This window comes from Panicum virgatum, chromosome 8K, assembly GCF_016808335.1.
Source record: "Panicum virgatum strain AP13 chromosome 8K, P.virgatum_v5, whole genome shotgun sequence".
Lineage (NCBI taxonomy): Eukaryota > Viridiplantae > Streptophyta > Magnoliopsida > Poales > Poaceae > Panicum > Panicum virgatum.
Genome location: NC_053143.1, coordinates 16,058,942 through 16,129,012, shown reverse-complemented (window position 1 = coordinate 16,129,012; position 70,071 = coordinate 16,058,942). Strand labels below are relative to the sequence as shown.

At 45.3% G+C, this 70,071-nt stretch overlaps 5 protein-coding genes across 18 annotated transcripts in view; 2 read left to right on the top strand and 3 right to left on the bottom strand.

The window, feature by feature from the left end:
* Positions 1 to 5,317: 5,317 nt before the first annotated feature.
* Positions 5,318 to 6,179, bottom strand: LOC120645504. Its single transcript, XM_039922285.1, has 2 exons — positions 5,739 to 6,179; positions 5,318 to 5,623 (listed from the first exon to the last, which is right to left on the bottom strand). Exons 1-2 carry the CDS (start codon positions 6,177 to 6,179, stop codon positions 5,318 to 5,320), a joined length of 747 nt encoding a protein of 248 aa, XP_039778219.1.
* Positions 6,180 to 10,176: 3,997 nt separating this feature from the next.
* Positions 10,177 to 27,874, bottom strand: LOC120644055 (probable serine/threonine-protein kinase DDB_G0271682). Of its 5 annotated transcripts, none has more exons than XM_039920608.1 (14): positions 27,598 to 27,874; positions 27,090 to 27,198; positions 26,036 to 26,214; positions 25,687 to 25,942; positions 24,266 to 24,488; positions 24,026 to 24,146; positions 15,595 to 15,849; positions 15,431 to 15,502; positions 14,748 to 14,891; positions 14,404 to 14,659; positions 11,587 to 11,806; positions 11,376 to 11,502; positions 10,947 to 11,132; positions 10,177 to 10,868 (listed from the first exon to the last, which is right to left on the bottom strand). In XM_039920608.1, exons 3-14 carry the CDS (start codon positions 26,192 to 26,194, stop codon positions 10,458 to 10,460), a joined length of 2,430 nt encoding a protein of 809 aa, XP_039776542.1. In that variant the 5' UTR covers positions 26,195 to 26,214; positions 27,090 to 27,198; positions 27,598 to 27,874; the 3' UTR covers positions 10,177 to 10,457. The 5 variants fall into 5 exon arrangements, with proteins under 5 accessions (XP_039776542.1, XP_039776541.1, XP_039776544.1 ...); XM_039920607.1 differs by having other exon boundaries at positions 27,652 to 27,874; XM_039920610.1 differs by having other exon boundaries at positions 27,090 to 27,194; positions 27,652 to 27,874.
* A 26,062-nt stretch (positions 27,875 to 53,936) lies between these two features.
* Positions 53,937 to 56,554, top strand: LOC120644054 (cysteine-rich receptor-like protein kinase 19). Of its 4 annotated transcripts, none has more exons than XM_039920602.1 (7): positions 53,937 to 54,103; positions 54,302 to 54,492; positions 54,582 to 54,852; positions 55,041 to 55,272; positions 55,360 to 55,510; positions 55,618 to 55,809; positions 56,214 to 56,554. In XM_039920602.1, exons 2-7 carry the CDS (start codon positions 54,355 to 54,357, stop codon positions 56,235 to 56,237), a joined length of 1,008 nt encoding a protein of 335 aa, XP_039776536.1. In that variant the 5' UTR covers positions 53,937 to 54,103; positions 54,302 to 54,354; the 3' UTR covers positions 56,238 to 56,554. The 4 variants fall into 4 exon arrangements, with proteins under 4 accessions (XP_039776536.1, XP_039776537.1, XP_039776540.1 ...); XM_039920603.1 differs by having other exon boundaries at positions 53,959 to 54,103; positions 54,305 to 54,492; XM_039920606.1 differs by having other exon boundaries at positions 54,000 to 54,103; positions 54,595 to 54,852.
* An 8,767-nt stretch (positions 56,555 to 65,321) lies between these two features.
* Positions 65,322 to 66,361, top strand: LOC120644053 (MAR-binding filament-like protein 1-1). The gene is made up of 3 exons (XM_039920601.1): positions 65,322 to 65,447; positions 65,525 to 65,595; positions 65,668 to 66,361. Exons 1-3 carry the CDS (start codon positions 65,327 to 65,329, stop codon positions 66,184 to 66,186), a joined length of 711 nt encoding a protein of 236 aa, XP_039776535.1. The 5' UTR covers positions 65,322 to 65,326; the 3' UTR covers positions 66,187 to 66,361.
* Positions 66,362 to 66,842: 481 nt separating this feature from the next.
* LOC120644052 (disease resistance protein RPM1-like) overlaps positions 66,843 to 70,071 on the bottom strand; it is a 5,918-nt gene continuing 2,689 nt past the window's right edge. For 4 of the 7 annotated variants that reach the window (XM_039920593.1, XM_039920594.1, XM_039920600.1 and 1 more), the window contains one exon: positions 66,843 to 69,854. In XM_039920593.1, the coding sequence (XP_039776527.1) occupies positions 67,126 to 69,849 (2,724 nt within the window). In that variant the 5' untranslated portion in view covers positions 69,850 to 69,854 and the 3' untranslated portion in view covers positions 66,843 to 67,125. The remainder of the gene's footprint in view (positions 69,855 to 70,071) is intronic. The other 3 variants (XM_039920596.1, XM_039920597.1, XM_039920598.1) reach the window with 1 other exon arrangement.

Genomic DNA, 70,071 nt, shown 5'->3' with positions numbered 1-70,071 from the left:
TGTGTATCGTATGCCCATGTGCATGATCATCCTACCAAAAATACCACATCATGCATCTAAACCGTGTGCACCAGCAGTTACACACCATGACCCAGACCTCAAGCAAACAACATTAGTACAAATGTACCATGTTGTATGCATCACTTCATCAGAATATGGTCATCTCATATTTGTATTTCATCATCCTGAGCACACTAAGGGTGCATAACCTAATTGCAAGCAACATATATGTATCATAAGCAACATATCACTCTCATGGCATGTTGGTATCTCCACAATACATCATGGCATTGAACTAGTATGCATTTTTCTCAAAACAAGTACCAACTATTAAAAAAAAGGATTCTGAGCAAGAATGTCTTGAGAAAAGTTTGTTCCTACTAAAGAATAAGATCTCCATCCTAGAAAGCAATCAGATGTAAGCGGACCGACAGGTACAGAAGAGAAACCCTAATTTTTGGACCTAGACAACTACCTCAAAATATGTTGAGCCTGTGGAACCAATTGTAGTAAAACAAATCTCCTTTTGTAAAATTTTGAATTTTTTTGGAGAAGTGTAACCCACAAAATTCAGTCTTTTGCTAAACCCCTATAATTCTGTCAACTTGTAGCAGTCTGGCCACTTAAATTTTTCGACCCTTTTAATTGATTTTTCTGAGCAAACTTTCAACATTAAGGTTGTGGGTAACTGAGTCTAGAAGCTACTGTAAAATTTTGAGAATTTTCGGTGAAGTGGTTTGGTACTTACAGTCAAAATACTAGCCCTCTGTTCAGTCTGTAATCTGGAGCAACCTTTAGGCAAACACTTAAGGATTTGACTATCTTAACCTCTGTTTCTGAGTTGGAGTTGACTGGAGGAAATGATCACAATTATCTTAGGCACCCCTAATAAAAATTTTAGAATTTTTGACCTGGATTCATCAGTTATGCTCAATTTTATCAACTGCCCAGAATCTGTTTTGCAAAAGAATCATCAAATACAAGCTCTCTTAAAGAGTGGAGAAGCCCAAATGCTTGACCGCGACAAAGATAGAGTTTTATTGTTCGAATCTCCATAGTGGATCAAATGAATCATGATCTCTGAAAACCAATTCTTGATAGGTCACCTCTTTCCAAAGCTTTCCAATCGCTTGGGTATTAACGAATTATATCAAGACCCTAGGCAAAATTTCTCGCTAAGTATATCTTATAATGCTATACCGAGACCACCTATGAATAGCCATGACACTCTCACTTTTGCTAATGATGGGTTTCATGATTGGTTTGCCAAGCACCTCTCCAAGGCCTGATTCCATATGGATCATTATCGACAACCAACACCTTTTCTTCAATTACACACTATTTACACTACCAAGAAGTGTGTTGGTATTCATCTTGATCACATTGTTCTATACCTATCACCAAAGGCAACTATTCCCAATATTAGTGCTCAACTCCCAGCACGCTTTTTGGGAAACCAATTGCAATCTTCTCTGCGTAAACGCAGCTGAATCAAAGACCAGCTTATCATCTTTCAATCGAAGGTGAAGCCAAAAAGTGAACTGAATCTTGAAGACATGTTGAGAGTCTGCGTCACTCATTACGACAAGAATTGAGACAAATGCTAGTTTTAGCATAGTTGTCATATAGCTATCAAGCAAGTCTAAAAATTGCACTATTCCAGGCTTTGTATGATCAAAGGCATCAACTCCTTTGAGTTGGTCACAAACCGAAGACCACCACATATTGGACCAGACTTGGTAGTCGAAGCAGAAGGAAAAGCAAAGGATATACAGGAAAAATCTTTGAGCTACAAAATCTAGACAAAAGAGCTACTTGATACGAGAAGGAAACCTTTGCGATTCGAAGTTGGAAATCATATCTACCTTCGGGTTTCACCAACCAAAGATACACACTTTCCACACTTAGCTTTGTCACCTGAATCTCAGGATGAGATTCTTTTTAAGGGGGTAGGCTGTGACACCTCTGGTGTCAATTTAGCCAAAGGATGACTTGTAGCATGATATCATAGGTAAATAACCAAGAAAACTTAAATAAAGACCTAATGTTTTGCTTTTGCAAATATGTGCACATGTAAGTGTATGTATGTGTTTTACAATACTTGTATGTTTTCAAACTTCACATGGCGTGGGTGTTAAAAATGCACCAAAACATATCTTTCATAATGCTCTATAAACTTTATAGACAAAGTGAATCAAATTGAAAACTATCACATGAAATGATAGCAAATTCAAATCATAATGGCTTTGATTTAAAATAACTTTCAAATGGATCCATCGAGGTATTTAAAAAATTCATAGACATGTCACTCTTGACATGATACACAAATGTCTAGTTGAAGCCGAAGGGAGAAACGAAAGTTTGTACATGAAAAGACAAGTTGTTCAAATCACAGTTTTCGAAAATTTAAAATATCTCTTAAACTGAAGATCAAATGAAAATTTTCTCAACATGAAAGTCGTAGATATTTAAATTCCCTACAACTTTGGTATTTACAGTTTTTCAAGTTTCGATACAAAAATTAGAGAAAACCTTGTTTTATAGTGGAGCCCCTAGAACTTTATCTATTCACAGAAATGCCCCTAACTTCATCTCCTACCTCTAGCTCCCCTGCTCCCTGCCTACGGCCGTGCCGTACACCGTCGTTGCCACCTAGCAGGCCACGCGCCGAGCCCACCTCTAGCCAGCTGCCTTGCCTCGCCACACGTCCAGTCCCCCGCTTCCCTTAACCCCGAAGTCTGCACTCGCTTGCCACGCAGCTCGGCACCCCTGTGCGCTCGTGCCACGGCAATGGCCATGGCCGGCTGAGCTGCCACGACCCTGCACCCTTCCCCGGCTGCTCACGCCCCAGCTCAACCTTCCCCATCCTCAGCGCCTATAAAGGCCAAACCGGCGCGCCCTCGCGCGCACCCATAATGGCCGCCGTTCATCATGGGCTCATGGCCGACGAGCTCGGTTCACCGTTGAACCACCTCCTCAGCCCCCACATTCTCCAATCCATGTAGCCCAAGACCTTCTCCACGCTGTACTGATCCTCCCCAGCCCAATCACCCCCTCCCAGCGCCCCTGGTTTCACTTCCAGGGAGGCCGCGCCCGCCATTACCGTTGGCGAGATCCGCCCAACGACGAACCCCCATCTCCGGCCTTCCTCCTCGCGAGCCAACCCCTGGAATGGATTCCCATCGACCTCCTAGACCTCCCCAAGCCGCAGCCCCATCACTCCAGCCACCACCATCGCAGGAGCAACGCCCACGACCTCGCCAGAGTTCCTGCTCCGCCACTGCTCCACGGACCCATCTCCTCTGACCGCCTCCGACCCAACCAAGACCACCATATAGTTCACCCCGACCTCCTCTAGCTCCTCCCCCACTTTCCCCTCGCCGCCGGTGCCCCAAATCACCGGAATCCGACTGGCTGGCCATCTTGCCTCTGTTCTCCAAAGTCCGGCTAGGGACTTTATGTAAATATAAAACTTGATTCCAGGGGTGAAACGGCAAAATATGCATGAACTCTGAGTAGTGAACTTGTAAAATACATATAAAATCATAGAAACATCAGAAAATTACAAACTCAACTGTTCTGGAATCCTTGGAACAAAATCTACAACTTTTGTTACATGCACATACTCAGATTCTGCTTACAGTTTTATCTATATTAAAAGTTAGATTAAATAGCACTTAAATGTTCTCGGATTTCTACACATGAAATATTGTTTATTTTTGGACAGTAGCTATTTGCATGAAATATGAGCTCTGTGTAAAATTAGCATGCTCAGAAAATAATTGTAGCTATAGGTTTTTACTTAGATCTTGTTCTAGGCTAGGAATAAATGCTACATTTTGTTCTTGATGTTCCAATACATATCTTCTAATGAAACTTTTCCAGTATGTTTTAGATACTAAAAGAACAGTATGGTAAAAGTTTGAAAGCCATCACAACTCTCTAGCTATGGTTTTGATTTAATCCATGATTAATAGCACTAAATCAAGATATATAGTTCTAGTATTTGGAAAATTATGAAACTTGTACCAGATGCAAATCTTGAGAAGTTGAAGATGCTAGCAAAATATGAGGACCGTGGCGGGGGACATACCACCCCACCATCTTTGAACATTGCACATTGTTCTCATGCGGCCAACATGCAGGTGCAGAGTCTGCGTATTTTGTAGTCGAGGGCAGTGGGCCTGTCCCGCAACACGAGAAGAAAGGGGAAAAGTTGTGTGGGTGGCGTAGTGCCCCATACGTGTGTGTTAGATTTCCCTGGCCAGGTTAAGAAACTCGATTCGAATCGTCCGCCTCTTAGGGTTTGAGACTGCTTAACACTTTTGCCACATAGAGTAACATGTGGAATATGATGATGATAATATTGTTGTATGATTAATGTTTTTACTACCATACTTGTTTAGAAATAGATGTTCATCTAGAAAGGTTAATTGAACTATAATATGGAAAAGCTAAAATTTGAAATTAAGGACCTACTCTTAGTCGCTTTTTCGGCAAAATAAACCCCTCCAGCCAAAAAGTCTTGCATGTCTAGTTAACGGACTAAGGTATATCCGATGACGGGTAAGCCTTGCTGAATATTAATATACTCATCCTTGCTTGTGGCTTTGTTTTCAGGTGCTGCTGTAGAAGATATGTTTGCTAGTTTAACTGCTTTACCTTCGGGTTGGTCTGTGGAGTGGGTTGTTTCCCGGCCAACACTAACTCTACTGATTGATGTTTCGTACGGGCTTCATCGTGACATCATTATGATGTTATTTATTTTCATCCATCCACTGTAAAATAATGATACTCTGATGAACTGTTGTAGATAAGACCTCTATAGTACTTGTCTTATTTTTAGAACCATTTTGTAATAATTAAATTTCTGCTGCAACTCTAAGATGTATGAAATGATCTGTGTTATAATCTATGGGCTCACCTTCGTGTGGGTGTTGTCTATTTGATCCTAGAAAGCGTGGCTTTAATCGAGACTTTACTCGAGGAACTACCGGTGAGTGCCATTTTTGGGTCAGCGTTGCTTAGCAACAAAGATCAGAGCACCCGGGCCCAGTTACTTTGGGTGGTTCCACCACAATATGACTCCTAGTAAGCTTATCAAGAATGGCCCATATTTCGTCAAACTTGCATCACTGATTTTGTTTACACATTTTCTTGAACAAATCCTCCAGCCGCTTGCTTCTAAACTGGGAGTAAAAATTCGCACCCATATGCCTCATGCACCATCGACTATGCAGGTCTGGCCACGAAACATGAATGTTGCAATCTTCCTGCAGTTTCTTGATAGCTGACAATTTCTTGATAGCTGACAATATCACAATATACCCTTGTGGCGATCATGGAGGACACACACGTTAGGCCTCTCACAAACCACGGCCCGCTTGATGAGTGAAAAAAACCACAACCAGCTTTCAGCATTCTCAAATTCCACAAAAGCAAAGGCAATCGGGACAACCTTGTCATTTGCGTCAACCCCAATGCAGGTGAGCAGCTGCCCTTTATACAATCTGGTCAAAAATGTTCCATCCACACAGAGAACTGGTCTGCAGTGTTTGAAAGCTTCAATCATGCACCCAAAGGACCAGAAGGCACACCTAAGCACCCTGTCACCATTTGCATCCTGATAGTCATCAATATCAATAATAGTTCCTGGATTCCTACTCTATAGTAGTGCCAGTAGATGTGGTAGGTGGTGATACGAATCCTTGTACGAGCCAAATCTCCACTCAAAGCACCTTCTGCTTTGCTCGCCATGCCATGTCATATGATATTTCATAGGAGGCTCTATTGGAAATTGCAAGCATGATCTGAAATAGAGATATACAAGTCTTCTTCACAATTTCTCCGTACATCACAGTGGCCACAAATTTAGCTGTCATGTTTCTACGCTTCACAACAGTTTCTGAAAGCTTGCACGAGTGCCCAACGATGTTCGAAGCCAAAAAGTTGTTCTCCCCCTTCGGTAGGTAACCATGAACCCGCCATGGACATCCGGGGGATAGGCACTTGACATCATATGTGGTTGGATTGTAAATAACCACCTTGAATGGTTTCTTTCCCATGAAAAACCATTTCTTAACTGCATGTTGCAGGTGCTTCTTATCGTGAAACAGTTGTCCACTTTGGATCTCAATTTTATTATACACCCAGTTACTGTCATGACCATCATTAACCATGATCCCATCCATGTCAAAGTTGCCCCAATCCTCAGGAACAGTATCATCATTGTCAAATAGTCGAGTATCTCGACCTACAACAAAGTTCTGTACTCCTCGTCATCTACCTCCATTTCATCAACAATCGCCTCATCCAACTCGCCCTGATCAGCAGTAATGTCACTGCCAATTCCTTCAATTTCATACTCAACTTGTTGTTAGACCACAGGCTGCACCTCCACCTCCTCTGCAGTAGCATTTTCATGCGGCCAATCGGTTTCAGCCACCTCCTCTATTGCAGCAATGACATGGCTCATGCTACTCTCTCCTGGAGTTATATTTGCCAGTTCTTGCTAAACAAGCACAACAAGAGGGAATTTCATTGTGTTCATAGCCATATGGACAAATCCACGCCAACATTTCGAGTTCCTCATCTCGTACAATTTCCAGCGCCAACCATGCTCACGCTACCTTGGAACTACAACAGAAACTTTGATCCTCCAGTGACTAACATATCCCCACGCCTGGGAACTTGCAGAAAATTATGCACCCAACCTAACATATCCCCATGTCTCATGTGTAACGGATTGCTCACAGTTGTATCGGCATACTGAAACTAACTTAAATCTACCCCCGAGTCACAATAATTGATAATCCCATTGCCATGACGAACTCTGATATTTACTGGTTCTGAATTCATCCCTGCTAATACATTACATAATCTGACGTTATACGACACATAGAATATTTGAAATTTATTTAAACTAAAAAACTTCCTGGTACAATTCGGGTCTTAAATTCAAATCTCTTTGCAAATATTTTCAATTCATTTACATCTAAAGCGATAAGTACGATCACTATATTTCATTAGAATATGTATTCTGACACAAATCTATAATAACCTAAACTATATTTCATTACAGTATGTATTAAATATTTCATTCGAATATCTATTCAATTTTCAATCTATAAGTTAACTAAAATTAACTAAATAATCACTATATCCAAGTACTAAAATTTTGCAATAATACTGTATTTCATTCTAACATTCAATAAGTAAAACACATACTAAAATTAAATACCAAATATATAAATACTGAATTTATTTAATACCGAATATATAAATCTAACTACAATAAAAATAACATTAATTAACAAATACTATAAGTAAAACTCACTAAAAATAAAAAATAACTTAATTAGATATGACAGATTTGAAAAAAAATCACCATGGGGCGCCGCCCCGCCAGCCCCTCAAACCACCGAGCCGAGCCCCGGCCGCGCGCGGAGGCGGCGGAGGCGCGGTGTCGGCGCCGCCCGAGCAGAGGCGGCAGATGCCAGGGGCGGCGGAGGGTAGGGGAGGCGGCGGCGCTCGACCAGAGGAGGCTGAGGCGGAGGCGGCGGCGCGCGACCGGATCTGGCTGAGGCTGCGGCGCGCGAAGCAGAGGAGGAGGCGCGTGAGAGGAGGAGAGGTAAAAGCGGCGGCGGTGAATGGGCGGCGGGGTGAATGGGCAATGTATATGGCCGATAGGCCTGTCAGCCCTCCAAAGACCGATAGGTGCCTTATCGGCCCGATAGGGCTTGTCGGCCGCCGAATGGCCGACAGGCTCCTATTAGGCCAACAGGCCACACTGGTAGCTCACCTAGCGAGCGGAGCCTACGTGGATCATGCTAGTCGGCTCCCCAAGGGCCGACAGGACCCTATCGGCTATTGAACAGCCGATTAGTGGCCTGTCTGCTCCCCAATAGCCGACAGGCACCTATTTTTGCAATTTTTTGAATCTGGCATTTATTTTGTGATTATCTATTTAAATAATATTATTTAAAAAAATTGCCGAAGATGCCACGACCCTCGGACGACACCCGAAAGCATGACGCCCTCAGGTTCCACGGAGGACAAGTTTGAGAACCCTAGCACAGATGACGTGAAATGGTCCCATGAGGGCGAGGGTCGAAGGTGCCTCAAAGGTCGGTGGATAATCACACTGAGGAATCAACACCGAGAAGACGAACCTCCGAGGAGAACGATTACCTTTGATAGTCACATGGGAAACATGATGATGTGTTAGTGGACAATTTGTACATTCAAACCTTCGTAAATGACAAGCAGATGCTCGAAATATTCTAGAATATTCCTGACCGGAAGGGGCAATTCCGGAATAATGTAATAAAGGTTGGGGGGTATAAATACCCCTTTCCTGCTGTCACGGTACAGGTTAACTCTTGAAGGGAATATACTGCCATTTTTACCTTGTGTAACCTTCGAGCCGAGACTAGTTTCTATTTCTGCTTGGCGATCACATCTTACATCCCAACAGAAAAATTCAGATCATATATTGTTGAATTGAAAGTAATTATCTTCACTGATCTTGCTGGTATCAAGTACCTTCAGTCTAAAGATGCTAAGCCAACATTGATTCAATGGATCCTTTTGCTGCAAGAATTTGATGTTGAAATCATAGACAAAAAATGACCAAAGAGCCTTGTGGCAGATCGTTTGTTTAGAATAAACACTACTCCAAAGACACCCATCATCACCGGTTGAAAAGCGGCATCATCGCCGGTTCGGCCTGGCATTGGATTAGGATCAATGGTGATGGGATGAGCCATCTCCAATGGTTCCTCACCGGACGGTGTTCCACATTCACAATACAATAGAAAGTGATGCAGCAGGTCCACATGCCGCCGCCGCCGCCCAACACGCTCCGCCGCCGCCGCCCAGCACGTACCGCCGCCGAGCTCCACATGCTCTGCCACTGTTTTAGAGCCTTAGCGACGACACATTCGAGCCCCTCACATTGTATCCTAGCGTTGTAGCCCCACATGCTCCACCACCACAGCTGAGCCCCCGCAGCCGTTGCCCCGCTTGCTTCGCCGCGGCTATGAAGCTCTCGCGCCGTCACATCTGAGTGCCGCCGCCGAAAGGTCCTCATGCTGCTCCGCGCACAGCCGTATGGCCTCGCTACGTTGCCGCATCTGAACGCCGCTCGCTGCCTGATGTGCCTTCATCAGGAGAGGGGGAGGGGAGGGCCGTCATGGCCCCGCGCGCTACCAGCCTTGCATGGCACCGTGCTGCTGGAGAGGTGGAGGGGAGGTGAGGAGAGGAGAGGAGAGGGAAAGGGATGGGAGTGCACAGATCCGTGTGCGCATAGGGGCGGTTGCGGAAGGTGAGCCAACGGGGAGGGGCCGAAGACGGCGTGGGAGGTGGTGCAAAGGAGGGGAGATGGGGATGAAGGTGGTAGGGGAAGACGACGGGGGTGGTGGCGGCTGGGAGGGGAGGGGAAGCAGCGGGGGGAGGGAGGAGATGTTTGGGGATGGGAAAAAATGAGAGGGAGAATAGTGAGAGTGGCTGGAAGAGAAAAAATAGAAGGGGTGTTGAATGTATCACCGCCGTGTCATATTACGATCAAACTGTGATATATCACCGCCGATTCGTATTATGACCTGGCGGTGATGTCCATTATGACCACCGGTTCCCTTTGGAGCCAGTGGTGCTGAGGGGTTTGCGATGATGCTTTCTGTTGTACTGAAATAATCAAAGCAATGACACGGAGTGGATTGAAGACGTATTGAGATATGTTCATAAGATTTATTTAACGGGGTGCCTAATAAATCTAACAGCATATACATGAATAGAGCATAAACGTGAACCCAAAACAAACTGCGGATCTGAAAACACTCCACACGGCTCATATTGCCAGACCCACTACGCAGTGCATATTACTTCTTCATCAGCCGTCAGGCACAGATCCGACAACAAAGAACATCGACTAAATGAGAAACAAGATATCGGTCTATTGAAATGGAGTAAAACTGACATTGTTGGTTATAGGTAAAAATGCCTGGGCAACCTAACTTAGAACAAATATAAAAGTAGTTATATTAGGGATCAAGGGACTACAATAGAAGAGGACAATTTCCACTTGCACTGGGGAATGTGATACTTATTAAGCAGTGATGCACTTCCCATTTGCCGGGAAAACTGATCTAGACTGAGAATCCAAAAAATCTGAAGGAATTCACTATCAAAATTTATGCACCTTCCTTTTAAATTGCCTAGGATATAAAACATTTGGTATGAACAATGTCATCATACAATTTTCACATATCATCTACTTGTACCATAACCTAAAACACCTCGATCAACTGTTTTATGTATGACATTTGCAAAAAAAAAAAGGGTTCGAGCCCTATACTAGCATATGTCCGTTTACAAATTCCACATAGGTATATCAGCGTCAAAACACATGTGGTCTCTCCATATAACTCTGCTGCCTCTCGATAATCCAGAATATTTTTTTAGAATTCCTCGCCCAATGGTGGTGTGCCAAAAGCAACAATCACATTCACCTCATCAACCACATTACCATCCCTGTCACTGAACATGTGTTCAGTTATATCCCCAGCAGTGAGACCTCCATTAACTCTGGTGCTCAGCACGGTGATTTCCTCCGTGTAGTGATTATTTGGCAGTGCCATGACCTGCTCTTGCATCATGGTAATGGTAACATTGCATTTGGATCGTGGTGGGACAATGCTTTTGTCTGGCTCAATGTGTAAGCACTGTAGGCTTGCCTTTGTGACGAAGGCCAAGCAATCATCTGTGTCGTTGGTCAGCTCTATTGACTTCCATATCTGCTGGTCATGTTCAAAGGAGATATGTATTTCGAGAGGGTCAATCCCAAGCATGCCCTCCGAGCAAGGGATTACCTGTGAGGGAGTAAAAGATGCCTTACCACAGTTTGTCAGTAGTTCTCTTGAGGTTCAACGAGCATATATAAGATTTACCTGGAATTGATCTTCCATACTATCTATTAGGTTGAGCTCATCTATTATATTTGATATGTCAGGTCTGTCTTTTGGGTCAACTTGCGTGCATTTCTCTGCCAACTCAAGGCATTTACTCACTTGTTGATAACCCAAGGGTGTATGTTTTGCTGATTTATTCCACCTGTACCTCCATCTTCTGAGCGACTGCCATTTCATAAAGCCGATTTAGATCAGTACGAAAATATTTAATGCAAATGATGTTAATATGTATCATGTAGAGAATATAGTGACGAGATAGTGTTAGCTATAGGATATAGTCAACAGCAAGGCTTGTTTCTAATATATATCAGACAATCCTAAAAACGGCGAGGATTGAATTGTTCCAATAGAGAACTAAGAAATTTCATGTCAGACAATCCGCTGCATCACCACATATATCACTCTTACCTTAGTAATATTGGGCATCCTTTGTTTGCTTCCGGTGACCACCTCTATGATTATTACACCCAAACTATATATGTCTGACTTGCTTGATGATTTTCCTTCCAAGACATATTCTGGTGCACTGTATCCTCTGCATGAAGACAGCATATATCAACACACTGACATGAGAACCAATGTCACGAGCAATGATGGATTGTTTAATTGTGTATCATACAATGATATAAGAAGTGATGTAGTTTTAGCACGTGAATTATTATCAAGTCTCGATAAACCAAAATCTGTAATTTTTGGCACCATGTGATTATCTAGTAGTATATTGGCTGGTTTGAGATCCATGTGGATGACATCCTTCTCCTTGTGAAGATGAAGCAAGCCCTTGCACATTCCCACAATAATTTCGTAACGCGTATGCCATTCAAGGCCCCTCAATTCATCTGCAGAAGTATATGAAGAATCAGGAGTTTTCTAGAAAGCTGAAAAAATTCTAATGCTATTTTATCTGCGCGGTATCCATATTTGTTTGTTCAATCTGTTTATTATCCAATTTGAAGTTCTTTATGTTTATAATGGTCAATGATAAGATAGAAATAAGAAAAGAATTTATATTAATCCGGATGAAACATCATCCCTATTATGTTCTTCTCAGATGCAACGAAATAGTTCAATTCTAGAGCCAAAAGACAACAGTTTCTACCCGGTATCTGAACTTCAAATTCCATCTCCGCCCAAGCTTCAACGTAAATATTTTTCTCAACCAATGGCAAAAAAAATATTCTTATAAATCATGTACTTTCTTAGTGATTTTTCAACAGGGCCTTGGCTTGTTGTATCCATACTATTTTCATATTTCAAGATGTGAAAACAAGTATAAATGTCCAAAAATATAAAAAATTCGCTAGTTAGTACTGCAACTTTGAAATTATAACCCTTCAAGGGCATATAAACTACTAAAATGATTTTTCCTAATGGAAGTTCCCCACCAACAGTAGCTTGTCAAGTGAATCCCATTTAATCATTTACTTATGGAATTATTTTGTTGGAAAGTTCAATCAATACTTTTTTCATATGCAGCGGTGACACCCATATTTACCTTTTCCGTATACCTTCCAATATTTTACTCAGCAAACATAACAAGATATTGTAAACTAAAGTACTGAAGATGGTTCAGGGAAGGAAATAACTAGAGCATACGAAACGTGGTTGAGCCTTGATCACTCTGGTTATTGTATCATGTTGTTCAATTAAGAAGAATATTTACTGCAATTACATAAGCAATAATAAGGTTTTCTTCAAAGTCCATGGAGAGGTGGTATTGGGGATTTATCATTCAGAAGGCTGCATCAGAAACCTTCACGTATAATATGTAATAATATTGACGCGAGATATGAAATGTCCAAACTCCTAAGGTATTTTGGTGTGTGCAGGTTTGAGGCCAGAGGACGGTGATGACATATGGGCCCGGAAAACTTTGCAGAAGAGGACTAGCAAGGAAACTCATCTTTGGATCCTTTAGGGTCTCATTCCCCAAGGATCGGATGGCGGTGGGGAAAACAAGAAGGCCGATGCAGGATGTGTGCTAAGAACAGAAGCAGTGCATGAAGGTTCAGTGGTTGAAAAGCAATGCAATTTTATCAGAGAAAAAAAGCAATGTAAAGGTAGAGGTGTAGTTACCAGAATATGCTTGCATATTTGGCAAATGGAACAATTAAGTCGTACTGACATGTAACTTGTTGTAATGATGGTTCACCTCCCTATAATTTATAGAAAACTGAGAAGCTGATCTGAAGCCTTCAATCATTGAAGGTTTTTATGTTGATGTCATTTACTTACGAGAGAGAAGTCCAGTCTACACACTTGAAGAGTCACAAAAGTCCAATTTTCGACATTCAACTACAAATCCAGATAACGAGTGCCATCCAACTGGCGAAACTAGAAAAGTTTAGCCCTATAGGTGGTTTTAAGGCTGGTTTGTATTTTAAATAAAAAATTCTAAAAATCTTAAAAATCAAAACTATTTTGTTTCAAATCAGAATTTTTTTTTCAAAAATATAACCTACCGATTGTTGCTCTATTTGAATCTTATTTATTCAAAAATAGTATATATGAATACGAGTAAAAAATACTAGGAACATGAAAAAATTAGATCTGAAATAACTGACAAGTATAGTGCCAATACATAGGTTATATATTTTTAATGTCGGTACCTGTTCTGTATTTTTTAATTTAAAATTAATTACTTATGATATTGTAGTGTAAACTTGAATATTTCAAATTTTAACAAATGAAAATGCACGTTAAAAACCATCTAAAGGATCAAATTTGTCCGGTTTTTATAGTAGAATGGTCTCTGTTATTCGATTTTGTAGTTGAAGATTGAAAATTAGATTTTTGTGATATTTCTAGTGTGTAAAGTGGAGTTTTTCTTTAACCTACTATATCTATTTTCACGTTGTTTGCCCGCAGCTTGGGATAGAAATGAGCGGGCCTTGTGCAATCCGAAGGTCGGGCCTGTAGTGGTGACTTTATCTTCAAAGTCAGTTTCACGCACCAGGTGATGCTATGCGAATGGTAATTATAGATGATATTTAAAAGAATGGTGATTAAATACTAGCTTTAAAGTACTTTTGGTAGTGAATCATGTCATATTGACAAGTAATAGATAGGTAGTTGACAAGTTGTGTACCAATAGATAAGTTTTATTTTTAAAAAATATAGCTACTAGTTTCATATTTTGTAATTTAATATAAATTAGTTATACTTTTTTAGAGTAAACTTGATTTTTTATTCTCTACAAAATAGAAAAACACCCTTGAAACCATTCAAGAGGTCGAACATACCCGGTTTCAATAGTTGAATGGCCACCATTATCTGGTTTTGTAGTTGAAGACTGAAAATCAGACTTTTGTGATAGTTGAAGGGTGTAAACTGATATTTTCCCATTAAATGAAAGAAAAAAGAGATTTATAACATAAATCTAGATACAGAATAGGAGACGATCCTGCCATTAGGTATCATGATGAAAATAGTGTACCAGTTAGATGGCTGTCCAGACTTCCATTGCTCATGTACTCAAAACAGAGCAACTTTTCTTGTATATCGACCACAATAGTTCCTCCTTCAATTGACACCATATGTTCTTCTGTAAAAGAACAATAACCAAGAAACCGTACTATATTTTGGTGCCGAACCATAATCAGACTTTTAACCTCACGATGAAACATCTTATTTTCAATAGCACGGCTTTTGAAAAGTCTCTTCACAGCAACAATCCCATTTCGAAGGATGCCCTGTTTAACATCCATGCGTATTACAAATTTTATGCCATTCAGTGAGGAAACATCATTATGTGGTGCCATTAAAAAACTAATAAGTTACCTTGTAAACATCTCCCTGTCTTCCAACACCAATCTTTCTCTCCTCGGAGAAATTATCGGTGACCCTCTGTAGAAGTGGCAAATCTAGAGGGCCCGGTTCCTCACTTCCAGCTACTATGCGTTCTAGGATGTTAAGCTCCATATTCTGTACAGATGCAGGATAACAAATGCGAGGTTTGTTTGTGAGATAGCGCAGAGTGGATCTTTAATGAGGCGTATATCAGGACGTGTGTAGCTTGGTATCTGGTTGCTGCCAAGTGGGTGTCATGATTAGAAGCCAACACATACGAGCATTGTTTGTGTTATGATTAGAAGAATACACAGGGGATCTTAGGAAAACATTTTCGTAAGTTGGTGATGGCCCAGGTCGGTCTGAGTGTAGCTCCGTCCATGGTACAGGTGCATGGTTTTGCAATGAAACTATATTGTAGAGTTGCTTACTATGTAAAAAATTGTTTGGAACTAATGTAACAGATGGGCAACAAAAGTTCTAATTAAACAGCATTCCGTACTCTATTTCTATCAAGGGTTTTAAACATGGAGTCTCGACACCTCATGTTTCATAAAAGAACATATATATGTTATTTTAGGCCACTGGCAAAACCCGGTTACCAGACCTATTTGCTTGTACACTAAAATATTCTGTTAAAACTATAGGCTATGGAGAACCAGTGAAGAAGTCACCTGATTGCTTTCCACTCCTAACATCATGGATGTATCGTCTTGCTGTAGCCCTTTGGAAGTCTTCTCTATACGCTGAAAATTAAACATAAAGGTTTCACATTATCCATCAATTTGGAGCATAATCTCCAAGAAAGATGAGGTTGTGTGAGACACGAGTTTCCTACCAATAAAGTACTCATTGTGCCCAGCTCGATGGACTTGTCCATGCTTTCTGTGTCATTATGCATCTCGGTTATACATTGTCTATCTGACATAATGCTTTCTGTTTCATCAAGGGTCTCAATGACATGCCGTATATCTGGTCTCTTTTTGGGGTCAGAATCTAGGCAACATGTGCCTATCTCGGCGCATACTCTAATTTGTTCCAACGGTATGTCTTCACCTGACTTCATGGACCGGTTTCTCCAGCATTCAAGTACCTAGAAAAATGCAGCATTTAACTTTTGTTCGACAAATTAACAACACCTTTTCACACTTGATGTAACAATATCTATGAGATCAATGAATACATTATAAATGATATTTAACGGTTGATCTAATGTTACTAATTTGTTGTGACAATATGGTACACTTTTCTATGACTATAGTTAAACATAATATAGTTTCACATAGAACAAATCTAGAAATCAAATTGTTTTTATGATGATGGGAGTAGAACATAACAATGACGATTCATAGGTTGGGAGGTTTGGGATCCTGACTAGGAGCGAGAGAGAGAGAGAGAGAGAGAGACAGAGTAGATTAGACAAATGGTCTCTATTTGTTGTCCTTCTGGAAAAGGTATTTTTCTTCATGACCCTATGGATCATGCAAATGCTATATTTGGCCGTGCTGCGACAACGGCGCCTTAGGCTGGCCCAAAGGCATAGCCCAGAATACCACCCTACTCTAAGCCCCTCAAGCTTTTACGAATTACTAGATGTATTTATAGTAAATTTTAGCTATTTATGAAAATTTTGACCATGCACCTCTATACTCTTTCCCCCAAATCTAAGAGAACAGAGGACATGCCACAAGGACATAAACCTCCTTTTGCCATGTTCCAGATCTATGTGCCATTGCCAACATCTACCACTCAGTAGATAAACCATCTCATCAATCGGCAGCACTGTCCATGATGACGTGGATGGTTGAAGTGTTTTCGTATGCCTGATTCTGTGTTTTCTGTATGTTTCATAGTGATGTTCCCTCAACTTATTTTACTATTCCAGATAGTTTACTTAATTAACTAGAAATATGATTGACAGTTGTACTGGACATGTTTCTCAGTTGTTTTTTTATGTTTCCAATGTTTTTGGTAATGCCAGTAAGATGGATTTCTTTGATAACAGAACTTCTTGAGCTCTTCCATTCAAGTGAATAATAGGTATTTCTATGAGTTAGGTGAACCTATGCTCGTAGATGTTCACTGTTATGATCCTAGGATAAAAAGATAGATATATAGTTTCTAAATTGTTTTTCTAGGCAGTCTCAAAACTATTCAAAATCCTCTCTATACGCATCATTTGGTTGTGTGATAAATAATATACTTCTTTTTCAGTGAAATTACTGGATTATGTGCCCCTATTGGCCTAATTTGACCAACTTTCACATCACGGACAAAATGTGCTTTGGCAACTAGGGTGCCGCCACCATGGTCTGCCAAGCCACCATGAATATCAACTGGTGTGCCACTACTTGGAGACATCGCCTCAAATGTCGATGTGTGTAGGTCACCCATTCTGCCTAGGGGTGGTGTGGCAATGTGAATCTGGAAGTGACAGATCTGTTGGTGAAGGATCGAGGGCAAGATGGAGGAGCTCGCACCACCATCCTTGTGGCGGCTCAGGCTTTGAGAGCCATACTTCTATTGTTATGAAACAAAGTAGCTGAGGCAGAAGGTGTTGGGGCTCGGATCGTTCTCTTGTCATCTGGCTATGGCTTTACACAAATGCAAAGGTGATATATTTGTGATCAATAAAATAATGTGTTATGTGGGGCAAGCAATACATCAGGCGCACTAAAAAGGTGGCTGGTTAGTTGTCCAGGATCTTAGTTGGTTCTAGATCTACTCGAGTCGGTTTGGTTTAGCTGGTTAGGGTTCATTTTGTTAGAGATTGAGTCAGTTTGTTAGCAAAGGAGTCTGAGTCGGATAGGAGAGATTTGGTTAGTTGAGAGAGGATTTTCTGTACGGGATAAATATGCCCAAACCGTGTAATCTCTTAATCCATCAATATACAAACACTTTCCTCTTCCTCCTCCAAAGCTCAACAAGCGCAGAGCAGGGAAGCCAACGACCTTCCCCCTCTGTTGTCAGCTATCGGCTAGGGTAATCCCTGGTGTAGAGAGATAGCGAGAGGGGGAAACACCACACACCCATTGTGGGGGGGTGACCTTTCATATATATAGCCGAGATGACTTGATGTACAAGTAAGAGTCAAGTAGATTTAGAGTACAAGTCAAGTAGACTTAGAGTACAAGACAAGTCAGCTATACATATCTCTAATACCCGCCCGCAGTCTGAGCGGGAGGATCCCGGACGCAAAGACTGGACCTAAAATCAGTAAATAACTGTACAGGCAAGCCTTTGGTCATAATATCCGCGAACTGGTGAGACGACGGAACGCGTAGCACACGAACCTGTCCCAAAGCCAATGAATATCGATCTCTATATGCTTCGTGCACCAATGATGTACTAGATTTGCTGTCGATGTATACAGCACTGACATTATCACAGTAGACAATCATAGCCGAAGATAGAGGCGCATGAAGCTCCTGAAGAAGCTGCCGAAGCCAGCAGGTCTCAGCCACAGCGTGCGCCACAGCACGATACTCGGCCTCCGCACTCGAATGAGAGATAGTAGTATGTCGTTTCGAGGACCAAGACACCAGGTTATCGCCGAGGAAGACACAGTAGCCCGAAGTAGATCGTCGAGAGTCTGGACAGCCAGCCCAGTCTGCATCTGAGTATGCAGTGAGGGAGGAAACTGGACTAGCACCGATGTGCAAGCTAGTAGACAGCGTACCCTTCACATATCTCAAGATCCGCTTGAGCAACGCCAGATGAGGCTCCCGTGGATCGTGCATGAAGAGGCACACCTACTGAACAGCGTAGGCGAGGTCGGGGCGCGTTAGTGACAACTACTGAAGGGCACCAGCCAGACTCCGATATTGGGTGGCGTCGGCCACCGGAGCTCCATCTGTGGCCGACAGCTTGGCACGAGTGTCCACTGGTGTCGACGTGGAGTGACACTCGGCCATGCCGGCGCGCTGGAGGAGATCCACCACATATTGTCACTGAGACAGAAAGAGGCCATACGACGAGCGTGTGACCAAAATCCCGAGGAAGTGATGGAGATCCCCGAGATCGGTCATGGCGAATTCGGAGTGGAGTAGCCCTGTGAGCCGGCAAAGAAGATCCGTCGAGGACGCCGTCAAGATGATGTCATCGACATAGAGCAGCAAGTAAGCAGTGGCAGCACCCTCTTTGTAAACAAAGAGAGACGTATCCGTAGCCGAGGTTGCGAAGCCAAGGCCATGAATGTATGTGGCGAAACACTGGTACCACGCCCGAGGTGCCTGCTTGAGCCCATATAAGGACTTCTGCAAAAAACAGACATGATCAGGTGCAGTGGGGTCGACGAAGCCGGGCGGCTGCTGGCAGTAGACCGTCTCGTCCAGATGACCATGAAGAAAAGCGTTCTTCATGTCCAGCTGGTGTATAGGCCAAGCGCGAGAAGCGGCGATGCTGAGGACGACCCGAATAGTGGCCGGTTTGACAACCGGACTGAATGTCTCGTCGTAGTCGATGCCGTACTGCTGTGAGAACCCGCGAACGACCCATCTTTCTTTATGGCGAGCAAGAGAGCCGTCGGAGTTGTACTTGTGCTTGAAGATCCATTTGCCGGAGACGACGTTGGCACCAGGTGGTCGAGGAACTAGGCGCCAGGTGCCATTGTCAATTAGCGCCTTGTACTCGTCCTCCATCGCGGCACGCCAATTAGGATCGGCGAGGGCACTCCGGTAGTTAGCCGGAAGTGGAGAGGCGTGGACGGCGGAATACGTCAGACGATCAGCAGGCCCTAGAAGAGAGCCAGTCTGCGCCCTCGTCACAACACGACGAGGTGGATCCGGGGGCGGGCGCGGAACAACCACCCGGGGCGAGGACTGGAGAGCCCGCGCCTGAGCAATCGGGGACGGCGAGGTAATCATGGATGATCGTCGAGGCGGCAGCGGACCGTTGATGTGCGCTGGAGGCGGGCGACGATTGTAGACGAAACGGAACTCGCGTCCCGCAGGGGGCGGCTGGGGCGCAGCCGCGGTTAGAGCAGGAGCCGGTGAGCGACCGGCGGCCAGGGCCGGCGTAGGAGCGGGCGAAGGGGCCGGTCTAGGGACCGGTGGAGGCTCGCCAATGGCTGCCGCAGTCGGGAGAACAGGACCGCGCCAGAGAATGGCGGGGTCATCCTCCAGGGGGTCAACCAGATCCTGCCCAGCGACAGGAGCCTGGGAGGGCTCGCTGGTCGCAGGAGGCGAGGGAGAGACGTGACGACAATCCTGCAGGAGAAAATCAAGAGCCTCTGCAGACGACTTTGTAGCCGAAAACGGAAAATTAGTCTCATCAAAAATCACATGACGGGAGACGATCACGCGTCTGGTCGAGAGATCGAGGCAGCAGTAGCCCTTTTGGGAGGAGGGATAACCGATGAACACGCAAGCAGAAGAGCGTGGAGCCAGTTTGTGAGGTGTTGTGGCACTACGGTTTGGGTAGCACAGGCAGCCAAAAACTCGAAGAGAGGAATAGTCTGGCATAGAGCGATGCAGGAGATGATGTGGTATACCGTTACTGATGGATGAGGAGGGCCTCCTATTGAGCAGGAAAACGGCGGTCGCCAGTGCCTCCATCCAGTAGGCGGGAGGCATAGAAGCATGAAACAAGAGGGTGCGCACCATGTTGTTGAGTGTGCGCAACATCTGTTCAGCGTTGCCGTTCTGTGCGGAGGTATAGGGGCACGAGGTGCGAAGCAAGACACCGCGACTAGCAAGGAAGGTAGAAGTGGCATTGTTGATGAACTCGGTGCCGTTGTCCGCCTGAAAGCACTTGACAGACAAGCTGAACTGGGTATGAGCATAAGAAACAAACTCAACAATATGCCTGTGGACCTCAGATTTATGCCGAAGAGGAAAAGCCCAACAGTAATGTGTGAAATCATCAAACATCACAAGATAGTACTTAAAACCTGAGATGCTAAGCACCGGTGATGTCCAGACATCGCAATGAACGAGTTTAAAGGGGGCAGAAGTGCTAGATGATGAACTAGTAAAGGGCAGACGCGTGTGTTTGCCGAGCTGGCAAGCATGACAAAGACCACGTGCTGCATTATTACATTAAATAGCTGAAATTTTATTAAGTTCACTAATGGCGGCTGGTGCAGGATGACCAAGACGTGAGTGCCATAGCGAGGACGAAGCATAGGCGACGTGACAGGCGGCTGCGGAGGAGCTGGCGTGGGCGGGTGGAATGGTGTAGAGATCCCTGCCACTATTGCAGCGAAGAATTACGGTCTTGGTCTTCATATTCTTAATAGAGAAGTCAAAAGCATCAAACTCAACGGAACAGTTATTATCACGAGTAAGCTATCGAATAGATAACAGGTTACGAACAAGATGCGGAGCGATAAGAACATTATTGAGTTGAAAATGATAATCAGCTATAGGAATACTGGAAGTGCCACGACAAGAAATTGGTATGGAATTTCCATTGCCGACTGTGATGAAGGACGGCGAATGGGAAAGACGGGATAGAAGTATACCGTCGTTGGAGGACATATGAGATGTCGCTCCAATGTCGAGGACCCAAGGGCTGTTGCGCTGCACCGCCATCTGGTTGAGGGCGGCGATGAGACCCGCCTGGACCCATGCGCCCATCATGGAAGGGCCTGGTGCAGGGTAGCCGGCGGGCGTTGGCGCAGGAGTTGACACTTGCGCGGCGCGAAGGCGGTGTGAGCCTGAGGGAAGTGCGCCATGGGAGGGTGCCACTGTTGAAGCACGGGTTGAAGCAGACCCATGGGAACCCCAGGCCCCAGGCGCACGGGTTGAAGCAGACCCATGGGCCGGCGGGCCGGGGTCCGCCGTGCGCTCCTCCTTGGGAATCCTGGCCCGTCTGCTGTTGCTGCTGCTTGCGGCCGTCGCCGCCGCTACCACTGTTGCTGCTGCCGCCGTTGCCACCTTTTCCCTTGCCCTTGCCTCTGCCGCCGCCGCGGGGCTGCGAAGCAAGCGAGGACGTCGAGCGGCAGGACGCAGAGGTGCAGGCTGCTGTCGTGGAGGCAGTAAGGGCAGTGTTGGAGGCGACTTTGTTGTCGTTGGCGAGGCAAAGTTCCTTCGGGCGAAGCATGTTCACTGCCTCGGTGAAGGTCGGTAGTGGCCTCGTGTTGGCGATGATGTCAGCGGTGTTGGCGAGGCGTGGGTTGATGCCGTTCAGCAGGTTGAGCACCAGTTGGCGATCCAGGATGGGGTGGCCGACGTCGCGAAGAGCGTCAGCAGTCTGCTTTAGCTGCGAGGCATAAGCATCGATGGGAAGGTCGCCCTGAGACAAGGAGGCGAACTCCTGGTTCAGGATGACGGCGCGTGGCTCCTGGTTCACCTGGAACAGATCACGGATGGCCGTGTAGAGAGCACGGGCGGTCTGATCTGGCGCCATGGCGAGGTCAAGAACCCCATCGGAGACGGAGCCGTACATCCAGCTACGCACACAAGCGTTCGGCTGATTCCAGGTGGGATCAGTCGGACGGGACGTGATGGTGCCGTCGATGTGTCCTAGAAGGCCGAACTTGCCACACATGGTGGTGAAGAAGGCGTTCCACTTGTTGTAGTTTGGCAGCCGGAGGTCGAGCTCGATGGGGACGTGGGTCTTGACGTTGACGGAGGCGTACGGGATGATGAAGACCGGGAGGACGGAGTCGGAGGAGCTGGGCGTCATGCCGATGCCGGAGCTAGGGCTGGACGCCGACGAGGTGGACGAATCCGTCGATATGGCGCCGGATCAGATTGATCGGCGCCGGTGGCGGCGCGTCCAGGGAAGCGGCGCAGCGTAGAGGCAGTGCGGCCAGGGAGGCGGCACCTGGGGCAGCGCGGCCAGGGAGGCGGCGCGGCCGGGTGGGGTGGTGGCCGTGCGGGCTGGGTGGCGGCGCATGGGAATTAGGGCAGTGGAGGGGTTGGGAGCCAGGGAATTAGGGCCCGGACTCTTGATACCATGTAGAGAGATAGCGAGAGGGGGAAACACCACACACCCATTGTGGGGGGGTGACCTTTCATGTATATAGCCGAGACGGCTTGATGTACAAAGTAAGAGTCAAGTAGATTTAGAGTACAAGTCAAGTAGACTTAGAGTACAAGACAAGTCAGTTATACATATCTCTAATACCTGTCCATTACATAATGTTTGACTTATGACTATCAGGCAATGGTCTACTCCAGATTTTGGTGCCATACTGGTTGGGTCTATCTAGTCTGCTGAATCATATCTCCACCCCACCACTCCTTTTCGAGTTGTGCAATTCTTGTTAGTTCTAGTAAGTTAGCAGCTCTGTATTGAAGTTTAGATTACTCACATAATTGCAACTCACAATCCTTATACCACATTCACTGTATGATAGTTGCTTTATGTAAATTAAAAACAACAGGCATATACTCTTATCTTTGTATACTTGTTCAACCATTCAGGACAAATACACAACAATCTTCAGATCCAGTTGATCGAGCAAGAAAATTGACATCAGATTAATTAAATTGTCCAATGATGAACTTCAAGACTCTTGGTGCAGGAGTCTATTGTGTCAGATTAATATAATGTTTCATTGAGTCTAGACGATCTGTATATATTGTGGAATTAATTTTCCTATGTACAAACATACTTTTATGCTATTTTGGCAAAGGTGCACAGAATCCTTTGTTTAAATAAAATAGATTACTCGAACGAAGGGAAAAGAAATGTGTCCATGCTACCAAAAATAACTGGCGCAATTATGTAATGTGCCCATGCTAGTGCACCACTATGGCAAAGCTTATTGAAACACAAACTCTATTTTATTCTAATTGCCAGAACCTTAAAGTAAGTCACCTAAAGGTTTACCATGGATTGGTATGTCTGCAATATTACCAAACTCTGGCCGTTGGTCCTTTAATGCGTTTTTATTTGGAAATTTGAAAGTAATTTTCCTTTTCTCTATAGATAGTTCCATTGCATCATGTTACTATGCTAACCTTTGTCATGTTTCTTTGTTGCTACCTTATTTATTGACAGGTACCATAGTTTGTGGTGTATAATTTGATTATGAGCAGTTGATAAACTAAATTCAAGCATTGCAAAAAATGTTTGTTATTTTATACATCTTTTTTATCCTACTTTCCACTGAATTTTACAGATTTATAAACTTTTTCTCTGGTAATATTGTGAAACTCGTTCTTTGTCAGTTTGACTGTTACCATGAAAGTACGGGAAAATGTGATTGACCTTTATTTTGAACTACTTTATGTAATCTTACTAAAACTGTACAAAGTCAGACATGGTATAATATTTTTTTGAAGTAGTGTCTTTATCTAAGAACTAGTTGCTCTTACATCGACGACTGATGCATATCCCTTCTTCCCTGTCAGTATCTCTGTGATTATGACACCAAGGGCATATATGTCTATCTTGAATGTGATCTCTCCATTAAAGAATTCAGGTGCCAAATACCCGCTGCATGAAAAGTGTGGTAGATCACTTCATTAATTCTAAGATCAGATCAAATACAATTTACATCTACCCAAAAAGAACAAAAAAGAAAGCTGGGTATTTGAGTGCCAAAGCTAACTTACATAGATCCAACAAGAGTTGTTGTGATTGCTCGGGTTTGATTTTCATGAAAGGACCTTGAGTATCCGAAATCAGAAATTTTTGGCACCATGTTATTGTCCAACAAAATGTTGCTTGGTTTAAGATCTAAGTGAACAATATGCATTCTATGAAGGTAATGCAAGCCCTCACAGATTCCCCTGATTATTGAGTAGCGCTTTTGCCATTCAAGTCCAGTGGACACATCTGTAACATCAGCATAAATAAGTGTGTTTACTTTTTTAATATGCTCAAAGCAGTTCATCTTGGTATGTTTGAGTAAATACAAGACAATGATGCTTAGATTTTCAATAAATTCTCCTATATCTAAACTTTTTGTAATGTATATATATTTTATAATTACAATAAATTATTCATGTAATTCCCTTTTGACAATATATTTTTCTTATAAAAATGGCATATTTTCATTATTTTTCTATGACATAATTTTCACATCGTAGGAATCTTTGTGCTCCCAGTCATGCAAATAATTATGAAACATAAGATAGAAGTATTTCTAAAAAAATAAGATAGTATGCACAACTACATAGAGTAAACATTAAAAAAAAGTACATATAGTTGTGTAAAGAAGGAACCTCATTTAAGTAGCTCTTGAAAGTCAATTACTAACTCCATTCCAAATTATAGATTGTTTTGGCTGATCTAGGTATATAGTTTTTCCAATGCATCTAGACATAGCGTATATTTACGTACATAGCAAAAACTATATAATAGAAAAAACCAAAATGACGTATAATTTGGAACGGAGGGAGTATAAGATTACTTAGGTGGTAATAATCTTGTGAACTTAGAACTTCTGGGGACTAAATTGGATATTTTCCCTTCTGAACACCATTTTAAGCTTGCACCATTGTTAAGGTTGTTAACTCACATCCTGGCCAAGTTATGAGCATATTTAGTTCACAAGCTCCACATTTCTTAGCAGACCAAGGTATATAATTAGGCTGGTTTTGATATGTGATACAAAAAAGAAATTGTACTTTTCAGAGAACGTAACCAACATAAATGCTACTCATGGAGTTCAATCATTTACTATTTTGTTGCTATGCCTTTGAGAGAATTAAACCACATAACTGTTGTACGGAATTCACTCATTTATTCTTTTTCTGCAGTGTGGTATGCCATATTCTCTGTGCCGATGGAACTGTTGCCACAAATGTGCCGAAACTTTGCTAAAACAGTCGATCTTTGTAAATGTTGTTTCATTATATGCACCCCCCCCCAACCCCACAAAAAATAAAATAGTAAAATAATCAGAAATAGTTTGTATTGTTGACAAAACCTGGTGTAGAAGTTCTATTTTATGCTTAGAACGTGTCGATATTATTAACAAAAGCATAAAGACAGAAAGGAACATTTTGTGTAGCAAGATCCTCGTACGCACCAGTGATATAGTTCTCCAGGCTTCCTCCTGATGCATAGTCAAAGCAAAGAAACCTTTGGCGGCAGTCTGCCATGACAATCTTTCCGTTGAAACTGAACAGTTTGCCTTGTGTGTCAGAACAGTATCCCAGGAATCGAATTATATTCTTGTGTTTCACTCTCATTAGACAATCAATCTCTCGAATGAATTTTTGGTCATCAAAATCAACATAATCCAACAGCTTCTTCACAGCGACTGTCCCATTTCGAAGGAGGCCCTGCAGCAGGCACAGCAGCATTCTTTGTCAGAATGAACAAGAGTAAATAGATAAGCTGTAATCTGAACAGGGAAGTTGGGGGATCAGTCGCACCTGATAAACCACAGCATAACCACCCCTGCCAATTTCCTGATCATTTGAGAAATTTTTCGTGATGGCTTCCAAAAGTGATAGTGGCAGGTCTGCCGGCTCTGCATTTTCATCAAATAGCATGCGCTCCAAGTGATGGAGCTTGAAGGCTTCATGATCCATTTGTTACATATAACAGCATCCTTCAAATGAAAGCCAGAATTAATGAGGCAGATGAATGTTCAGTAATCAAGAAAGGTAAAATGCCAGTGTCTTGTCACCAGACGTCTGGGTAAATCTGCAAAACCAGTACTATCACTAGTTCACTACTCTGCCCAATCTTTGATTTTGCAATTATTTGCCATCGCTCTGCCCATTCTTTAATTCGATAGATTGTTGCAATGGGTGCTGCAATTTGAGCTATTAATGGTCCTTTTTTTCTTGCTTCTTCATGGTTGGTGTTGAAATCTTTTGACAAAAATAAATAAAAAAGAAGAGAAATCACTGTATGGTTCCGGTCCTTGGTATACAATTCCACTTTTGCCAAAAGTAAATAAAAAGGAAGAGAATTCTTTATATAATTCCAGAGTTGGTCAAAACAAAAGGAAGATGGAATATGTATGATAACTATTATCCGTTAATGACAAAAGATTTTGCCAAAATTGTAATTAATTTCATTACAACATGGCCTATCGTTGGACCAACAGAGTGAAATTATACAGAACATCATATAAGACTGCAGATTTACTAATTCCTGGTGATATGATCTCCCTGATCTCTCGCCACCCAGCCAGCAGATAAGGTGTTCTATGATTGGTGGCTGAAGATCAATGCTCTGGTTCGTGGAAACATGAAGTGAGATGCTCTGGTCATTTTGGAAGAAAATTGCAAAGAGCTTACATAATATCTTGTCAAGAAGTACGGATGAAAAGGGTAAACACGAGTAACATTTGAACCCGCTAAACTTAACAACCTACTCCTGTTGTGTTTTATCATATACAAAATTAGTGCGAAATCAGAAGGCATCGATGCTTATGCTGTTAGTATACTTGTTTAGATCCAAAAGGGAGTGACTTACCAGCAATCAGGCAAGCGAACACAAAGCCTCAGACGTCGGGTCGAATCCGCAGTGTGACAAAAAGAAGGAAGGACGAACACAGATGAACTGCGATGAATATTCAATCTGCCTGCAAACACAAATCTATGAACAAAAAGAAGACAAAAGTAACTGAATCCGCATGAACAATCTAGATCTAAACAAGATGTGTTAGGGTCTGTGGAGATTAGATTAGATTGGAGTGGCGGCAGGATAAATTCCTCTGCAGCTCGGCAGGTTGTGCAAAACTACCTTCCAGTGAGAAAGATTTTGGAAGGACAGAGGGGATGTGAAACAAGCAAAGCAGATCTGAGCAACTGCGACGATATTACAGCATAGATTTCAATAGGCTTTTGCAAACCTAGATCTGCTCAAGTACAGAACAAGTACCTTACAGCAATAAAAAGATAAATTTTTGAAGAAGATTAATAATACCCTGTGAAGTTCTGCACAGGATTCAATACAAATAGGAGAAGAAAATAAAATTTACCAAGACTAGTAGGAATCAGCATATAGACGCAGTTGTTAGAAACTGAATAATAACCTCGTGAGGGAAGAAGACATGGATTGGAACTGTATTGTAGCAAGCAAGGAGATCACAGTACCCTTGGTTCTTCCCTTCTTACTTCTGTGATCTGGAAGACTTGATAGAGTCTAACAAGTGCCCAGGAGTAGCGTGCAGCCTATGCACACTGTCTCTTAATATCTTCCTTTAAAATAAGAAACTAGTTTATTAGGGAAAACAAACATAGTCAGATCCATATCACATCACCACATTATTTGTTACCACCTCCATCTATAACATGCTTATCCAGATTCTTGTCCTTCACTCATCATGAGTCCTTGTGTTTTCCTGAATTTAGGCCATGGATTAATGAAGTTATTCAATCAGTGGTATGTGCCATGTCGGTCGACAACGAGGCACGCATGTATCCATAGGAGTGAGTTTCTATCCATGTATAGGAGCGTATGTGATTGTATTGTGTTTTGCCAAAAAAAATTGCGCACCTATATAAGGTATTTATATGCATTTAGACACCGGCCATCTAATTATTCACTAGATTTTCTGCTCCCTTGAGTTAAGGGCATGTAAAGAAGACTTGGGGTGTGTTTAGATCATTTTGGCAAAAATTTTTGAAATGGAATCTTGCTAATTTAGAGTATTAAATAAAGTCTATTTAAAAAAACTTTTAGCACAGATAAATTGAAAATCGCGAGACGAATCTAATTAGTCTAATTAATCCATGGTTAATCCATAATTAGCGGATGGTTACTGTAGCATCACTATTGCAAATTATGGATTAAGTAGGCTCATTAGATTCGTCTGGCGATTTACAACCCATCCATACAAAATATTTTGTAAATATATTTTATTTAATAGTTCATACATGTGTCCAAGCATTCGATGTTACTTTTTTGATGTAAAATTTTGAGATCTAAACAAACCCTTGTTTTGCTCTAACCATCCATTTTAATAGCTGTCTAAAATTGATCTGAGATATGTTTCAAATCATGCATCACCCAATCAATCTGCCAATAGACTATCAAACAGGACAGTCATGAATGGCATGTTAGTCTTTTGCCTACCTCCACTTAATCCATCTTAAAATTGCCAGGATATTTTATATTTCAGGACCCATACCATCGACTCCCTCCTTCCAAAACTAGACAATCGTACGTAAAGTATTTTGTCCTCCCTCCATTTTAAATATCTTATGTTTAGAACAAACTAATGTAAAGTTTGTGTCACAAAAGTTATTGATGCAGTCACTCGTCAAAATGATGGAACAAGTGATGCAAATTTTGAACTACAAGTGATGCAGTCACTGCAAGTTTCCGGACTATTATATTGCGTAGAGTTTGGAACAAGTGGGAGACGGGTGACTTGTTGTTTCACCCACCGGTAGCCATTCAATTCTCAATTCTTGGTTGGCAACTGCTTGTATTGTAGTTCGTGGATTCCAGCTTGCTCTCAGCAATGGCTTGACTAACTAATCTCGGCCATTAGACTAAAAGTGGTCACTTAATCCCCTGCCCATCGGCTCAGCCGCTGGAACCAGCGCAGGTGACCATAAACAGCGTTGCTTTTCCTACCTCTTTCCCTTTGGCCCCTCAAACCGTAATTCGCCAATTCCTACCCCACACCGGCCTCTGTGCAACTACCGAGATTAAATTTGCTTTTATTTTTCTAAATGAATCAGGCACAAGAGACGCTAATTATATTAAAAAGAAGTAAAGCTTAGTAGATCGATCACGCCCACCACGGTATCGGTCATAACACCACGACAATCACCGGGGTTGCAAAAGGACGACAATACCAAGGAGCATTGGTCCGTCTGCTCCTTGAACGTCACACACTCACACGCAACTAGATTATGATAATTATCGGGGAGCCCACCACCTGTGCCCGTCCAACAGCTAGCTGGTGTGTCTATAATAAAAAAGAAACTGACATGACTCTGGCCATATCACAAAAATATTCAGTACCCCGAGGAAATCGACAAGCTTTAGTGTTAAGCAATGGTCCAATGGAACGAGAATAGAATACTGCTATTTTAGTGTTCAGAATAAAAAATGTTTGATCTAGCCTCAAGAATAAAAATTGTGGGGCCTTAACAGCAATAGGAAGAACAAGACAAACAAGATCTAAACTAGAATTCGAGTCGGGCACATTAGGGTTTCTCTCACAAACAGAATATAGTATATTTCATTCCTAAAAAAGACTTGATTACAAATGTCACAGTGCCCCTCTATTTAGGCCGGATGACCTGGCCGGATTACCTCTATACCTGTTGAGTTATATTAATACAAACTACCAAATCTTCAGGGCACCGTGGACTATCACCCGAATGAGAAAGAATCTATTATCTGTAAACTTTTAAGAAAATTGGTGGTTACCTGCATGTCTCTAAAAAGTTCAGTTGCACCTGTATACCCTCGCGCGAACTTTTTTTTTACCCGTATGCTCTTCTGTCCACATATTGTTAGTATCTAACGGTTAAATAGCCCTGACAGGTGAGACCCACCAAGGAAAATGTCAATGTTGTCCTCAGGCCGGATAAGGCTCTCACAAGTCTTCTCCTCCCCTCCTCACTCGTCCCTTCCCTGTGCTCATCCTCACCCTCCCTCGCTCATCCCCGTGCCCTCACTCGGATCTCGGCGGCGCGCGTCGGGGTGGCAGTGGCGAGGCCACTATGTGACCAGCGCAGCCCCCTCCCTCGCTCGTCCCCTCGCCCCTCCCTCGCTCATCCTCTCACCGCCTCAGATCCAAGCCACTGCGCGCAAGGGTAGCTGCGCGAGGCGGGGCCGCTGCGTGGGCAGGCAGCAGCGGCGACGCTGAAACGAACATGGCACCATTTATGTCATTTCGAGTGATTTTGGTGATCGAAAGACAACGCAATCAATGAGACTAATATGATTGTTAAGATGACTCTGTCGGTACCCTGCAACTGGGGTACCCACTCCTACTGTGCCAAGACTCGCGTAGTTATCCGTAACTACGCCCTAAGGAGCTGAGCAGCCGGACTCCTGGGTTCCGACTCCATCTCACCGGACCAACGGTCCCGGACCCGTTTCCCGTTCGGGGACGGGTCCGGTGTCACCACGTGTCCCAGAGGTGGAAATGCTCAGCACCTGTGGCCGCGGACCCGGACCCCCGCAGGTGGGTCCGGGACCTCCACGTGCCATCCGGACTCCCGCAGATGCGTCCGGGACCTCCACGTGCCATCCGGACTCCCGCAGATGGGTCCGGGACCTCCACGTGCCATCCGGACTCCCGCAGATGGGTCCGGGACCTCCACGTGCCATCCGGACTCCCGCAGATGGGTCCGGGACCTCCACGTGCCTCTCCGGACCCCCGTGAGCTCTCGGCTCAGCTAGCTGCTCGGGAGGGGTCCGGAGCCGCCACGTGTCATGCAGACGCGGGCGCGGGCGCAAGCCTTCCGCTGGAAGCTCGCTCACCCACCCGCATTAAGTGCGAGTGGTTGAGGCGGGATCTGCTGCCTCTGGGCAAGGGGCAGCTTTGGTCAGTCCACACTGTGGATTGCCAGTTACCGAGGCGGCTCGTCAGTTATCAAGGCAAGCATTAAAGACGCAGCGCCGCGCCCATGGGCGACGAGTCATGATGACCAGCTACTGACTGGAGCAACAGTGCACGCTGCTACAGTGGACTGAGTCAGTAGTTCGGCGCTTCATCATGACCTCGACGCGCGGCCGCAGAGGCTAGACTCTACTCTGACAGGACAACTCAAAACCATCCCTGGTCAGAAGCTACGCACGGAAGCCAACGACAAGATCTCCGGATCTGGGGCATTGAAAGCCAAAGTGTAGTTTATAATACATCGCCGGGTCCACATGTCGGGGCCCCGCTCAGTGTACGTGCTCCCCTTGGACATATAAAAGGGAGAGCACGCCCGCTAGAACAGGACAGATCCTGAGACTCTCTCGAGACTCAGATCCAGACAGAAAAAAGCTCTCGCAACCTTCTCACTCTGGTGGGAAGGCAATACAACACACAGTGGACGTAGGGTATTACGCTCCGGCGGCCCGAACCACTCTAAATCCTGTTGTGTTCATCGTGTTCTTGAGTGAGATCGATCTAAGACTAGCTAACCCCCGAGTACACACCCTCTGGGCTTAGGCGGGTGCCTTCCGCCACCCGGCTGTGGTTTGCACCACCACGACATTTGGCGCGCCAGGTAGGGGAAGCTTTAGCTAGTTTTAGCTCATCTCTTGCCCATCTCCATGGCTCGGGTGGTTGAGCACTCCCACCACGACGACGACGTGGAGATGACGGAGGGTGGTGGTGCAAACCACAGCCGGGGTTATGCCACACCCTCCGTCATCTCCACGTCGTCGTCGTGGTGGGAGTGCTCAACCACCCGAGCCATGGAGATGGGCAAGAGATGAGCTAAAACTAGCTAAAGCTTCCCCTACCTGGCGCGCCAAATGTCGTGGTGGTGCAAACCACAGCCGGGTGGCGGAAGGCACCCGCCCTAGCCCAGAGGGTGTGTACTCGGGGGTTAGCTAGTCTTAGATCGATCTCACTCAAGAACACGATGAACACAGCAGGATTTAGAGTGGTTCGGGCCGCCGGAGCGTAATACCCTACGTCCACTGTGTGTTGTATTGCCTTCCCACGAGAGTGAGAAGGTGCGAGAGCTTGAGTCCGTCTGGATCTGAGTCTCGAGAGAGTCTCAGGATCTGTCTGTTCTAGCGGGCGTGCTCTCCCTTTTATATGTCCAAGGGGAGCACGTACACTGAGCGGGGCCCCGACATGTGGACCCGGCGATGTATTATAAACTACACTTTGGCTTTCAATGCCCCAGATCCGGAGATCTTGTCGTTGGCTTCCGTGCGTAGCTTCTGACCAGGGATGGTCTTGAGTTGTCCTGTCAGAGTAGAGTCTAGCCTCTGCGGCCGCGCGTCGAGGTCATGATGAAGCGCCGAACTACTGACTCAGTCCACTGTAGCAGCGTGCACTGTTGCTCCAGTCAGTAGCTGGTCATCATGACTCGTCGCCCATGGGCGCGGCGCTGCGTCTTTAATGCTTGCCTTGATAACTGACGAGCCGCCTCGGTAACTGGCGATCCACAGTGTGGACTGACCAAAGCTGCCCCGTGCCCAGAGGCAGCAGATCCCGCCTCAACCACTCGCACTTAATGCGGGTGGGTGAGCGAGCTTCCAGCGGAAGGCTTGCGCCCGCGCCCGCGTCTGCGTGACACGTGGCGGCTCCGGACCCCTCCCGAGCAGCTAGCTGAGCCGAGAGCTCACGGGGGTCCGGAGAGGCACGTGGAGGTCCCGGACCCATCTGCGGGAGTCCGGATGGCACGTGGAGGTCCCGGACCCATCTGCGGGAGTCCGGATGGCACGTGGAGGTCCCGGACCCACCTGCGGGGGTCCGGCTCCGCGGCCACAGGTGCTGAGCATTTCCACCTCTGGGACACGTGGTGACACCGGACCCGTCCCCGAACGGGAAACGGGTCCGGGACCGTTGGTCCGGTGAGATGGAGTCGGAACCCAGGAGTCCGGCTGCTCAGCTCCTTAGGGCGTAGTTACGGATAACTACGCGAGTCTTGGCACAGTAGGAGTGGGTACCCCAGTTGCAGGGTACCGACAGAGGCCCCCGGGCCCGCCTCGGGAGAGGCAACGAACCCGCAGGTGGGGCCACTACTGTGAGCAACTTGGCTGCTTCTGGCGCCCAGCGGTGCGCGCCGCAAGGGTCTTGTCCTGCGTCGTCCATCCTTTGGGTCACCTGCTGCATCATCACATTTGGACCTGCACATGACTTAAGGTAGATGCTTAGTAGCGTGCCCACAGGTCCCAAATCCTGTTGGCTGTAATCCTTTGAGATAGACAGCTAGGTTCAGTGAACGGAGCTCATGGGGCCGGCCTTTAGGTTAAGAGAAAGTTCGGACCTCCAGGTTCCCAGTCCTAGGTACTACGGCACTCATTCACAGGAGGTGGTGCGTGCAGGCTTAGCGTACGGAACCAGGCTAAGCGGCTACACGGCTCCGGACCTCCCCGGAGAATGAGTGCGCTTCCCTGAACCTGCAGGTTCCCAGGGGTCCGAACCCCTCTCTTCCATGAGGGGTCTCGAGCTAAGTCACTAACTAGCCAACTCAATTCGGACCACAATCACCGCACAAGAGTAAGAAGCCACGTGGGGGTTAGCGCAAACAGAATGCGTAGATTGAAATTGGAATGTAACATCCTTAGAGGCGAACTGAGAATAAACTTTTCCTTTATAACTAGATGTACATGAGATGTGCGATGTAAGCCAGAACACGGGTTTATGAGGCCGGAGCTGTCCGTACCTCCGGGCCCCCAGTCTTAGGTACTGCGGTACTCGCCCTAGAGAGGTAGAACATGCAGGCTTAGGGTACGGAACCAAGCTAAGCGGCTACACGGCTCCGGACCTCCCCGGAGGATGAGTACGCTTCCCTGAACCTGGTTCGCAGAGGTTCGGACCCCTCCACGGGGGAGGCTCACCGGACTGGACCACACGGAAGTACTACCTAGTTACAAAGGAAAAGGCTTTATTCCCTGCTGGGCCTCTAAGGGTAGGACTTACAGAGATGTAGAGTCGGGGGTGCGACCGGAGTCGGCTTTCCGCCGGAGAGAGCCACCAGAGTCGGCTTAGCGCGACCAGAGTGGGCTTTCCGCCGGAGCGGGCTTGGCGCGACCGGAGTCGGCAGTCCGCCGGAGCGGGCTTGCTGCGACCGGAGTCGGCAGTCCGCCGGAGCGGGCTTGGTGCGACCGGAGTCGGCTTTCCGCCGGAGCGGGCTTGGTGCGACCGGAGTCGGCTTTCCGCCGGAGTGGGCTTGGTGCGACCGGAGTCGGCTTTCCGCCGGAGCAGGCTTCCTCTCATGAGTGAGGTATGCTGCGAGCTGGGATTTGTCGCTCCGCCGCTCGCAGCTTGTGAGGGGGCCCTTGACGGGCGCCCTGACTCTTGCCGACGTGCAGCGCGCGCCGCTGCCGACGGTGGCTGCTCCACGGGCACGGTTGCCCCTGGCGCAGGAAGGCGAGAGGCGTGTGGCGCGGATGATGCCACACCCTCCGTCATCTCCACGTCGTCGTCGTGGTGGGAGTGCTCAACCACCCGAGCCATGGAGATGGGCAAGAGATGAGCTAAAACTAGCTAAAGCTTCCCCTACCTGGCGCGCCAAATGTCGTGGTGCTGCAAACCACAGCCGGGTGGCGGAAGGCACCCGCCCTAGCCCAGAGGGTGTGTACTCGGGGGTTAGCTAGTCTTAGATCGATCTCACTCAAGAACACGATGAACACAGCAGGATTTAGAGTGGTTCGGGCCGCCGGAGCGTAATACCCTACGTCCACTGTGTGTTGTATTGCCTTCCCACGAGAGTGAGAAGGTGCGAGAGCTTGAGTCCGTCTGGATCTGAGTTTCGAGAGAGTCTCAGGATCTGTCTGTTCTAGCGGGCGTGCTCTCCCTTTTATATGTCCAAGGGGAGCACGTACACTGAGCGGGGCCCCGACATGTGGACCCGGCGATGTATTATAAACTACACTTTGGCTTTCAATGCCCCAGATCCGGAGATCTTGTCGTTGGCTTCCGTGCGTAGCTTCTGACCAGGGATGGTCTTGAGTTGTCCTGTCAGAGTAGAGTCTAGCCTCTGCGGCCGCGCGTCGAGGTCATGATGAAGCGCCGAACTACTGACTCAGTCCACTGTAGCAGCGTGCACTGTTGCTCCAGTCAGTAGCTGGTCATCATGACTCGTCGCCCATGGGCGCGGCGCTGCGTCTTTAATGCTTGCCTTGATAACTGACGAGCCGCCTCGGTAACTGGCGATCCACAGTGTGGACTGACCAAAGCTGCCCTGTGCCCAGAGGCAGCAGATCCCGCCTCAACCACTCGCACTTAATGCGGGTGGGTGAGCGAGCTTCCAGCGGAAGGCTTGCGCCCGCGCCCGCGTCTGCGTGACACGTGGCGGCTCCGGACCCCTCCCGAGCAGCTAGCTGAGCCGAGAGCTCACGGGGGTCCGGAGAGGCACGTGGAGGTCCCGGACCCATCTGCGGGAGTCCGGATGGCACGTGGAGGTCCCGGACCCATCTGCGGGAGTCCGGATGGCACGTGGAGGTCCCGGACCCACCTGCGGGGGTCCGGCTCCGCGGCCACAGGTGCTGAGCATTTCCACCTCTGGGACACGTGGTGACACCGGACCCGTCCCCGAACGGGAAACGGGTCCGGGACCGTTGGTCCGGTGAGATGGAGTCGGAACCCAGGAGTCCGGCTGCTCAGCTCCTTAGGGCGTAGTTACGGATAACTACGCGAGTCTTGGCACAGTAGGAGTGGGTACCCCAGTTGCAGGGTACCGACAACCATTCTTAGACTTTTAGGTTCAAGTGATGACAAAGAGAGAGAAGATAGGCGTAGCAAGGCCCGAAGGGCCACCCCTACTTCATCGCCGGCAACGTCATCGACCCTCCGACTTGGTGTGGAGCGGCAGCGACATCTTTGTGCGGGGGACGTGGAGACCCCCATCCTTTGTGGAGAAGCTCCTTAGTGGAACCCGGGGCCAAGGTGACCGTGATTGTGTTCACGGAAGAGACTTGGTGGCCGAGTAGCAATACGCTTAGTGAGTGCTACAACAACGTGGATGTAGGTGTGCCTTTGTGGCTAACCGAACCATGGGATAAACACCTGCGTCAAGAGTTTGCTATCTCCTATCCCGCTCTTTAAGCTTCCGCATTTCATACTAGCAATTTGTGTGCCTTTACTTTCATAGAATAGTTTCTTGATAGGAAAGGCTATAGGTTGCTAAACTCTTTTGGGATAGGGGTTTCACACTAGAACAACCTAGTTGCACATCTAGATAGCATGTTTTAGTTTAAGTTTTGTGCAAACTAGTTGGAGCCATAGGTCTAAGTTTTTATTAGTGCCTAATTCACCCCCTCCCCCTCTTAGGCTAGAGCACCCGATCACTTTCAATTGGTATCAGAGCCGGGACTCACTTCTCTCACAAAGAAAGCCAATTCCATTGGCAAATTTGTGTTTACCGGCTCATTAGATCGATAGGCTTCACCGCCTAGTGAGTTAGCTTTCTTAGGGGGAAAGGATGGATTCTCTAGGACCTCCTCCACATTTCGATGGCACGGGCTTCCAACGATGGAAGATCTTGATGCAATCACACCTCCAAGCAAAGGGCCTAAATGTTTGGAGAGTAACGAGTGAAGGAACTAAGAGCAATAGTCAACAAGAGAAGCAATATGATGCTATAGCCAAGTGTGCTATTTTAAACTCTCTTGGTGAAAATGTATTCAACCGTGTGTTTGCTTGCGAAAATGCTAATGTCTTATGGAAAACTATTAGTGAGAACCATGAAGGCACAAAAGATGTTGCAAATGAAAAATATCATGTTCTCATTGATAAACTTAATAGCTTCAAGCAACTTAATCATGAAAATGCCGAAGCTATGTACTCACGGTTGAATATTCTTGTGAATGAGATTAACTCTCTAGATGTGAAGAAAATTGAAGATTTGGAACTCATTCGCAAGATCCTTCACTCACTCCGAAGGCCGGACTATGATTTTGGTGACAACAATTCTATATGAAAAAGATCTCAACACAATGACACCAAACAAAGTCCTAAACAAGGTGATCGCCCATGAGCTACGTCATGATATCAAGCCAAGAGCGTCACCTTCTTCACCAACACATAGTGCACTTGCATGCAAGCAAGTCAAAAAGTTGAAGAAGATGGCCATCAAAGGTAGCTCAAGTGAAGAGGAAGAAGAGGAGTCATGCCAAAGCTCCTCAAGTTATGATCAAGAGCCAATGAACCCCTACCTTTACAAGCAAGTAAAGAAGATGAACAAATGCTTAAAGGAAATCAACTCCATGGGGTATGTGGTCTTCCTCAAAGATGGGCCTCATCATCAACTTATGAAGGTTGAGAAGAAGTTCAAGAAAAACAAGCAAAAGAAGGAGAAGAAGCCCAAGCATGAATCATTTGCCATATTTGGTGAATGGGTTAGTGGTGGTGAAGAATCAAGTGCTAACTCAAGCGATGAATCAAGCAAGAGATTCACCACCCGCACCAACTTTGGATCATCATCAAACACTTGCCTAATGGCCAAAGGTATGGATAGCGATGTAAGTGATGATGACTCTGATTCTCCTTCAATTGATGAACTTTTTGTCCTTGTTCATGAGCACCAAAAAGTCATTAAGAAGCAATCAAAAGAAATTAAAAACCTTAGTACTTTCAAAGATCTAAATGTTTCTCTTGCTACAAATTTTGAAGATTTAATGTGCAAATTCAATTTGCTTAGCAAGGAGCATGAAGAGCTCAAATTAAAATTTGAGAGCATTAATGAGACTAATGACTCTTTGGAAATGGAGCAAACTATCCCATGTGCAATTCCAATCTCTAGGGTAGATGCTTCAACTTCTTGCATTGATTTAATTGATGAATCTTGCTCTAACCCTTGCAATGAGAAATGTTATGAGAATGTTATTGTAGAATCATGTGATGATCTCATTGCCAAAGAGAATGATGAGCTCAAGTAAGAAGTGGAAAGGCTCATGAAGACGTGTATAGATTGAAGGGCAAAGGCATGGAGAGCAATGTCCAACCTTTTTAAGATAACCGTGAGAACATGGTGAAGAAGCTTGAGAAGGGGTCCACCGTGACTTGCTCTAAGTGCCACAAAGAAGGCCACAAGTCCAACAAGTGTCCTCAACCAAGGAAGAAGCTTTCGGATGAGAAGAACAAGAAGAAGCTTACAATCAAAAGTTCTCTCATCTACACCAAGCTCAACCGGAGGAACAAAAACAATAGCACCTCCTATGTAATCAAGAATAAAACAAATGGCAAGGTGGTTGCTCACAAGGTTGGGAAGCAAGAAAGGAGTTGGAACCGCCCCATTTGGGTGCCCAAGGATGTGATCATCAATATGAAGGGGACTCAAATGGTGTGGGTTCCAAAGGAGACTTGAAGCCCAAGAATGGCTATGGGGGATTTGGAGGCTTAGCTCACAAGTTGAAGTGAAGGTTCAATCCAAAGAAGCTAAGCTCACTATTTGGACTTTTGTTGACCAAGTTCCCCATAAGGTAATGGTAGCTAGAATTCAATTCAAGCATCTTATAGCTCCATTGCCTTTTGCTAGGATAGTTGCATTGCATCTCCTAGTGTTATATATGGTGGGTTGCTTGTGTCATGATTCTAACCCATGAGCAACCTTCATGGTTTGATAAGTGTGTAGAAAGCTACACAAGATTACCTTTCATGGTACATGAACTTCATAAGGTATGTCTTTCATATGTGTATCATGAGCACAAGTTATAGAGTAAACTTCCCATTGTTGTCAAAAACATTGTGCATATATTTGCTTGGTGATTCAAACACTAAATGCACACATTTAGGGGGAGTTCATTCTATAGGTTGTGATTTTGAGACTAATGAGTTTTCAAGTTTATCTTTTGTAGTCTCACGGTGGAGTTAACACTCTAAGAGAATGTGTTTCACACTCAATGTGAACAAACAACTCTATAAGAGTGATTAGATAAATTGTGCTTCATGCATATTGAGTCATGCTCTATTGAACTTAAATGCTCATATCTAAGTTCATAAGCTATGCGCTCATACATTTGCTTAACCTTGGTGTACCAAGAGCTCTTCTTTCAAAGACTTTCAATTGGTTGCAAGTCACTTTCAATTGGTACATGCAAGGTAAACAAATACCCCCGGAGGTATGCAAGGTTCTAAATTGATTCAATTGGTATCTTTGTCATATCCTATTTACTTTAGAGCTACCTCCGTGCATGATATGATCTAAGCTCTCTAGCTATAATATCTAGTTGTGCACTTGATTTTCACATCATCATGTTGTGTACACACTTATGGAGAGTTTAGCTCATGTCATGCTAGTTTCGTGATTTTATGATCCACCGTAGTAAATTTTTCAATTGATATCTTCATTGATATCATACAATTGGATCATGAGTCATGGAACTAACTCCCTATGCTACTAATCTTCTCTTGAGCTATATTGTTTTTGCAAGACCTTTTTAGGAGCAAGACCTTTTAGGTGATTTGATTCCAAAGGTGGAGAAATGTGGATCAAAGCAAGATATTTTCTCAAGAAGAAGAAGCATATCCAAAAGGGGGAGGAATACCTAAGTGAATCAAGTCATAAGGGAGAAGTAGCAAGATAGGGGGAGGAACAAAGGGGGAAATCAGGGTTTTAGGGGGAGGCCAAGTCATCATTGGATGATGATAAACATCCAAGCAAGCGTAAGTGGTTTCAATTGATTCAAGTGGTTAAATTTGTCAATTTTTGCAAATATTATGCTTGCTTTGATTGTGTTGTCATCAATCACCAAAAAGGGGGAGATTGAAACGAACATGGCACCATTTATGCCATTTCGAGTGATTTTAGTGATCGAATGACTACGCAATCAATGGTACTAATATGATTGTTAAGATGACCATTCTCAGGCGTTTAGGTTCAAGTGATGACAAAGACAAGAGAAGATAAGCGTAGCTAGGCCCGAAGGGCCATCCCTACGGGGGTTCTGCCCTGAAAGCTCTTCGGATCAGGAGCACCGGAAGAACCGATGCCTAAGCATCGGTGCATCCGACGCTTGTCGGAAGAACCGACGCTATGTTGTTTGGTGCAGAAGGGAATCGAAGCCAAGTCAGCCTATAGGCACCGGTTGAACCGACGGTCCAAGAAAGGGCATCGGTGCATTGGGCGTATTGTGTACCAGAGACGATGTCAAGTGTCCAGGAGAAGTTTCTTCAGCACCGGTTCAACCGACGGTGCATCGGAGTATTGTGTCGGTGCTTTAACGTCATCAGAAGAGAAGAGCCCAACAAGTTGCTGTGAGAGACCGGTTGAACCGACGCCATAAGCATCGGTTTAACCGATGGTCCCTGGAGTCGCTGCAACTATGTCAGAGAAGCCAACGGCTACATCAGTTGCTTAGAGTGACCGGATGAACCGACGCTACCCATGCCAGAGGCATCGGTTCATCCGATGATACGCAGATTTTCTGCTAACCGTTGGAGCAACGGCTACAAGACTTGGTGGGCTATATATACGCCTCACCCCGGCCATTTGAAGTTTGCTGGAGTTGCTGGACATCCCACACACACTCAAGAACATCTCCAAGCCATACAAAAGCATCAAAATCATATCCTTAGCCCTTAGCACACTTTGAGAGTGTTGTGTAAAGGATTAGCTCTTAGTGAGTGAGATTGCAAGGCTTTGAGCCTTTGTGCTGAGGTTCATTAACGAACCAAAACAAGAGTTTGGTGCGCCGGCACCTTGGAGCGTGAAGCTCGCCGGCAACGTCATTTACCCTCCGACTTGGTGTGGAGCGGCGACGACATCTTTGTGCGGGGGACGTGGAGACCCTCATCCTTTGTGGAGAAGCTCCTTAGTGGAACCCGGGGCCAAGGTGACCATGATTGTGTTCACGAAAGAGACTTGGTGGCCGAGTAGCAATACTCTTAGTGAGTGCTACAACAACGTGGATGTAAGTGTGCCTTTGTGGCTAACCGAACCACGGGATAAACACCCGCGTCAAGAGTTTGCTATCTCCTATCCCGCTCTTTAAGCTTCCGCATTTCATACTAGCAATTTATGTGCCTTTACTTTCATAGAATAGTTTCTTGATAGGAAAGGCTATAGGTTGCTAAACTCTTTTGGGATAGGGGTTTCACACTAGAACAACCTAGTTGCACATCTAGATAGCATGTTTTAGTTTAAGTTTTGTGCAAACTAGTTGGAGCCATAGGTCTAAGTTTTTATTAGTGCCTAATTCACCCCCTCCCCCTCTTAGGCTAGAGCACCCGATCACTTTCAGAGGCCGTTGAGGGCGCGGCCGCCACTCAGCCAGGCCAGAGCATGGCTGGGGCGGGGCTACCGCGCGGCCAGGAAAGGCAGCCGAGAAGAGCAGGTAGCTCCGAGTAGAAAATTGCTGTGAATGTTTAATTTCATTATAGTATTCATATTTTTTATGTAGTTCATGTAATTAACTAGATAACTATAAGATTATCTTATGTGATCTTTCATAATTCCTAGATTTAAATTCATAATTTAAATTTCAATTGCTAGAATAATTTAAATGCATGTGTGATTTGGATTTTATTTAGATTTTGCTTGATTCTTTGTTCTAGCTAACAAAGGTGACACCACTAACAAACGCGACACTGCTAGTTACCCATACACTTCATTATCCCAACGAATCAGGAAGCGCTGCTCTTCCCTATGTTTAAACCTGAAAAACATATCCACTTTTCCGATGCGGAATCAAATTTATCCTTTCCTGACGTGAATCCTTGCCCTAACGGCCCTCAGGAATGGCAGCCCAAGAATGAGTTGTATTATGAGGTTGCCTTCAATGTCCATGACCACGAAATTGGCAAGGATGAAGGAGTCTCTGACTATCCCTTTAGGATATCGAATCAAAGAATCTGCAAGCTGCACACATATGTATGTTAGAGAAAGTGCATGATATTGTAATTGTTAATAAATGACCTTAGGCATTATGTTCACACTCGCCCCTAGATCGCAAAGCGTGCGCTCCTAGTACAGATCATAGTTCGAGCAGCTGATCATGGGGTCCCTTGGATCTTCTTGCATTGTTGCCACCAGTCCATCCCCTGAGTCATTCCTTGGGGATTGGAGCTACCTGCACGGTTAGTGCGTGATGTCCTCCGAGACGGGTTGCCCCATCCGGTGGACACCATGCTGACATTTTCAACAGGAGCCTCAGTTTGCCTCATGATTTTCCCACTTTCATCAGCAGGTATTATTGGTGTTTTACCATCACGTCTACTTAGGGATACCCTTAGGTAGATGGATAATCGTGGGAAGATGCTGAGATCGAGAACATGATGGTGCAAGCAACACGAGGGATTAGACAGGTTCAAGCCGCGAGATTTGTGTAATACCCTACATCCTGTGTGGTTTGTATTGCTTAGGAGGAATGACTTGGAGTCTCTAGATGTGTTGGAGGGGTCCCTGCCAGCCCTTATATAGGCTGGGGGAGCAGGGATACATAGAAACCCTAGGTCGGTGTGGTGCCTAGAGTTCCTCCCGAGTACTACTCAGGTAGTTTCTACCCGATCCGACTAGTACAAGATATGATATGGGTAGTTACAACTTACATGGCATATCTGTAAATGATGACATACCCTATCCTATATCTGCGTGGTGCTCCTGCTCGAGTACTCTTGACGCCCTCGAATGAAAGTCTTCAAATATGTAGAGTGTGATTAACAATACTCCATATGTAGTAGCCCCCGAGCCTTAGGTTAAATAAAAAAATTCAAGCTGAGGGTCCATCTTGAATCTTGAATTTAATCAAATGTTCTTCAAATGTTTTTGAAAAACAAATTCCCTTTGCCACGTACCAGTAACCCCCGAGCCTTATATCCAAATCCCTGAATTTCGAAAGAAAGATCTAAGATGTCGTGGCATATCTAGAGTCACCCTTTCTTTTCTCTTAATGATATCCCTAAAACAGTGACTTGACATATGCTGAAACGGGAAATATACCGCTTGGTATTCTGTTTTATTTATAGGACTGTCACTGACTAGGTTTATAAAACCCGATATAGTAACCGTGCAGATTTACCTTTGCACACACAGACACTTAATCTAGAAAATCAGTAGGGGTCGAAAGTTCCGACCTTGGGTCAGAAGTTCCGACCCCCATCGGAAGTGTCTCGGTTCTCCCGACAATAGGCCCTCGGCCAGTTGAAAAACACCGGGTCAGAAGTTCCGACCTAGGGTCGGAAGTTCCAACCCCTCTATCAGAGGTCCTGTGTAGTTTCTGACAAACCCCTCTCGGCCAGCAAAAACATAACTTGTCGGAAGTTCTGACATAGTGTCGGAAGTTCCGACTATCACATAAGCAGTATAGTAATGGCTAGTTTTTGAGGGGCCTCTATATATACCCCTTCACCCATTTCAGTTTGGGCTACTGACTTTGCTCGACCACAACACACTCTCATGCTTCCAAAACCTCTCCCCAATCCCTCCAAGTGCTAAATCCTTGAGTGAATCCAAGCAAGGGCTTGGGTGTGAGCTAGATTCGTGAGTAAGCTTGAGTTCTTGACAAAGAGTGAGCAGCCAAGTTCTTTTCAAGGCGCTAGAAGTATATCTCCATTCATTGGTTCGCGTTTGTTACTCTTGGAGCTTGCTCCTAGATGGTTCGACATCACCTGTGGAGCGCCCTCTCGTGTGTGAGTGCCCAGGGAAGTTTGTATTACCCCATCCTTTGTGGATAATAGCTAGTGAGAACTCAATTGGATCCGCCACACTGATTGCACCCGAAATAACTTCAGGAATGAAACTCATGATGTATGGCTCTTTATTCCGTGCTCACGTGGGATGTTACTGTTTGGAGAATCTGCATTATTGCATCTTTGACTGCGTCCATGAATGCTGCCATGAAAGCATCCGTGAAATGTGCACTGTTGATTCACGACGTCTCCTCAGGAAGCCCCCTTGTGGCTATAAAAGACAGGGGAGAAGCCTTTGCCAGAAGCACCAAAGTGTAGCAACCATGGCTTTTTCTTGGTGTTCTTACCCTCGCCCTCCTGAAGTTTGTGTAGTCCTTTCCAGCGAGAGATGCTAGAAGAGAACTTGCGAGTGACAAAAGAAGGCCCTGCTACCTCATCCTACCACTCCCTTGCTTTCATTGGATCCATTCTGGACATCATGTTCTTTCATCTTCCAATGAGGCAAGTTCTTTGTGGACTGGTTGAGTCTAATTGTGTCATACTCTTGGAGTTCCCAGGTTGAGACTACCCAAGAACTAACATCTCTGGCAGGGAAGCTTGATCTTGCCACAACGTATCTTGGGAGAAAGAGAAGTTTCTCCAGAAGATGCTACAAGAGGACTTGCGAGGTGATTACTGTAATCTGCCTCCATACTCTTGAAACTTTTCTCTCAGGATACGTGTATCATTATTCCCTTGATGGGAATAACAAGTTTGTACTTTGTCATGGCCTCGGGCCGATCTAGCTGCAGCAGGCTTCCCAGGAAGCCAAGAAGTGTGCGTGCAAACCCGAGTCATTTGTAAAGTTATGAAATAAAAAGTACTCGAGTTGTAATGTCGAGTAGTTGTACTGTGTCAAGTACTTTTTCTTGTTCTTGGAATGTAATCCCAATTTAAGGAAAGAAGAGTCGAGTAGTTGACTAGGGATGTGAGTGTTTTCTTTTTCCAGAATGTAATCTCAGAAAAAGAAATGTCTCTTTAAAATCCCGTTTTTACCGTGATTTGCAACGGACTGTTGGCCTATTGGGTGTTGTAACCATGTTGCTACCGCTATTATAAAATGAAACAGTAACTTAGGTTTTACCCCACCGGCCACCATTTATTTTCACTGCATTAGATCTATTTTCTCTCTCGAGCCTCCAGATCTAGAGTTCTTGCTCCCCTTGCGCTCCCCATCCTCATACTAGGGTTTCCTGCATTGTATGCGCGTGAAGCGATCTGTAGATTTCCGAATGGAACCCAAGAAGACGACCAAGGGGAAGGGTTCGGGCGCGGAGCCAACCCGTGATGAAGGCTGGAAACCAAGTAAGTGTTCCAGATCTGACTTGAAATCCTTAGTAAAACAAGGTTTCTTGGCTTCTGAATCAGTAATCCAATGGCGTCCCGCGTTTGGTGACACTCGTCCATACGAAAATACGGGCAAGATCATTGGATTTGTTCCGTATTTTGAGCGAGGGTTAGGTCTTTCCAGCTCTAATTTCTTTTCTGGACTCCTATATTATTATGGGATCCAGCTCCACCATCTCACTCCCAACTCTTTTGTGCATATGTCTATCTTCGTACATTTGTGCAAAGCGTTTCTGGGCATTGAGCCCCATTTTGAACTTTTCCATCACCTTTTTCATCTTAAGCCTCAGCCCAATTTGGCTAGTTTAGATGTAGTTGGTGGAGCAGGAATTCAATTGAGGCAAAGGATGGATAGGGTTTATATCCCCTATAAGTTGTCTCAAAAGGTGATCGACTGGAAACCAAGATGGTTTTATGTCGAAAATCAGGGAAACAGCCTTCCATTCATAATAGCTGGTCCCCCCGTTCAGCGTCCTGAATGGCTGAAAAACCTTATGATATGAGCCAGATTCCAGAACTACTAGAAATGATTGCGAATCTGAGGCAAAAGGGAATAAGTGGGGAATCTGTGGTTTTTGACTGGATGAAGCGTAGAATCCAGCCTCTCCAAGCTCGAGTTACTTTCGGTTTCGAGTATCAAGGGAGAAGTGATCTGTCACGGTGTTCGGAGGAAGAGATCTCCAACGGAGAAGCTCTTCGTCAATTACAACAGTTATTCGACAAAGTGGAGCATGTTCCACATCTCCTCAGCACTTTTTCAGTGCTAAATCCTCCCAAAGAGGTAGGTGCTAAGTAGTCGATTTGCAAAATCAAGTACTTTATTCGGGCTTCTGACAATATTTCCTTTTCCTTTTGTAGGATGATGTGAATATTTATAGGAGTAGTCCTCCTTTGCCAGGCATATTTCGTCCATCTCATCTCCTTCCGAGTGCTTATAACCCATTTGTGCCTAATTCTGAAGATTCTTCAGAAATTGAAGTCTTTAGTTCTGATGATGAAGCTGCTAATGCAGAAGCTATGGAATCGACTAGAGATGAAGACAGGGCAAATAGTCCTAGTCGAAGCGAGGGTACTCATGCGGATCATCCAACGAATATTCGCTTAGCTGCGAGAAAGTGAAGCAGCTCCTCACAAAATGCTAACAACAGGTATGTTGCTAGTCGACTGTAATTAGGAACTTCTGTTTTCATTTCACTGATTTTGTGTTTTGTTTTTTCAAGTCCGGCAGCGAAAACGCCACGGATATCATCATCTGGGGATGATACTGTGGTGGGACAAACTGTCCCCTCCACCACAGTGGACCCGTCAAGTGCCGATGTAAATAAAACCATTGATGCGGGTAAGCTGGCCGTGATCGCAAAGCCTGCCCGCAAATTTGGCATCAAGGGGTTTACCCTAATAAGAGCTCCTGCGTAAGTTCCTTAGAACTTGTAGCTATAGGATCTATTTTTGAGTCAAGTAGTTTTTAACTACTTTGTCCTTGCAGAGATGCGGTCCTGGAGGGGGACGTGGAGACTGAGAACAACTCTGCATCCCAGTCGGGGGTGGAGAAGCCCCCGAGCACTCCTGAGATAAGTGCTCACGATGCAGAAGCCATGGTCGACTCCATGCATCGGGATTCTCCTTTGCCCAACTTGGAAAGAGGCGATGAGGAAATCCCGAAGGGTGATGGAAGCAATAAGCTTCCAGAAGGAGAAGGCGAGAAGCTTCCTGAGGGAGGCAATGACAAACAGCCCGAGAAGACCCCTGCAGGTAAACTTGTAACACCTTGTAGGAAATGTATCTTTTTATTGCTCTCAATGTGATTAAGTAGCGTGTTCTTTTTTTAGATTCCCAAGTCACGAGGAATACTGCAGAAAGGACAGAAGATGTGCCCAAAAGGGCTATTTCTGAAGTGCGTGCGAGTGCGTACCTGGTCACATCGGGAAGTAATTTGCCACGAGAAAAGGTGGAGCTTGCTGTCAAGCTGCTGGAGGTAAGTAGTCAAAAACTTCGAGTACTTTTAGAGTAGATTGTGTAGTATACTGATCTTTTATTTTTAAGAGGCACTAGGACGAAAGGGTGTCCAGTCCCCAGATGAGACAGAGTTGAATGCTCTAAAGGAGAGGGTTAAGACACTCTCGTCTGAGAAGACTGCTCTCGAGGGGAAGCTGAAGAATCTCTCCCAGTCAAAGAAAGGTTAGTTTTTAGCATTTGCTATGCTTTCAACTAGTAGATCTACTTGGTGTTTATAAGATTTCCTTTCAATCAAGTACACAGCTTGTGCCAAATCTTTAGAGATTCAGGAAAGCTTGGTATTGGATTTAAAGATACTTATGTACCGAAACGCAGATGAGATTGAAAAGCTCAAGAAGATCAAGGAGGAATCTGATCGGGACGCGGCATCGACACTTCAACGGCTCAAGACCCTATCGGAGTCACGAGACTCGATGCATCGAGAACTCATCAAGTTGAGGGAGGTCAGGGACGCCGCCCTGGAGGTAGCCGGGGCCATGGATATCCCAGAAAGGGATAGGGACGAACCGCTCATGCTTGCAGGAAGACTCTGTAAAGTCCCCGGGGCTTTTGAGAGGCATGTCTCCACCATCACTCGGCAGTACATGGGTCACGTACTTGGGTTGATGAATTCGCACTGGCCGTCTACCCGTCTGGACGCACTTGGGCAAGGAGCCAGGGCTGACTGTACGGATGAGCGATTCCGTCAATTCATGGCAGAAACTTCCAATGTATCCGACCAGATTGTAGAGTCCCTCAACAAGGCTGAGTCTCCTTGAACTTTTATTATAATTGAGTTGGCGTGTAGGCTGGGAGCACCTATGGACAAATACTGAATATTTGTGTAATGTTAAGTACCCGTTTTGTATTTGGATTGTGGAATCCTTTGGAATGTCGAGTATTTGTACTCGAAGATCCTGAGTGTAGGTAGCATCGGGCCCACTCAGTCATGGTAGTAGATACAGGGAAATGTATCCGTCAGTGCCTTGAATGACAAGGTTTTCTCGAGTGAGATCGAGTTTGTATGATCTGATTTGAAACCATGGTGCTGACCGGTTACGATTGAATCCCTCAGGATTAACCAAGTGGGAATAGCACTATAAGTGTAAAAAGGAAGCCGTAGCTTAGTGTGAATTTCCTTTTGAAGGAAGTCTTTTATTAGCACGCAGCTAATGTGGACTTTGTTGTCCAATCGGGGGAAGAGCTCTTATCGAGTATTAGGAGGTATAAAAAGTTTCTTGATAGATAAGAAGACAAGCAGCTCTCGACAACTACTCAGAGTGCTATAGGAAAATAGAACTTCTTTTTGTATCTCTAGCAAGCGAGTAATACCCGTCAAGTACTTGAGGCTAAAAGGTTCTGTAACGAAGATTCCCATAGTAAAATGAGCAAGCGGAAAACTTATGTCAACTTATTTTAGAGTATCAAGAACTCTCTGTGTTTCTTGAGGGATTTTAGTAGTTGACCAGTTAGGATGAACCTCGTTTGGTCACCCAAATAGCGTACAACTGTTACGAAAGTATCCCAAACTACTCGATCATATCGAGTAGTATGTCCTATACATGGACTGGATTGATTTCTAAAATAGGACTGTTAGGATTGAACTCTGTCGAGTTAACCAAGACGTGAATATTCTAGAAATATCAGAAACTTACTTGAGCTGGGCGAGTAAGGTGTCCTACCTGAGGACTGGAGTAACTTTGAGGCAAGTCTGTTAGGTGCTAACCCTGTCGAATTGCCCAAGACGAAGGTGCCAAAAGAGTATCCAAGACCTACTCGAGCCGGCGAGTAGGGTGTCCTTTTAACTAAGGACTAGAGTAATCCTTAAGACAAAACTGTTAGGTATGAACCCCGGCGGGTTGCCCAAGATATAAATGTCAGAAAGATATCCAAAACTTACTCGAGTGAAGCGAGTAAGTTGTCCTTTTAATTAAGGACTAGAGTAATCCTTAAGACAGAACTGTTTGGTATGAACCCCGTTTAGTTGCCCAAGACGTAAATGTCAGAAAGATATCCAAAATTTACTCAAGCTAAGCGAGTAAGGAGTCCTTTGAACCCAGGACTGGAGTAACTCTTGGGCAAGTCTATTAGGTGCTAACCCCGTCGAGTTGCCCAAGGCGTAAATGTCAAAAAAGCACTCGGGTATGAACCATAAAGGCTACTCGATAGCTGCTCTAATGCTGAGCAGGACTTACGAGATGGGGTATTGGTCATGTGAGCAAGAGCCAAGTAGTCGATATAGGGAAAACCAACTTTATTTGGATTTGTCGAAATTATAATAACTATAAAATGACAGACTCTGACTCTTAAGACCTACCCCTTGCTCGTTGGGCGTGAGCAATGGTTTACATAACTGAGTAAAACTTATTCGAGGATAAAACTAGTCGATGCGGGGGTCGACTAGATTTGTGGGAGGGTATCCTTTAGGAGAGGTGCCCCAAGGGCCTTGCGGAGTGAGTCACACTGGAAAATCGTGTGAGAGCTCTTTGGGTGGATAAAGCACTTGCGTAGAAGTACTTTGTTGATCCTGTTTCCACTCTGAGATGATTCACCCTGGTGCGGAGTGCACGGTTTACCCTGAGGACGGGTACTGATTGTTGCCGGCATGTGCTTCTTCAAGGATGCAGAAGCCTTTGGCGGGATGCTGTAGTTGGAAGAAGGGCTGTAAGCCTCGACTTCCTCCCGTTCCTTTCTCCTTGAGATGATGATGTTGCGCGCATCGCGCCCAATGTTGATCACACAGCGGAGGTCGCAGTTGGAGTAGTCGTAGTTGTCGCCTTGATGTTCCTGTAGGCTGTTAGCGAGGCGCTGGCGCCTGAACGCCCTTTTCTTGTTGAGCTGGCGACGACACTCGTAAAGATCTTCTGCGGGATGCTGCTCATCCAGTTGGACGGTGACGGTCACCGCTGGAGGAGGAGCGGGAGTGGGTGGATCTTTCGTGGTGGTAGGCTGGGCTTCAGTGATTGTGGGAGTAGTAGTCTACATGTTGTTGGAGAGATACTCGTCGAAATCATCAGAGTTGTAGTCGTCAAGATTGAGACGCTCCATGGGATCACCCTCAGGTTCTTCGGAGATGCGAACCATGATAATTTCACGGCAAAGATCTTGAACTTCTTGGTCTTGCTTGCTAGAGGATGGGTCTAGAGGAGTGCTCTGTTGGTAAGGGAGATCCGTTGGTTGTGAAACGAAGGAGTTGGGATCTTGAATCTTCCTTAGATGCACTGTTCATCCTTGTGGGGTTGCATATATGACTAAGTTAGGGAGAGAGTCCTGATCGGACTTGGAGTTCTTGGGCGAGTTGGACTCGACTTGCTTGTTGTACAGGATTAGATTATCCAGCTCATCCTCCGAGTTGGAAGAGTACTCTGATTCGGAATCGGTTAGTCCACCGATTTTGGAATATGTATGTTTTGGGTGAATGAGTCCGAACGTGAGCAGGTTTCGGTGAAGGGCTCTGGGGTATCCTGGAGATAGATGGTCCCATCCGAACAAGCCGGGGGTTTGTCTCACTAGATCCCCTACAGATTCCTCCTCCTGTTTTCTGCTCCTTGTCTTGCAGAGTGCTTTCAGCTATCTTGACGCGGTCGGAGAGTTTTGAATTTACCCTATCGATCCCTGAGAGCATATCACCCGACCTTTTCTGAGGTGGGTTCGACACTTCTGGGTTCTGTGATTAGGGTATGCCAAGACCTGTTTCTGCAAGTTTGATGCAGCCCTCAATTGATCGTGAAACTTGATCTACTCCACCGAGTGATTCGGAGTTTTTGATCTTAGGGCGTTTGATCGTCTTAAGATGAGTCAAGAATTTTCCAAGGGTTTTGGAAAAATGAGTTTTTCGGAATCAGAGTTTGTGTCGAACTCGACTGAACCGAGAGTTCGGGTCGGAGTTGACACATTTCCTGGGTTGTCCGAGTCGAGTTCGAGTGGAACTCTTTTTTCGTCGGGATCCGCAGATTCGCGGATACCGGTGACTTGGGAGCTGGTTTTTGGTTAAGGCGAGTTAGGCGTGACAAGGTGGCTGGAGAAGCCTCCCGTTCCATCAGCCGTGCAAGCTCAGGAACCGAAAACGAGGGTTGTGCCTTCCGGCACGTTGTTCGCGTCGCTTGATCCAGCCATCGAATTCGTTGATGAACTCACCGAATCCCCTACCAGGCACGCCAGCTGTCGGTGTTTACCGCCAAGCCTGCTCAGGGATACCCTTAGCAGTAGGGTTTGTAGGTAGGGATCGACTGCTCTAGAACTCGATGGTACAAGGAACACAAAGATTTAGACAGGTTCGAGCCGCGAGTTTGCGTAATACCATACGTCTTGTGTGGTTTGTATTGCCTTAGGTGTTAATGATCGTTTAGAAGGGGTCCCTGCCCGCCCTTATATATCCGGGGGACAGGGTTACATGGAAAGTCCTAGCTGAGTACAGTTGGAATCCTACTACAATACAATCGGGTAGTTTCCTTTGTACTGCAGCTAGTTCTACGCCTATTCGAGTAGTTACAAAAGAGGTAAGGTACATCCATGATCTATCCCTTACTCTAGAACATTCTATGCCTATAAGCAGTCCCGCTGCCCCGGGTCTGACAGTAGCATCCTTAGTGGGTGTGAACTTCGGGAACAAATCTTGTGTCTCTCGTTTCATTTCATTCATACTCGTTCTTGTTGAACTAGAACTTACTTTGACCTGATCTATTGTTTTGAGTTTTTCTAGTTCACGAGTTCACTTGCAGGTTGCTCTACTACACCTTGGTGAACTTTTGATTCAAATAGGTTCTTTGATTTCATATTAGTTTTTGAATTTTGTTCAAATACTTTTGTGGGGTCGGAACTTCCTACACAGGGTCAGAAGTTCCGACGGGGCTAATTATTTCAAAGAATTTGTCAAGTTTTTTAGGTGTGAATAAAAATAACAGCAATCAGTTTTGTTCTGCCATCTCAGATCACGCTCATTTGGAATCCTTGTCAGTGTGGATAAATAAGAACAGTCAAAATTGTTTGGATGGCATCTCCAGCGATACCCCGCCTCCGAAGAACCTACAGAGCCTTAAGCTATTTGGCCTTGTAAACAAGTTGCCAGTATGGATCAACTTGCTTAGAAAGATAAAAAAAGTTGGTTTTGGAGATAACTACACCAGTAGAACATGACATGGCTGTGCTTGGTGGTCTCCAAGAATTATGTGTTTTGCGCCTCTGTGTCAAGCCAATTCAAGATGGCAATCTCAATTTTCTAGTCAAGACGGTGGAAGGGGTAGAGGTCCAGTCCTATGAAAAGGTCAAGGTCCTCGAGATTGCTTGCAGCTCCCCGTTACATGTAACTTTTGGATCATTAGCAATGAGAAGTCTTGAGCAGCTGACAGTTCACTGCTGCAGTGGGTTGACGTTGCCATTTGATGAGATAAGAAATCTCACTAAACTCAGGGAAGTCCGGCTTATTGGTTCCCAAGATGATGCACTCAAGAAACAATTGGATGAACAGCTCAAACTCCATCCAAATAAACCTGCTATGAAGCTTGGGTGACCGTGTACTGAAGTAGAGACAATTGTCATCTGTTCTACCTTGTGGGTTCGCAGGATTACATGGCAGGTGCTCTTGAGATCATCTTTGTTCTCTATCTCTCTCCCCCCTCCCTCTGTAAGGCATCTCCTTGCTTGTTGATCTTGAGTTGTCATTTTCAAATAATCAGTACGATTGTTCTGGACCGGCAGGAAAAGTGGAATACTTTCACGGGATTAAGTCAGGTTCATTGGAGTTGTACTGACAAGGCTCAGCTCATATATGTGCCAATAAAAAGGCTTTGTTGGTGTAAACCATGTGTGTGTAGTAGGATCGGACATGTAAATTGATGTTGGAGTTTAGTTGTGTTGCTGTAATTTGATTGGGTACTATCAATGGCATTTAAGTATCTAACGTTTCTCCATGGTTTCGTGTGTACATTTTCTGTTCATGGGTTCTGTAATAACTAGATGCAGGCTTCTCTACAAAACAATTGGTGTCTACCAATGTTGCCGTGAACGGCTGTGTAGCCCGTGTACACGCTACCGTGCAGTTTATAGGCTAAACGGTAATTACACGCTCCAACCGCTTACACGATAAAAAACAGGGCTACTTTTAGAGGGCATGACATTTGTTATTTGTAAACTGTGTGTTGTCACGCAATATAAGAATGACCAATTGATAACATGGTATGATTACATATTTGGTCTATTTAACAGTTAAGCTTGGTAATTTGTAATTTTTTGAATTTCACTTGCATAAATATATTAATCTTATTTCTACTGTACAAACTGTGTAGGCCATGCACAAAAACGCGTACACGACGTGTACACGGCCTACTCGCTACTGGAGGGGTGACCGAAGGACTACCGTTTCACGTTTTGCTGAACATTGGTGTCTACAGTATATAATACCATCTCTAAAAATCTTAATGGGTGTTATCCACTTGGGAAATATTGATATGCGGCTTCTCTCAAAATATTCCCTCTTATATTTTTCAAGTACAGGCTTGATAAAGACACTTCCTCTGTTCTAGCGCTAACTAATCAGCCGCCTGCAACGTGTATCACCATACTTTTCGCTGAACAGGCGTGCATTTTGCAAATGCCTTTCTCTGTGCCCTCACGGGGGATGTTCAGATGAGTGTGCATAGCAATGGAAGTTCCATAGTACTTGCCCAGCTTTTTCCAAGCGCGTGACCACACGCTGTCAGAATTTCATGGGTCAGGGCAAGCTTTGGTCAGGTCAACTTGTCTTTGCTTCACGCGGTTGGTCCGTCCCTAACCTGTCTGCTTCTTTATATTCTTTGGAGCAATAATGGAGGCACTCATCTCACACCCTTATCCCCCTGTACGCTCCTTCTCCAAGATCCATCCCTGCAGCTAGGATCCTTCAAGATTTCTTCTCCAGGTCAGTGCTTCTAATAATCTGTTTATTTCTCAAGTTATTTTCACTTGGTACAATCATACTTGTGCTATTCAGTGTTACGCCTTCATGAATCGAAAAGAAAAGAAGCGTGGTTGATTTCTAATGTTTTAAGAACAATCATGATCTTGCTATATGTATGCATGTGTAGTTAAGAAAACTTTCTTGCTTGTTTGGGTACAGTAGAAGCCTCGATTTGTAGCAGTTCATATCCATAGCTACTCCAATCATCAGAAATGACGAGCCTGCAGACCCAGGAGAGTCTTGCGAGTACATTACCGACAAACCTACCAGCGACCTTTATGAAGGAAATTACCGCCGATTTTTCTTCTGAGCGAGAACTTGGCCGCTCTGTATTTGGAATTGTTTACAAGGTAAATGATTAGGCCCTTACATTTAAACATCAAATTCTTCGATACAAAACCCTTGTACTAATGGTCCATGGAGGAGGTTAAATTAACAGGGTGTTCTTCCAGAGACAGAAGGGAACCGCATGATTGCTGTGAAGAGGCTTGCTGAGAACTCACCAGTGCCGGCTGGCAAAACATTTGAAACTGAGGTTACAAATCTTATGGCACTCAAGCACAGAAATGTAGTAGAGCTGGTTAGCTTCTGCCACGAAGGGCAGAAGAAAGTAGTTCAGCATAATGGGAGATATGTGATAGTAGACGTGATCGAAAGCTGTCTTTGCTACAAATATCTACCAAAGGGAAGTCTTGACAAGCATCTTTATGGTATGCAATGCCCTATCCCACACATTTGTCTTCTGTCTGTACTATTCATACTTGAGCTGTAAACAAATGTGTGATACATCATGATTCTTATTTTTTATGTTCGTTTTATTGCCACTAATGTAAGCAGTACACACTTTTGCACAATATTATCTTAGAATACCTATGATCTTTACTTCTTATTTCTTCAGCGGACACGACGTCACTAAACTGGGACACACGGTTCAAAATAATTAAGGGGATCTGCGAAGGTTTACATTTCCTTCACAAGGAATTGGATGGGCCCCTTGTTCATATGAACCTTGTGCCTAGCTCAATATGGTTGGATGATAACTGGGTGCCAAAGATTGCCGATTTTGGTCTCTCAAGACTCTTTGGCCAAGAGCAGACCAGGATGTACACAGTCAACGTTAAGGGATATAAGTAAGCCGAAACAAACTGCAAAGTATGATTATTCCTTCCAATTGGTATAAATTAAAGTGTGTTTGATTCTTTGATAAACTCTTGCAGTGGGTACATGGCTCCAGAATATCTATACAGAGGTGAAATCTCCACCATGTCAGACATATATAGTTTAGGCATGCTTATTCTTGAGATCACGACTGGAGAGAAGAACTGTGGATATTCTGAAGACAGATCTGCAAGAAACTTTGTTAGCAATGTAAGACAGCATTACTTGATGACTGGAAATTCGAAACATCAGCTTTTAGAATGTTTCCATGTATTCAGTTAATACATTCTCAATAAGGATTAAATCCAACTCTTCAGGTACATCAAAATTGGAACACAAATGAGCAAATAATACACAAGTACCCATCACTAGATTCAAATGGCCTGCAGCAAGTAAATGCATGCATTCTAATTGGGCTGAAGTGTGTGGAGGCTGAACGGAACAAAAGGCCTTCCATAGTTGATATTGTTGAGAAGCTCAATGGGAAACGTGTACCAATTTTTGACCAGGTATGAAAAAAATTTCAGACATCGTCAGATCAATGACCTGTGTTCAGATCGTCTAATTTTATTATGTTGTCTTATGTATTTAAGAAATATTTCACCTCTTTTTCTTCCAAGGCTGAAAACTAAACCAGAAAAAAAAATTCGTTGGTTACACTGAGTATTTCTAGAGAAGCCAAGAGCAAAGCCAAGACACATGTTAACGCAGTGTCTAAATGTTTTCCATCTTGTTAAATTTTTTTGACGTGCAATGACATTCCTTCTTTACGTTTCAAACCAGATTCTATCAAAACTTTTTACCATCGATTTTAAATACAGCTTCATCTTTTACTTAAATGCCTAATACCAGTAGAATCACAGAGTTTATGTGCTATTCTTCTGCGGTGCTAACATCCTATATGAAATTCCAGGCCTCCACTTCCCAGGAGCGATGAGAAATGTTCTTTCCAAGGAGAGATCAATATCCAAGATGAAGTAGAACCTGCTCTATGATCAGAAGATGACATGAATTTTCTTCTGAACAAATATCTACTTTTTAAAAAAAAATATATATTAGCTCTTCCTCGCAACAACGTAACTGCCACTTTACTTATCTTTCTAATTAGATTTGGCACTGTATTGTTGAAGCACTCTTCTCTCCTCTCTATTGACCCTGTCACTGTGAATTGGTGTGGAATCTTTTGTGATCTTTCAAATTAAATATGGACATACGAGATCAGAATCAGAATAAAACGAATCCAACATATTTCCAGGATCCAGGCTCGGCTTTCTCTTTCCACAAGACCATATGTCCTCTCTTCCCTCAGCCTTCTACCACCATCAACAAACTGCTGACCAGTCACCCAAATTGAATCGATGGTAACCGCAGCTGCGGACCTCAGTGGAGGCCAAGCCTGCTTGCCCGAGGAAAATTTTCTGATGTCCCATAAGCACGCGCCTCCTTACGTATTCTCAAATCTTCAGATGAAATATGATCACTCGATTAAGTATTTGTTTGGGGAATTGACATCTCAACTTCAAGACTGATCAAAGCGTCAGTAACAGAAACTGGAAAGTTCTAAGCAGTGATATGCCAAGGGTGTCGACCGTGCATTCTATATACCAGCCGGGTCGAGCATCTCTAAAAGTTCCCAATATATCTACTCCTAAATCTCAGATTGAGAACTCCCTAAAAGATTTTGGGCATAGAAAAAATCTCTTTCTCCAACAGTAGTCCTATTTTTTGTTGGGATCTAGCTTGTGATCACCAAACAGAGGGAAATAAACAGAAGGTGAAGAACAAAAGGAACAATGGCACAATTATAATTGTACTATAATTCCAGAAAAGTTCAACCATTTACAGTGTCCCGGTAGGGGCTATTTATACCTCCTACCTTATTACTTCGTTCCCAAAAAGCCCCTCCGTCTTTTCCGGAGGTTCAGAGATTACAGCAGGAGTATTTAGTAATTTCTCTAGGTTGGAATATCCGACTTACACACTTCTACCTGAAATCACGTGTCCCACAAGGTCTTCTTCCCAACCTTCGGCCCTGAGCTTCGGTCCCTGCTCCTATGGTGGTCTTCGGAGCGAGGGAAGGCTTCGCCCTTGGACCTTCGGATCACCGGCCGAAGGTTCCTCCTGCCAGCTTCCCAGTTCGCCGCCTGTGGGCATTGAGCGTGAGGCGGAGCTTCGCCATCCCAACATTTGGATCATCAATCCGAAGGTTCCTCTTTCTTTTTATCCTGCGATTCACATAGAATAGAATTGTCTGCATTATAAGTTTTGACCGCCAACCTTCGGTGAACCTTCGGGGAGTGCCACCTTTGTAGGGGCAATCCCCAACAGTAGCCCCTCGTGGGCGAGGGCTGGCTCCGATTGGCCGAACCCTCGAAAGAAGAAGGATTGCTTTATTTGTAGCCTAAAATGTCTCCCCCGAAAGTCGGAGGTTGGCACGAGTTGAAGGTTTTTGTTCACACACGTCGCGATCTGGTTAGCCGTCGTTTGAACTTCTCCTCGATTTTACTGTTGTGATTCACTGTGGATTTCACCTCCCTATAAAAGGCGGCGGGGGGAGGGGGGGTTCACCTTTCACGCTCATGGTTTTGGTGAACCTTCGCAAGCTTGTCTGGTTTAGACATGCGGCAATTGCTGATTTGCCCCCCTCCTTCACGAAGTGAAAGTAGCCGTCTCGCGCCTTCGGGCTGTTCTCATTGTCTCTTGTAAGTTTGTTTTCTTTTTTGCTTTATTATTAGTTTTTTCTTCTCTCCTGTTTTTCTTGGAGGCCTTGGATTTGATAGTTTTACTTGCTTAGGAATGGCTCGTGTGAAGTACACGGCTAAAAAGATAGATCCTGAGAATTCGGACTTGTCAAAGTTTTTCTAGGCAGTCAAGACCTTCGGGGGACCGGTAAATGTGGATGCCTTTTGTAGGATTTACGAGATGAATCCACAGGGTCGGAAGGTTACCTTTGAAGATGATGAACAGGTGTATACTGCTCAGAGTGGTTGCTGCTCATTTCACCCCAGAAGGCGAACAAGGTTCAGAAGATCGCGTGTGAAGCCTCCTGGCGCTGTTGGGAGTGGTCCTATCATGTCAAGGCTCTAGCAAGCGAACGGCCACGATGGAGGTATGGTTATCAAGTTGTGAGCAGGCAAGTGACTCTATTTGGTGAAGTATTGGCATCCTGGGCATCGTTTGCCGAGTAGTTCTGTATCTGATAATGCTGTGGGCCAGTAGAATCCTGATCTGAAGACTTTGCCGACCAGCGTGCGTGAAGCCGCGTGGTTTCCACATGTGCCTTCATGAGCTTCCTGTAGGATTCCTTTTCCTTCTTCTGTTGTGACGCATTTCATGAGGATTCCTGATCCTGCGCCTCGCTTTTAGAGTTTGTTGTCAACAAGGACGTAATTCTTGCTGCGACGTATGATGCATACTGGTTCGGCGTCGTCTTTTTTGATTCCCGGTGGGAGTACATTGTCCTTGATGCAGTCGATAAACGTAGTGCGCCAATCAGCTTCGACCATCATTACCTCTCGACTAGTTTCTTGGGGAACTAGGTCGACTTCCATTGGGGTGGAAATATTGATTGAGGGGTGATGAAGCTCATGGACGAAGATTCCTGGAGGGACTTCCGCTCGGTCGGAGCCGAGTTTTGAAAGGACGTCTACTGCCACATTGTTGTCGCGGACGACGTGGTGGATTTCTAATCCTGAAAACTTGTTTTCAAGTTCCTGATCTCTGCAACATAGGCGTCCATGGTTTCTTTGTTAATTTCCCACTCTTTGTTTACTTGCTGGACCACAAGGAGGGAGTCTCCGTAGACGTGTAGTCACTTGATGCCGAGTGAAATGGCCAGTCGGAGGCCGTGTAGGAGAGCTTCATATTCTGCTTTGTTGTTGGACACTTCGAAGAGGATTTGGAAGACATATTTGAGTTGCTCGCCTTTTGGAGAGATGAAGAGTACGCCTGCTCCTCCTCCACCCAACTTTAGTGATCCGTCAAAGTACATGGTCCCGTGGTCTAAGACGGACGGTGGAGCGGGTATTTGTTTTTCTCTCCACTCAGCTAGGAAGTCGACTAGGGCTTGAGACTTGATTGCTATTCTTGGCGTGAATTTTAGCTCGAGTGCTCCTAGTTCAACTGCCCATTTTGAGATGCGACCGGTCTCGTCTCGGTTGCGTAAGATGTCACCCAGTGGGAAGTCCGTGACGACTGATATCTTGTACTCGTCGAAGTAATGTCGCAGCTTCCTTGAGGTGATCAGTATCTCGTAGAGTAGTTTCTGAATTGGTGGGTATCGCACCTTTGATTTAGAGAGTACTTCAATTATGAAGTAGACTTGTCTTTGGACGCCATAGGCGTGGCCTTCTTCGTTTCATTCTACCACGATTGATGTGCTGAAAACGTGTGTGGTAGCTGCGATGTAAAGTAGCATCTCCTCTCCTGGCATTCGAGCCGTTAGGATAGGAGGTGACTGGAGGTGCTGTTTCAGGTCTTCGAGTGCTTTGTCTGCTTCTTGGGACCATTTGAATTTGTCTTGTTTCTTCAGTAGTTTGAAGAAAGGGAGTCCCCTTTCGCCGAGTCTCGACAGAAATCTATTCAAGGCAGCCATGCATCCAGTGAGCTTTTGAACGTCTTTGATGGAGGCCGGAGCTTCCATGTTCATGATTGCGTTAATCTTTTCTAGATTTGCTTCAATTCCTCTGTGGCTGACAATGAAGCCGAGTAGTTTTCCGGATGGTACACCGAAAACACACTTAGTTGGGTTCAATTTCCACCTGAAGCTTCGCAAACTATTGAAGGTTTCTTCTAGCTCAGGGATAAAGGAATCAAATTCCTTTGTTTTCACGACCACATCATCGACGTAGGCTTCGACGTTGCGATGGAGCTGGTTGGTGAAGCACAACTGTATGGCGCGCTGATAAGTTGCTCCAGCGTTCTTCAGTCCGAAGGACATGGTTTTGTAGGCGTATGCACCAAATGGAGTGATGAACGCAGTCTTTATCTGATCTTCTTCCTTGAGAGCAATTTGATGGTAGCCCGAGTAGCAGTCCAGGAAGGATAATAGGACGCAGCCTGCCGTCGAGTCGATGACTTGATTGATTCGAGGGAGTCCGAAGGGATCTTTTGGGCAGTGCTTGTTGAGGTCGGTGTAGTCGACGCACATCCTTCACTCGTTGTTGTTCTTTTTAAGAACGAGGACAGGATTCGCCAGCCACTCGGGATGGTAAACTTCCTTGATGAACACGGCCACGAGTAGTTTGGCGAGTTCTTTCTTGATGGCTTCTCTCTTCTTTGCTGAGAATCTTCGTAGCCGCTGTTTCTTGGGAACAGTAGTAGGGTTGACATTTAGGGAATGCTCGATCAACTCCTTCGGGACACCGGGCATATCGGCTGGCTTCCATGCGAATACGTCGCGGTTGGCCCTAAGGAAGTTGACGAGCGCGCTTTCCTAGTTGTCAGTGAGCCCTGTCCCGATCAGGGCTGTTTTTGACAGGTCACCTTCTTGTAGCTGAATTGCCTTGACCCCAATGTTGTCGGGTGGCTTTGGAGCAGATCGATTTGTCTTCTTTGTAGGGATTTCTATCCCTGATGCTGAGTACTGCTAAGTTGTTGCGAGTACTTCTCCTGCAGTATCTGGTAGTCGGTTGGAGGAAGCGTAGGTTATGGCTTATTTTTCACATTCGAAAGACTTCCGAAGGTCTCCGCGGAAGGTGAGAACTCCTGTTTTTCCGGGCATTTTCAGCAGTAGGTAGACATAGTGGGGAACTGCCATGAATTTGGCTAAGGCCGGCCGTTCGAGTATGGCGTGGTACGAAAACTTGAAGTCTGCCACCTCAAACTTCATGAGTTCTATTCGGTAGTTGTTTGGTGTACCGAAAGTGACTGGAAGCACTACAGTTCCAACTGGGAAGGAAGCGTTCCCTGGCACGATGCCGTAGAAAGGTGCTTTGCTTGGTTTCAGTTTGTCAGAAATGTCGAGTCCCATCTTGGAGATTGTACTCATAAAGATGAGGTTTAGGCCGCTGCCCCCATCTATGAGTACTCGAGTGAGGATGGAACCTATCACCACTGGAAATTTTTCGGGTTCGGAAAAGCTAGTCCATTGATCTTCCCTTGAGAAAGTTATTGGTGTCTCGCTGTGTTTCAGTGGTTTCTGAATGGCTGGTTCCATCTTTAGAATTTCCCGCCAAACCAGTTTCTGGCTTCTCCTGTTGAAGGAAGAGTCTCCTCCATAGATCATGTTTACCCTGTTGGTAGGCAGTTGGAAACCCATGGTCTCGTCTTTATCGCCATCCTCGTTGTCTTTCTTGTCTTTCTTTTTCTTGTCTTCTTCCAGTTGACGTTCTTGGAGAGACTTGCGAAGGTTTACGCACTCAAGGATCGTGTGCCTTCCTTTAGGATGTAGGGGACAAGATCTTGCGAGTAGTTTTTGGAAATCATCTTACTGATTTCCCTTCTTGATTCGCTGGCCCCGATCCATTGTTGCTACAGTTTCTTCTGGCTTCCGCTTCTTTTCGAAGTTGTGCTGGCCTTTGTCTGATCGCGAATCCCCATTGCATTTCTGGTTGTCTTCACGGCGGATGAAGCGATCGTGTTCTTGTTCTTCTAGATCGGCCCATCCAAGCATCATATCTCACAGTACGACCACTGAACGGGGTCTGTTCCTTCCGAAATCTCGGTATAGTTGTTGCGTAGCGAGGCCGTTGTGGAAGCAGTCGATCACATCGTCATCTGCTATGTTGGCAATGGTGGCTCACGTGCCGAAGAACCTTTTTATGTATGATCTTAGTGCCTCTCCACGCTCTTGCTTGAATAGACGTAGGTCATGGCGAGTAGCTGGACGATGGATGGAACCTTAGAAGTTGTCGATGAAAATCTTTTTCAAATCTTCCCACGAGTGGATTGAGTCGTGTCTTAAACTCCCGAGCCATGTGAGAGGGGCAGACTCTAGGGCCATCGGGAAGTATATGACCTTGGTAGAATTCGTTCCTCCTGCTACCTCGATGGCAGTCGAGTAGATGCGTAACCACTGACGGGGATCCTATTTGCTGTCATATGTTCTCAAATTCTGCATGTTGACCGGATTGAAACCAGTCGGGTACTCAACATAGTTTATATTTTGACTGAAGGCCGGGAACCGATCAGTTTCATCCGTATGTCGTCCATAGCGCTTAGCATTGATGAAATCACGTGCATCATCCTGGTCATGATTTCTTGAAGGACCGGCGTGATGGCTCTCATCTTGAAACCTAGGCCGGGGCTGGCCACGCGGGTTGTTACCTCGATTTGCTTCCTGGTGGTCCTTCTGTTTAGCGGGAGTTCGACTGTTGTGGGAAACAGACGGAGCTGGATTCTGTCTTCCAATCTGACGCAAGGCGTCTCTGGTCAAGCGTTGAATTTCACAGTTCTGAGGAGTGTCTGGTAAGGCTTGCATTAATATAGCTGCCTCAGCTAGGTTGATCAAAGGACTGTCGAAAGCATAGTCTGCTACTTCGTCCAGGTCCTGTCGCAGGTTTTGCGGTCCGTGCGGAGCTAGAGCGCGTTGAGCCCGAGCAGTCGCATTTTTTCTGCGAGTGGAGCGGCAGCGGTTGCATTATCGCCGGCTTTCTCTATCTTGCTGGGATTCGTCTTGCGGGGCGTTGACTAATAGCTCATCGTCTGATATTTGGTCTAGACTCTCATTGGCGTATTGTTCATCCCGAGAGCCAAGTGCACTTTCTCCTCTGTGTAGTGAGACGTACACCTGTCTGTCTGGAGTCAAGTGTGTTGTGCTATAATCGACAAGAGCAGTATCGCCAATTTCTTCTCCTCTGATTGGAGAGAGAGGTCTGCCTGGTTGGTAAGGTAAATCCCGTAGGCAGGCTATCAGCCGAGCATTGTTGACGGCATCAGCGGATTCAGAGTTCTTCCAGTAGACGACTCGGTTTTGCGGTGTGGCCAGGATGGTTAGGTTTTGGCAACTGAGTGAATCCGAGTCGAAGTCGAAGTCGTCGTCTGAGTTCAAGTAGGAGTCGAACAGGGGAAGAGTCCGAGTCCCAGTCCAATCCGATTGGCGGAAGGGTGCAAGAATACGACATGGCCGAATTCTTCAGTCCGAAAGGAAAACGAGTAGGTGTCGGGTCCAACAAGGACAAGTTTTTGATTTCCTTGACGATTCCAGGAAGAAGGATTTCGACGGAAGTGATTCCACCGAGTTGTTCTTGCTGGGGAGCCTTCGTACTCGTGACGTTGATCAGGTGGCTAGAGAAACCTCCTGATCCGTTGGCGATGCAGACCCACGATCTGAAGACGAAGGTGGTTCCGGCGTCGATCGGCGGAAAACCGAAGTTGAAGGATGCCATAGAATCCTTCTGATGATCTTTGGCGAAGGGCCCCACGGTGGGCACTAGCTGTCGGTGTTTTATCGTCGGGTTCTCCGAGGGGTATCCCGAGGAGAGTGGTTATGAGTAGGGACTCGCCGAGATCAGAATGCGATGGTGCAAGGAACACAAGGATTTAGACAGGTTTGTGCTGCCGGAGCGTAATACCCTACGTCCTGTGTGGTGGTTTGTATTCTCTCTGGTATTGTTCGATCTTTTGGAGGGGTCCCTGCCCGCCCTTATATACCTTGAGGGGATAGGGTTACATGGAAAGTCCTAGCCGGGTACGTTAGGAGTCCCACTCCGAGTGGGTCGGGTAGTTTCCTTGTACTCCAGCTAGTTTTACTACTGTCCGAGTAGATACAGGGCAATGAGGAGCAGACCGCGTTCTACCCCTTATTCTAGAACATTCTATGCCTATGAGCAGTCCCGTGGTCCCGGGTCTGACAGGTGCCTGGTTACAAAGATTGTTGTGCTGCTTTTGCCTCTGCGATGGGTGTTATTAGCGGCGGCGATGTGGTTGAAGAATTTATGGCTGCTAAGATTTGGCCTTTGTCCAGTGGATGGTTGCCAGGGTCTTTTGCAAAGCTTGAGATCAGTGGTTTGAAAGACAAGTTGTCGTTCCCTAAGTTTGGTTTAAAGAAGCCAAAAGGTATTTTTGATGATTTGATTGTTGAGGAAGTTGAGCAGGAGGCTGTTGTCCTTGTGGTCCCCTACACTCTTAAGGAGCACGATTCTTTTGTTGAGTGCTGTCCGGAGCAAGTCAGTGTGAATCGCTATTTTTTCGAGATGAAGGTTGCCTACGGTCCTCGCGAAGCTCCGCACGGGAAGAGAGGAAGAGGTTCTGGGACTTCGGCCTCTTCTGCGAAGGTCAGCGATGAGCCAGCTTCCAAGAGGAGTAAGAAGGCTATCCCTAAGGCTAGTGGGAGCCGGTTCGCGAAGGTTGTCATTGTGAAGGTTTCGCGCCTATCCGAGGCTATCTCTGGTGGAGGCCATGTGGCCAAGGGAACCTCTGAGAAGCCTCCATGGGCTCCTGGCTCCATGATCTTCGCGGGCAAGGCTGAGGAATAGAAGAAGAAAGGTCTTTATCCCAGTGGTTATTCTTTTTCTATTGCTAAAGACGATATGGGTGGCGATGCTTTCATGAAGGAGCTTCATGTGACAGAGTGCAGTATTCCTTGGCATCTGCATCCAGGGAGAAGGGTTGATCTTTATCTTGATCAATTTGGTTCCTTTCGTGCAGAGTCGGACAAGTTGGTTCGGTACTCATCGACATTCATAAGAGGTCGAACGATCCTCTTCGAATGATTAACTTACTCGATGATGATAGCGACGAGGAGTCGCCGATGGCTTCCCTAAAGGATTCTCCTAAGGGGGGGGGTAATGTTGGGGATGATGACAAGAAGGCTGATGAGGAGAGGTTGATATCGGGGAAGATACTCCCGATGTTGCCGTTGAAAACATTGGCGTTTTTGGAGCTTCGGAAGAGCCGAGGGCATCCCCTCCTGGCAACAAGGGAGAGGAGCGTTGAGAGGTCGGTGACATGACCATGGCTTCTGCGGCCGAAGCTTCCAACAGATTTTCTTAGCTAGGTACTTCTTTGATCCCTCGCCGCCTTGCTTTTTAGGGTCCTGATATTGACACGTATTTTCGTTATGCCATTGAAGTAGATGTTGCAAATATGGTTTCAGTGCTTGGAGAGTTGTTAGAGTTGGGTCCGGCGGGCGCCGAGACTTCTGCCCAGGGGGGGCTTGGAGTTCAACCGGCCTGTCCTGAGGATGTTGAAAGTTTCTACTCCGAAGGTGAGTGTTTTGTTTTAAGGTCCTCTGGCCCATTAGGAGTTGAGCATCACTCTGATGAATGTTTGAATTTTTTGCAGGTTTCGTGAAGAGCTTGGGCGTGTATGGTACAGAGGACCTTGGAAGAATTATTGTGTCCTTGTGCCTGAAGGTACGCAAGTTGTTCCTGTTTCTGATTTGGGGATTTTGAGGAAAGGCGTTTGGTAAATTTGACTTTGTGCAGGCTCTCTTGGCAAGCTGCGCGACTGTGAGTGGCGCAAAGAGAGATGAGACCAAGTTCTTGGCTAGGTCATCTGATAACCTTCGGTTGGAAGAGAATGGGAGGCTTAAAAAGGAGAATGAGGCTTTGGAGAACCTTCACAATTCTCTGAAGTCTCGGAATGACCTTCTCAATGAGAAAGTGACCGAGCAGGAGGATGTTATTCAGAAAATGCAGGAGAAAATCGAATTGGACGAAGGTGTTCTTGACAACCTTCGGGGTACTATCGACCGTGATAACACAAAGATCGTGAACCTTCAAACGGAGGTTCGCCAGCTTAAGGTTGATGTCGAGAAAAAGAATGAACTTATCTCGAAGTTGGAGAAGGAAGATGAGGAGGACCGTGAGACCTGGGTAGTGGCGTCTCATGAGATTGTTGCTAAGAGTGCTGCCATCCGAGAAGAATTCCAGAAGGCCTTAGCAACATTTGGTGCCGAACCCTCGCCGTTTCCTAAAGAAGCAGAGGAAAAATTAACAAGGTAAAATGACCTAATTAATTGTTCCTATTTATTATCCATATTTAGCACTAATTCATTTTTTCATGCACATGCACTTTCTTAATAGAGTAAGATGACTTATTTTTTGAATTGATTTTGAATTCTAGAGTGACTTGTTTTTTAGACAGAGGGAGTAGGTGAACGCATGCTCTTTCTTTTTACTGTGATTGATCTATCGTCATATGATTACTGATTTCTTCTTTTTGTTGCTGTTCCTATCGAGGCAGTTAAGGGTCTAGACAAGGGACACTATCCTCCACTTTATAAAGTGCTTACTCAGAGTTATTCCCTGAATGGATGATCAGAATTTGGTATATGCAGATGCTGTATTAATAAAAATGAGCAAAACCATCGTCGCCTATGCCTACCGTACTGTTGCAAGCCACGGAAACATCACGCCATTGCCGCCAGTCGCCATTTGCAGCCTGCAGTTGCAACCACCGCCTGCATCTGCGAGCCGTCGACTTCTAGCCGTCTTGAAGATTGCCGCACGGCGCTGGCACCCCCTCCACTCGGCGGTATTTGGGAGTCGTGATCTTTCGATTCTGTAGGACAAATTTTCCCGTTACCCAAACTCACTGAAAGTCGTGTCTCGAAAATTGAGAGATTCCCCATAGCATGGAGATGAAAATAACGAATGCATTATAGACAAAATCAAGTCAAATTCAAATGGCACTTGTTCTTGCAATAAAATCAAGCAGATAACAACTGAATAAGCAGCACAAATACTTGGGCGAGCTTCCCAAAGACAAATATAAAAATTTCACAAGTTTTAAGCAGTGCTACAGTCACCAGTTAATTGATTCAGATTGAAATGTGGAGCCCTGCCGAAGATGTCAATGACTCAGTAACAGTATGTTGTTGACGGTTGCCAGTGCTAGATCCATAGAAGAACAGTAATGCAGAAGGAACCAATCCACCGCGCCTAAACACGAATCTCTATGACATGCTGCATCTTATGGTGCATCTCGCTCTTGTTCCACTGAGGTAGAAAGCCCCTGTGCAGGTTCACTAGCCAGAGCTTCTTCAGGGAGCGAAGCAATTCGATGCCTTGAGGGACCTTATCTAGCTCCACCAGGGACACAATGTACAGACCTTCAATGCAAGGGAGGGCGCCTTTTCCTATCACCAGCTGGTTGACATTAGGCATGTGCTTCAACACAAGCATCTTAAGGTGGGGAAATGATCCTTCAGGAAGAACCAAAGTCTTTGCACTACGAATGTTGTTAAGTCTCAGGTTTGTGAGGTTTGGCAAGTGTGGTGCGAGCATCTCCAGTGGATCTTCCCCAAGTTCACACCAACTTAGAGCTAAATACCTGAGATGTCTCCCATGGCCTTGAAATATCGGGCACTGCAGGGTTCCCTTAGCCCATTGCCCTCTGATAATCAACCTATGAAGTTCTGTCGACATTGGTTTGAGAGCATCAAAGCAAAGTGCCTCATTTTCATCCTTTGCAGAAAGAAGCAAGCTGGAAAGTAGTGGCATATTTGATAGGGCGGCAAATATATTTGCACAATCAAGAGCACAAATGTTGTCAATCCACACAGTCCTTAGCTGCATCAGTTTCTTCAGCTGTTGAGCCAAATCCTTGCTGGCTTCCACAGTCTCAAGAGTCTGCAGTTCTTCCAAGTTCGACAGATCTTTAGGTGCTTGCATTCCAATGAAGTACCGAAATTGCGACTGCTTCTCATCAGCATATCTGTCAGCTAAAAGGTGTCGCAGCTTCTTAATCTTAGAGATCCCTCGTGGCAGTCTCTCTATTTTTGTTTGCTTGATGTCTAGAGTCTGGAGGTTCAAGAGCTTCTCAACAGAATCAGGGAGTGACCTGACCTTGGTACGGCGCAAGCCAATGTAACGTAAGTTGAACAGAGTCCCTATAGATGCTGGCACTTCAGTAATTTCAGAATCTTGTAGCTCGAGAACAGTTAGGTAACTGGATTCACACAAAATTGACAATAACATGTCTGGGGAGGATGAAATTGTTCCAAGTGACACTAGAGTTCGAAGACGTGGAAGTTTTACTTTTAGTGATGCAATGTCTTTCCATCCATAAGATGATAGGCGTCGAACATCCTTATCGTTATCCATCAGTATCATTGCTCCATAATTATTTGCAGTGCCAAACCTCTCATCTTTTGCAACAGCAAGGGCAAGATCTCGCACAATATCATGCATTGTACATGTACTCACCCTTCCCTGCTCATCAGTTTCCATTGTGACCAGCATATTGCGGTGGATTAGTTCCATGAGGTTTCCCTCAGCTACCTCCTCCGATGTATTGTTTTCTTTGCTCACCACAAAGCCTTCTGCAACCCAAAGCCTCACCAAGCTCTCACGTGAGATTGGATAATCTTCAGGGAAGAGGCTGCAGTACAAGAAGCAATTTCTGAGGTCTCCTGATAGATCATGGTAGCTCAGGTTCAAAATTGCTCGGACATGATCATTTTTTGATAGCTCACTTCGAAGCTGACTGTACATTTGATTCCAAATGTAATACGTCCGTGGCCTTGAAGATAATAGGCTAGCAATTGATACAATTGCTAGTGGTAATCCCTGGCACCTATCTACTATAGAAGTAGCAACCTCCACAAGGTCATTGGGGCATGTGTGGTCCTTCTTGTTATAAAAAGTCCTTCTGCAGAAGAGATCAAATGCATGAATGTTGCTCAGAGGCTGGAGATCAAGGTGACGTGTTGGGTGAGCAAGAGCAGCCACATGATTCTTCCTTGTCGTGATAATGATGCGGCTTGCCTGGAGATTTTGGAATGCATCAGACATTTGAATGTACACCTCTTGGTCCCAGACATCGTCCAATACAATCAAACATTTCCTATTTTTGAGCTTTTGCTTTATTTTTTCTTTCAAATCATGCACATCTAATTTGTCAATATTCTGCTGTTCACCACCAACCTTCATGAGTAACTTCCTAAGTAGAGCATCCATAGTGTAGGTCTGGGACACAACCATCCATGCAGGAGCAGGAAAGTTGATTTTTTCACGTTCATAAACATTTGTAACAAGGGTCGTTTTTCCAAGTCCGCCCATACCTGATATGGTTATCACCGTGCTGTCAAGCTCATCAGAGTACAGCCATTTGGTTAGTGTTGTCCTGTTATCTTCAATCCCAACAAGATCTTCATCTTTGACGAGTAGAGGGAAGCTGTCTTGCGACCGTTGTCTTTCCATCTCAATAAACTGGTCAGGAACAAGCTGTGATGGCTGCAACCACTGCTCTTTAAGTTCTATAACATTCTTGATCTCCTTTTCGATCTTGACCACCTCATCTGCAATTTGACTAAAAACCAAGACATAGTGTGATCCTTTTATGAAAAACTTCTTCAGAAACCATTCTTCCTCCAATTGAAGTGTGTGATATGAGTACTTGTCCATTACATCCTCAACACGATAGGCCAGCTTTCGCACTTCCCCAATCCAACCCCTGACTACTTCATCAGTTAGGTATACCGTACCAATCTTCCGTATAACATTGTTCATGGCAGTCAGTTGCTTCCTTATTTGCTCGATCTTGTCTTCCAGATCTCTCAGATTATTAACCTTTTCAGATAGTTTGGCCAGCATGGTCTTGGCAGTTTCATCTGCTAAAACGCTACCAATCTTTGTGAGAGCAAGGAGTACCGCTTCTGCCATGTCTGCTGAAGAAAATGAAAACAATCATGTTACAACCTATAAAGAATTTTTCATTGAAATGTACGTTTAACTTGCAAGTCCAGACAGCATTTTTCTTGAATGATGTCATTTATAACTGCTAGTTTTCCTAAATAATTGGCTTCTATGATATTTAATTCTAATTTAGTTTGTGAATATGTAGCTGGTTCGCTTCCTTATTTTTGCAAAAACTCAAAGGCGTTG

Excerpts from the sequence above, each read along its gene's own strand:
- LOC120645504 (XM_039922285.1), bottom strand. The coding sequence starts at position 6,179 with ATGGTTAATGATGGTCATGACAGTAACTGGGTGTATAATAAAATTGAG. Across the intron at positions 5,624-5,738 it reads CATGGCGAGCAAAGCAGAAG|GATGCAAATGGTGACAGGGT; the intron begins GTGCTTTGAGTG and ends GATGACTATCAG.
- LOC120644054 (XM_039920602.1), top strand. The coding sequence starts at position 54,355 with ATGACGAGCCTGCAGACCCAGGAGAGTCTTGCGAGTACATTACCGACA. Across the intron at positions 54,493-54,581 it reads TATTTGGAATTGTTTACAAG|GGTGTTCTTCCAGAGACAGA; the intron begins GTAAATGATTAG and ends TTAAATTAACAG. Across the intron at positions 54,853-55,040 it reads TCTTGACAAGCATCTTTATG|CGGACACGACGTCACTAAAC; the intron begins GTATGCAATGCC and ends TTATTTCTTCAG.
- LOC120644053 (XM_039920601.1), top strand. The coding sequence starts at position 65,327 with ATGGTTTCAGTGCTTGGAGAGTTGTTAGAGTTGGGTCCGGCGGGCGCC. Across the intron at positions 65,448-65,524 it reads TGAAAGTTTCTACTCCGAAG|GTTTCGTGAAGAGCTTGGGC; the intron begins GTGAGTGTTTTG and ends AATTTTTTGCAG. Across the intron at positions 65,596-65,667 it reads TTGTGTCCTTGTGCCTGAAG|GCTCTCTTGGCAAGCTGCGC; the intron begins GTACGCAAGTTG and ends GACTTTGTGCAG.
- LOC120644055 (XM_039920608.1), bottom strand. The coding sequence starts at position 26,194 with ATGGATCATGAAGCCTTCAAGCTCCATCACTTGGAGCGCATGCTATTT. Across the intron at positions 24,489-25,686 it reads CCTGGAGAACTATATCACTG|ATGTGTCCACTGGACTTGAA; the intron begins GTGCGTACGAGG and ends CTGATGTTACAG. Across the intron at positions 15,503-15,594 it reads GCACAATGAGTACTTTATTG|CGTATAGAGAAGACTTCCAA; the intron begins GTAGGAAACTCG and ends TTTAATTTTCAG.